General features: G+C 50.6%; 4 protein-coding genes across 4 annotated transcripts in view; 2 read left to right on the top strand and 2 right to left on the bottom strand.

The window, feature by feature from the left end:
* VPS51 (VPS51 subunit of GARP complex) overlaps nucleotides 1–648 on the top strand; it is a 7,371-nt gene extending 6,723 nt beyond the window's left edge. Inside the window, exon 10 of the mRNA XM_075712815.1 lies at nucleotides 388–648. Within this exon, the coding sequence (XP_075568930.1) occupies nucleotides 388–648 (261 nt within the window). The remainder of the gene's footprint in view (nucleotides 1–387) is intronic.
* An 18,236-nt stretch (nucleotides 649–18,884) lies between these two features.
* On the bottom strand, nucleotides 18,885–35,006 carry INCENP (inner centromere protein). The gene is made up of 17 exons (XM_075711852.1): nucleotides 34,870–35,006; nucleotides 34,670–34,783; nucleotides 33,323–34,116; nucleotides 31,291–31,342; nucleotides 31,074–31,107; nucleotides 29,084–29,162; nucleotides 28,473–28,524; nucleotides 28,035–28,152; nucleotides 27,820–27,954; nucleotides 25,365–25,474; nucleotides 24,857–24,977; nucleotides 23,962–24,084; nucleotides 23,230–23,402; nucleotides 22,846–22,933; nucleotides 21,205–21,318; nucleotides 19,853–20,012; nucleotides 18,885–19,109 (listed from the first exon to the last, which is right to left on the bottom strand). Exons 1-17 carry the CDS (start codon nucleotides 35,004–35,006, stop codon nucleotides 18,895–18,897), a joined length of 2,619 nt encoding a protein of 872 aa, XP_075567967.1. The 3' UTR covers nucleotides 18,885–18,894.
* A 723-nt stretch (nucleotides 35,007–35,729) lies between these two features.
* Nucleotides 35,730–53,068, top strand: LOC104031606 (inner centromere protein-like). The gene is made up of 19 exons (XM_075712193.1): nucleotides 35,730–35,866; nucleotides 36,219–36,332; nucleotides 38,993–39,696; nucleotides 40,846–40,897; nucleotides 41,574–41,607; nucleotides 42,816–42,915; nucleotides 43,646–43,736; nucleotides 44,846–44,981; nucleotides 45,058–45,192; nucleotides 45,741–45,752; nucleotides 46,365–46,474; nucleotides 46,851–46,962; nucleotides 48,240–48,347; nucleotides 48,696–48,826; nucleotides 49,043–49,121; nucleotides 50,053–50,166; nucleotides 50,408–50,500; nucleotides 52,148–52,304; nucleotides 52,863–53,068. Exons 1-19 carry the CDS (start codon nucleotides 35,730–35,732, stop codon nucleotides 53,066–53,068), a joined length of 2,625 nt encoding a protein of 874 aa, XP_075568308.1.
* A 4,091-nt stretch (nucleotides 53,069–57,159) lies between these two features.
* Nucleotides 57,160–65,415, bottom strand: NLRP6 (NLR family pyrin domain containing 6). Its single transcript, XM_075712192.1, has 10 exons — nucleotides 65,081–65,415; nucleotides 64,948–64,976; nucleotides 63,031–64,741; nucleotides 62,202–62,291; nucleotides 61,749–61,922; nucleotides 60,458–60,628; nucleotides 60,040–60,210; nucleotides 58,896–59,066; nucleotides 58,080–58,250; nucleotides 57,160–57,250 (listed from the first exon to the last, which is right to left on the bottom strand). The coding sequence occupies exons 1-10, from the start codon at nucleotides 65,413–65,415 to the stop codon at nucleotides 57,160–57,162; spliced, it is 3,114 nt and encodes a 1,037-aa protein (XP_075568307.1).
* Nucleotides 65,416–68,436: the final 3,021 nt, after the last annotated feature.

Here is a 68,436-nt window from a genome sequence, read left to right as displayed (position 1 = left end):
CATCCCTCTGTGCCATGTGTCCCCTATGTCCCGCTGTCCCATGGGTCCAGGCTTGGGAGTGGCAGCCAGGACAAGGGTGTCCCTCGTGTCACCAATGTGACCGTGTGGATGGGACTTGGGGCCTCCCTGCACTTGAAGAATCCAGGCCAAAGGAGCTCCTGTTCCCCTCTGCCACATGTCCCCAGTGTCCCCGCATCCCATGTGCCCTGACTCAGGGGATCCCTGGGGACTGGTGACCAGGATGGGAGTATCCTAGGAGCTGATGGCCTGGAGAGGGGTGTCCCCAATGTCCTTACATCCCCAATGCAGATGTGACTCGGGGCCTTCCTGCCCTGGGGGCATCCCTGTCCCCCTGCGCCACGTGTCCCTGCTGTCCCCACATCCCAGGTGTCGGTGCTGACGGGGATCATCAAGATCAGCCTAAAGACGCTGCTGGAGTGCGTGCGGCTGCGGACGTTGGGGCGCTTCGGGCTGCAGCAGGTGCAGGTGGACGGCCATTACCTGCAGCTCTACCTCTGGCGCTTTGCCGCTGACGAGCGGGTGGTGCAGGGGCTGCTGGATGAGGTGGCCGCCAGCGCCGCCCACCGCTGCCTCGACCCCGTCCCCATGGAGCACAGCGTCGTCGAGCTCATCTGCGAGCGCGGGTAGGACATGGGGACGCACAGGGGCACGGGTTGATGGACGTGGCATCGCGTAGCAGGGGGACACAGGGACGGGGGGCTTCTGTGTCACTGTGGGGCACAGCTGAGTGGGGAGGGGGCATCTTAGGTCCCATTACATATCTGGGGACAGACCCTGTACCCCGTGAGTCCCCACACATACATGGGGACGCTCCATGTGTCCTCCCCCACACGGCAACACACAAGGACGTGCCATGTCCCCACACCCAGCCACATGCAGGGACACCCCCTTGTTCCCCCGCCCACCCAGGATCACCCCATGTCATCAACTCCCCCTCAGCCCTGGTAACACTCCACATTGTCCCCCCACCCCAGTGACACCCTCAACGTGTGTTGACACCCCGTGTTGTCCCTGCGGCCCCGGTGACACACCGCATCATCCCCCCCACCTTGGTGACATCCCTTCGTACCTGGGAACACCCTGGGCACAGCCCCTTTGTCACAGTCAGGGACAATAAATAAAATATGTGTGAGCTGTGCTTTGTGTCCCCCGCCTGTGCCTGGGGTGGGGACGGGGCACAGCAGGGACAGGCGCCTGTGTCCCTGGGGGAGCAGGAGCAGGGTCAGGGGCGCAGGCCATGCCCTGGCTGCGTGGTCGGGGAAGGGCAGTGCTGGAGGAGCAGCCCTCTGAGCACGGGCCCTGGAAAAAGGGATTCCCCACCTCTCGGCTGGGAAGCAGGGTGTCCACAGGGATCGGGGACAGCCGGCGCGGCAGGGGTTTATGCGCTGAATGAAGTCCTTGACATGTCCCGTGCAGGGATGAGGGTTGGGCTGAGACAGCAACGGACTGACAGTGATGAAAGAGAACCCATAAGGGTCCCAAACCATAAAAGTCGGGGACAAAAAAAACTTAGTGGGCACTAAACAAAGTGCTGGGTAATGCTTGGGGTCATTAGCTTGGAAGCATAAAACCCCGGGGCACGAAAACCTGGGGGTGCTTACACTGCAGCTGTGAGTACTTGCACGCTGCTGATACAATCAGAAGAATCAAACTTCTCATCGCTGTCCAAACCCTTCCAGGGTGACTTTGGAAAAGTCACTTCATGTGTCTCTGGGGCATTGGAGTTGAAAAGCCTGGTCACCATGAACTCCCCAAACAACTTAGATGGACAGACAGACGGATGCTCCTGCTGGAAGAGATCAGGAGCATCTGAGGAGTCTTGCAGACACTGGGGTGCCTTGAATGGAGAAGCCAGAGCAACTGGAACGAGAGCTTCACTCTCTCACTTCCTTTTAACATTAAGATCATGACACAGACCCCTTGGAAATGCGTCAAAAGACAAAGTGCAAGCTGAGAATTCAGCATTATGGACTCTCCAGCTCGGGTCAGGGGATCTCCCACTGCCGGCGACTGCAGGCGCAGCAGCTGGCAGGCACAGCTCCTTCGCAACAGGCATTCGCCCTGGAGCAAGGCCATTTTTGTATTGCTTCTTAAACAAGGTTGGAAACTGGAGGGTTGACCCTGGCCAGCAGCCGAGCCCCCGCCAGCCGCTCGCTCCCTCCCCCCGCAGCGGGATGGGGGAGACGACTGGAAGGGCAAAAGCAAGAGGAACGATAAAGACCGTTTAACAAGCGCAGGGGGGGAAAAAGGGAAAACAAATGATGTGCTGGCGACCACCGACCACCTCTCACCAGCAGGCTGTACTCGGGATTACACATCGGTTTCCTCCAGAAAAAGGACACTGGGGGCCTGTAGGAAGGATGGGGGCAATCTTTTTAGCAAGGCCTGTTGTGACAGGACGAGGAGTAATGGATTTAAACTAAAGAAGAATAGATTTAGACTGAACATAAGGAAGAAATCTTTCACAATGAGGGTGGTGAAGCACTGGCACAGGTTGCCCAGAGAGGCGGTGGAGGCCCCATCCCTGGCACCATCCCAGGCCAGGCTGGACGGGGCTCTGAGCACCCTGGGCTGGTTAAAGCTGTCCCTGGCACTGCAGGGGCTGGGCTGGGTGGGCTCTGAAGGGCCCTTCCCAAAGCATTCCGTGATTCTACGACATTATCCTTCCCTCAGGCCTCACTAGATTTGTGAGTGCATGTGGACTCAGTGTATCTAGAAGGAGAGTGTGAAGCTGAAGAGAAGTGGTGGGGACGCGTGGAACAAGATGGCCAGGGAGCCGTTTCCTCGGGCGTTCAGAAGGGTGACTGTCCCTGCTGGTACTTTCCCCACAGTCCCATCTGCAAAGGAGCAGCCGAGAGCTCCGGGGTGAGGTGCAGCTCTGCTGTCTGCCCAGTTTCCCCTTGGGAATCACTGGGTATCCAGCTTGCTTTCAGGTCTTGGCTGTCGTCAGTGCTGACGCTGAAACATCCCTTCTCCTCCGGGTGCCTCTGCGCGTGCCTCCTGGGGATGCTCAGACGGCCACGAGCGCGGTCCAAAGCAAGCTGGCTGTTCCGCTCGTGCTCAGCGAGCTTTGGATCCATTGCTGTCAGAACTACTGCATTTATTTTGAAAAATGGCCAACACTTGGAAAAAGTTGCTTTGGATGAGGACGCGATTCCCTCAGGTCATTCAGAGTTAAACTGCTGACCCGTGTGTATGTTCGTGTGCGTGTTGTGGGTGAGTCAGTGATACAATAATGTTGTTGGTTAGACTTTACCAAAACAGACAGCGTCTCCTCCTAACAGCAGGAAGGAGAAAAAAAGACCTTTATTTATAAAAACAGATGACAGAAATAATTTTAAAACATCATCTGAATTTTATTTAGAACTTAATGTTACCTCTAAAGATCTAAAATAGACTGGAAGGTGACAGGGTGCAGTACTCGGCACGCAGAGTTTAGAAAAACAGCTGCCAGCGTCCTGGTTTTCTCCATTTTGTTATATTTGTTTTCCCAGAGGCTTTGGATAGGAGAAAACTGGAAGTCATCCAGAAGTGTTGTCAGCAGCTGGGGCAAATATCTTGTCAATTCAAGCCTGTGTCCGAACAAGTTTCTGAAACAGAAAGTAAGAGCGGTGAATGTAGCATGCCGGAAGAGACGACTGCAGAGAACAGCCGGGCTTAGCCATGGTACTGGAACTGTACACCGAAGCTGTAAGCGCTGGCAGCACTTGCGTGAGGACAAAGGCTCAGCCTCTCACCTGCAGGTGCTCGCCGGGTCAGTACATGCCGTGCGTTCACGTGCGAACGCGAACAACGAGCAAGCATCACCTGCGCCGGAGTCTTTCTTGCCGTTACCTAGAAGTTTTCTTTCATCTTGGCTCTGTTCCTGAAAGCACACCTGCATGAAGCAGGTGCTTCTTCTGCCAAAAGTTAGCATTTCTGTAAATTCTAGCCAGTAAGACACATCGTTGTATTTGTTGTAGAGAGCATCTTTTGTTTAACGATCTCTCAAAGCACTTGGGATCTTTGTGCTGGCATGCAACCGACCCTGAGGCCAAGGGATGCTTAAGTTAAAGTATTTGGGTGCTCTTTGACCAGAATCTGGTACAAGGCTGCACGGTTATAGACATTTATGATAATACTAAAAGGAATTAATTACCAGCAGATTGACGAGGGCCTTTACGTGCTCGGGAGAAAGCTTATCAATACATTCCTTTAATGCGGTCAAAGCAGCTCTAGTCAAATCGTCGACTTCATATTGAGAAATTGGCCCGGTGTACAGGTGTTCAGCAGAGCCTTCAAGAAGTGTCTGCAGAAAGCTAGGGACGACCCCATCAGCAGAGCCAGCTCCTGGAGCAGGAAAGACAAAGCGGAGTGGAACGAACCAACCTTCCACTTGCTCCGAGTCAGCTGCTTCTACCCTTTAACACCCGCCGCCCCAATAACGACATACCGATCGCACCAAGGTTTTGCGGAGCATGTTCTCAGCTTTGCGGGTTTGGTTTTTTTAAAGCTTTCAGAGAAATTGGTTGCCACTGCAGGAGCTGCTCTCTTGCACAGGTCCCTGGGTGGAATCCCACCGTTCATGGATGAGCTTCTGCCTCTCCTCTCCTCTCCTTTCTCCTCTCCTTTCTCCTCTCCTTTCTCCTCTCCTTTCTCCTCTCCGCTCCTCTCTCCCTATTACCTGGATCCAGCTTCTTCTCAGGCTTTGTGAGATTTTTCTCCTCTTTTCCATGCACCTTTCCTTCCTTATGTTATTCCCTGTTCTCTAACCAGATATCGAAACCCACTCAGCTCCCTTCTCTGAATACATTCATGTGTTCATTGCCCAGGCTGTCTGTAATATTCAGTAATTACATTTTCTTTTTCCTGTCTCTGGAATTGTCAGCATTTTAGATGAAGGTAAATGGAAAATGTTTCTACTCTCTTAATCTCTTTTCTTCAAGTCCAGATCTTGTCTCCTTCTGCCTAAAAAGGCCGATTTTGAATTTACACTTAAAATGCTGTTCTTCCAAGACCTTGCTAGGTTTTCCAGGGCTACTCATGCAACTGGATCTCCTTTCCATAGTCTCTTTGTATGAACTGTCTTGATTTAATCACTGAGCCTTGATTTTTTAAAAAAAAAAAGTCTGTTAAGTTCTGTCCCTTCTAGTAAAATTCTGGGTTTTTAAAACCTCCTTTTATTGTCATCCCTGTTCTTAATTTATGACATTTAATGTGAGAGTCGCATTGATTAAAATCCATATTCTTTACCTGCTTTTATAAAACCATGTTCTTCAGCTGATGAGATAATTTAGACTGTCTTATCAGTGTGTAGCATATTCCTGATCACCCTGCTGTTTCTCTAACTGCACATAACTATATTCTTGGTTAACAGCCTCAGAGGAATTAAGCAGGCTGTGAGCTCACCACCGCCCCCTCAACATGTTGAATTGCGTTGCCTCTGTTTCCACATGCATTTTCACCTTCCAAGTTTACTTCTTTCCCCATATTATCTTTCTGTTTTCTGACACTTTGGCATCCACGCTGTCTCAGATTAGGCACCTTTGTGGGCTGAAGGAGCCGAGCCTAGCAGTAACGGTAGGTAATGGTAGTAGTTACCCATCATGAAATAACAGAGCGATGCTGGGTTCATTCTGCGTAAGGCTGAGTCTCCACCCCTGATCTGGTCCCTGGCACCAGCAGGACAGATCAGCTAATCCGGCGTAGGTGCCTGTGCTGGTGCATTGTCACCGCCCCTCGCCCAATCCATCCTTTCGTGGGACAGCCAAGGTGAGTAGTCCAACACCGGCCAAATTGCAGAGACCAAATTTAGTCAGATGAACCCTACCGTAAGTGTCCAAGTAAAAAAAAAAAGCCTCAGAGACCTTACGCAAGCTGCTGTGATTAGTATTTTCTCGGAAGCCGGGTAGCTAAATTTCCCTGTTATCACCAAAAATCTTCAGTGCTAACCCAGGGGCATCATTTCTGCCAGCAGGGACACAGCATGCTTTCTCTGCAAATTTTAAACGAGGCATCGAGCTGCCTTTCAGTTGCTTCCTAGAGTAGTTTCCACCAGGTGTTTTAATGGCACTCTGAATAGTTTGAATACTTTGTGCAGAAGTTTAATGAGTTCGAGGTTATTAAAAAAATTTTTTAGATTTAAAATTCTGGGGGTTTTAATTGGCAAAACTTACCAAGGGAGCTGCAGAGCACCATGGTGATGAGAAGAGTAGCAGTCAGCTTCGTGGCGGAGCACGCCATTTTCTGTGCGTTCGGTGTTAAGCCGTGAAGGCCAGCGAGCGCCCTTCGCAGCCGAACGCAAAGACCTGGGATATATATGTGGGGAATTACGCAATGCGATGGAAGGAATGGGCCCAACAGGTCGTGCAGCTGCACGAAAATTGGATCCAGGTCGTGCTTGTTTATGAAGCGGCCAGATGAAAAATGTGGGTGACCTCTGCTTTCACCAGCTGCCGTCGCTGGACCTGGCACAGCGAACATAGCGCTCTGCTAGCGAGAGTTCGCGCTGACATTGCATGTGGGATGGATGGGGTTCGAGGCTCAGCACAAGGAGTGAGATTGCTCTGCCCCTCTAAGATGCAGAACTGCAGAATCGGCGGCCAATAAACCGCATCAAGCCATTTTGTCCAAGGCACTCGCGAGCTCATTTATTCCAGCCTTCTGATGTGATTTCATGCAGAACTGCCGCCACTTTTCTTGCATAATTATTCTTCTATTGTTTTCCCTGCTTCTCTTCTATAATTCCAATTCTGCAGGGACTAGCGTGTCTTTTTAAGTATTGTGATCTGTGGCCCAGACATATATATATATATGTATATATAAAAAAAGAGTAGGCTGATGGATGAATGAAAATAGCCACACGTTAAGGAAGAACATCTTTAATGGCTGCGTCTGTACAGCTCTTCAGCTGCTCTTAGCCAAGTGTGCGCTGTCGAGGCACGGAGAAATTGCCTCCGTAAACTCCAAACTGGCAGCTGAATCCGGTACGTTGGCAACCTTTGGAATAATATCAGAGTGTCACTCCTGAACTTAAAAAAAGTGACGCACGTTTTTAAGGTAAGAATGAAAGGACTGCTGGCCAGCTGAAGCAACGTTCAGCGCAGCTGGCTCGTTCCGGAGTTGCACACCTAACTCTGCTAGCTGGTGGCCAGGTAAGCTCCTTCACCTTTCCTGCCGTGTCAGGGGAGCCCAGCCGATTCTCATGCTGCCCATGCTTCCCATGGCTGGAAGAGCTCCTGGCGCACGAGCGGACCCCGCGAGAGCCCAAAGGCGGCTGGGGTGAGGAGTCCGGGAGAGTGCAGGTCAGATCCCTGGACGCTCCCAGTAAGATGCGAGCTGTTACCGACTCTGTGGCACCGTGTTCTGTGAACCTACTAAAAACTACAATGACCCTGATGGAAGGGAAGCAGTAATGGCAGTGCATGTCTTGGAACAAAATGGGATAGGAGAAAGGAAGGGCCTTTCTGTGGGCATGGGGTATCCTCCCTTCTGTCTCCCTCTCTAGGAAAGAGGGAAGCGGGAGACCCTCCCCTGGAAATGTCGGGAGGTGCTTTCTGCAAAAGGAAGTGCTCTGCATGATTAACACGTGGAGGGCGGGAAGCATGTCACGATCCTGCCCGTGGTTAGGATTTCATCTGGTGGCTCTCAGGTAATAAGAAATGCTGCACGCTCAGCATATCCCTGCTGTGAGAAAGAAAGAGGCAGTAGATTTGAGAGCGCCACATCTTCACCTGAAAAAATAGCATATTGCAGTAAATAAAATGGGGGGGGGGGGGGGTGGTTAGCTTTTTTAAATTATTCAGCTACCACACAAACAGGCTATGACTGTAAAATGACACGCCCATGGTATTGCCAAGACTAAAATTTCCCGATCGTCGTCTTTCCCATATCTTCTTCCCCCGCAAGCATCAGAAAAGTACGCGTTATCTCTGAGATCTTACACATTCCATGTGCAACCAACACCATTTGAAAGAAACACTTATTTTCCTGCTATACTATGCAAAGTCTTAAGAGTCATTCTCCGGGTGGGTTTTCCCTCTCCTGGATTCGGTGGGAGGCTGCTCACCAAACGCGACCCGGCCGCACAGGAGAAGCGCAGAGCAGTGACTGAACTCCCTTGGGTTGATAGTTAATGCACACGAAGAGACGGGTACGGCGTGGATGCCTCGGGAGCTGGAATCAAAGCACCGTGGACGGTAAGAAAATGTGGCATCCATGGGAGCTAGCCAATGAGCAGTACCTGCAGGATATATTGAATTTAGGGGCCGGTCCTATGAGCTGGACAAACGTGATCAGCTGTTGCTTGCCTGGACTTCAGGTGTGAAGCATTGGGTGTTGGAGGCTTCACTGTCCTCGCTCAGATGCTGAGCTCAGAAGGGTTTTGCAAAGGCTGCTTTTGTACTCTTCCCCTCAGTGCTGGGTCTATTTGCTTAGTGTTATTTTTCCAATTTAAATTCGGAGACTGGGGGCTTCTCTGTTTTGTGCTCCGACATGTCTATGTGACAGTCAGATCCTTAGGGTACAGAAAAGCTCCTTCACCAGTTTTATGAGGATGTCCGCAGAAACGAGCGAGCAAAGGGCGTTTGGGCCAGGCTGTGTACTGTGTGTTCTGGGCAATACGCTAAAGCATTTCTGGGCAACACACTCAAGCATTTCTGGGCACTGCACTAAAGCATCTCTCTGCAGCACAACTGGAAGCCACGCAGTCCTCGAGAAGATTTTATTTCTTGTAGGCGTGGAATTTCTTGGCAGAGAATGCCAGAGAAGGGGAAAGGGGGTTTATTTTCCCGATTGCTTAGAGAATGGATTCTGTTTAGCTCGGAGCAAGCTGTGCTGTTTAGCAAGCAGAACCTGGCAGCAACCATCAGATCGCGTATGGCAGGACCGCAGCCGAGATGCAAGAATTGTGCTGGGAGCTCCACGGGATCTTATTAGCCGCTGGGCTTCGATGTGCTTGCTTATTCATCATGCTTTAAAAGAACGAAGTATTTGACAGCTGAAATAATAAGCACGGTCTCAGAAGACATCTGCTGTACCCTTGTACTTGGCCTTGCTCCCCGCGGGCATCGCCGAGGAGGCAGCGGGGCAGGGACACGGCGCTGCCCAGTCCCCCACGCAGCCCCGCTCCCCGTCTCATTTCGCGGAGGAGGTCTGGCCACCTGAAAGCAAAATGAGAAATGGGAATTGCAGGATTCCCAGGACACAGGCTAAGTCCATGCTTCGTGCTGTGGCTGTTCAGTTTCTAAGCTGCAAGTTTAAGGAATTCAATCTGAAAAGCTCCAGGGAGGTTTTACCACCAGCTGTCCTGGCAGGAGCTTGTCCTGATTTTTGCATCGCTGGAGCTGATCCCACTGGGAGTGAACAAGGGTGCCCTTGAAAATGAGAGGGTTTTTTCATGTTCTTCTGGTTTTAAACAAAGAATGTATATAATTCTATTTTAAAAGAGTGCGAATTTCAGATTTGACTCAATTAGTGGCAAGCAGCTTAACAAGGTCCGTGGTGAGTGGGAGGGAGTACACCCTTTCACGGCATACGCATCCTGCTGTTATCTTCGGGCTGGAACTATGACACTGACCACCCCCATTCCCACTACAGGGACACGCCACCGCTCTGGGATGGTGGCACTGCGCCCAGCCCGCCTGCTTTTCCTGCTCTGAATGCGTTCTTATCCTGAGCACAGGGAATTCGCTGGGCACGGGCTGCCCAGAGAGCTTTTGGAGTCTCCTTCCTCAGGGATACTCCCTATGTTACCAACAACGCTCTCTCATATGAGGAATTATCTAAGAAAAGAGAGTGCTTTGTAAAAATCCATCACATTTTTCTTTGAGAATGGTTCCTGTTTTCTCTCCAATGTGTGTAACTTAGCACAATCGAGTGCCAAGGGCAGCAGTATTGCACTTGTTCACCCGACAGCTATAGGTGTTAATGTATACATGCTTCAGCAACTGCTTGTCTCACACAAGCTTGCCAGCTTGTCTCACAGCTGGCAAGGATGCTCTCAAAACAACTTATCAAATCCTACATTTTAATAAGATTAATGAATGCAGTTATTTATTTTATTGTAATGAGAAACCTAAATTATTTTGAAATAGAGTGCCTGAAAATATAGTACCGTAGTGAATGTGGAGCTGAAAATACATTGTTAGCATGGCGAAAAAAAAGATGGCTTTGTTGCATGTGGTCTAGCACTTTTTTTTTTTTTTTTGTGGCAGATATTTTTTAGTCAGGAAAAAAGCCCCAAATTCCCTGTGCACCTTTGGGAGCCGTGATGAAAGTGTATGAAGAGCTTGCTTACTGCTTTCGTTGCTGCGACTGGAGCCGAGTGACGGGTCAGAGCTGCTTGCGAGTCAGTCAGATACTGCAGGCTGGGTGCAACAGGATTCCCCGCGTCCCTGCGCCGTGTGGGACGGTATCTGTTCGTGACACATTCACGCATGTGAACAGGGACTGGAGCACATCAGGAACGTGCTCACATCTTTACGGCTGGAGTCTGCTCCTTTTGGAAGCTGATCTGTAAGGTCCCAAAGTGACGAGAGGCTGGGCGCATCTGAACTGGCTGAACTGAGAGGAAAGAGGCGGTGGAAGCGCTAGCAAAACCCCGGGCTGGTCCTGGGTCTGTTAGGAAAGAAAAGAATTTGGGTGAGTTTTCAGGAAATACTGAGAGAACACGAGGAAGCAAAGTTCTAATCCTACCTGACAGGAGGGGGCAGGGAGGGGGGTGTTGGTCTCTTCTGCCATGTAGTTAGCAATAGGATGAGAGGAAATGGGCTCAAGCTGCGCCAGGGGAGGTTTAGGTTGGATATTTGGAAAAATTTCTTCACGGAAAGAGTGGTCAAGGATTGGAACAGGCTGCCCAGAGAGGTGGGGGAGTCCCCATCCCTGGAGGGGTTCAAAAAACGGGCAGAGGTGGCACTGGGGGACATGGTTTAGTGGGCATGGGGGTGTTGGGTTGATGGTTGGGCTGATGACCTTAGAGGGCCTTTCCAACCTTAGTGATTCCTTAGTTTCTACTTTCATTAAAAATAATCCAGCCACCAAGCCAGGAAACATGAAATTAATTATTCCTCTTCCCTTAATTGGTTTAGTGTGGACTTGGCAGTGTTAGGTTAATGGTTGGACTGGATGATCTTCAAGGTCTTTGCCAACCTAAACGATTCAACGATTCTATGATTCTAAAAGTAAAGATCTAACCCAGCCAGCTGGGACCGTGCAGCCTGGAGAAGACTCCAGCGGGATTTTTCGCCACATCTCTCAATACCTGCAGGCAGGGTGCAAAGATGACGGAGCCAAGCTCTTTTCGGGGGTGCCCAGTGACAACGGGCACAAGCTGGAAGGCAGGAGGCTCCCTGTGAGCATCGGGAAACCCTTTTTTGCTGTGAGGGTGGCCGAGCCCCGGCACAGGTTGCCCAGAGAGCCTGGGGAGTTGCCCTCTTTCCTTGGCGCTACTCAAAAGCTGCCTGGCCGTGGTCCGGGGCAAGTGGCTCTAGGCAGCCCTGGGCCAGCCGGCCTGCGGACGTCCCTTGCCACCTCAGCCAGGCTGTGCTTCGGTCAGCTACCCCTGCACCAGGGTGTAAGTGCCGAGCGCGTCTGCTGCTGAGGGGCTCGGTGCTCTCAGAAGGGGAGACTGCAAACGCTCAGCTGTCCTATTCGCCATTACCCCCAAAAAGAAGAAAACTCCCTCTCAAAGATGCATTTGCATGAAAATAAGCTTCTAGAGTCCCTGAAAAGACCCTGTGATGGCCCTGGAGGTAGGAAACAGTGTTTGGAAATATGTACCCCTTGGCAAGGACTGCTAATCTGGATTTTCACTGTAAGCTACTTACCGTCATTTGGGGATTTGTCTACAAATGTTTGTTTGTCTTGTTTTCCTACTGCTGGCGATATTGTCAGCAATCAGGTCGCTAGAATCCATTTTAATTAATAATGATATTTTCAGGCTAATACCTGAACACTCAAAAGGTAAAGGCTGGGTCCAAACTTTATTCTAAAGACCCCTGTATACTTTGGAGTGTGTCCCGTAGCGTGCCAGCGCCGGGGAAGCTGGCCCCTCTCCGTGTGCAGAGGAGGTGACAGATCGGGGACCGTGAGAAGGGGAGGATGTGAAAACGATAGGATTTAGCATCTGTTTTATCCTACAGCCTTTCCTCTGACCCAGCAAAGCCCCTTCTAAAGGCAGCAGGGCGTTTCGGCCCGAGCGACGTTGCAGCCGTGCCCCCTACTCGCTGCTCGGCCACGGCTGCAGTGTGCCCAGCGCCGCTCCCAGCCCACGCCACGTTCCGGGGTATCCCGCTGGGGACGCACCGGCTCTGCCGTGCCCTGTGCACGGGAGAAGGGGATGATGGCAGCGACGAGAAAGGCTCGGCAGGGCTACAGATCATGAGCAGCACCTTGTGCTGTTTTGACGTTCCTGTAGCCTTGGTGTTAGCCTTTCCCCCATGACTAAGTCTTGAGATTCAGTGAGGCTGTAGGTACAGATCTCTTGGGATACACGGGATGCCTTCGCGTCCACCTGCCAGCTGCTCTGCTGTCTACCCATTTCCCGTCCCTGCAGCACTATCGTCTTCGCAAAGCCATTGTGCCGGTCATTCCAACTCCACTGCATCCATTCGCAGGTGGTGCCAATGCTGAGCACGCAAGAGCCTCTTCACAGAAAAGCCCGATCTTATTTCTGAACCAGGGATGACTTGGAGAGTGCAGTAATGGCTCTCCTGTGTCTGCTAGAAAGAGAGGGCGGCACGGAAGGGTTATGGCTGGATGCAACCGAGACAGTTACTTTCACGTGTTCCTAGTGTCAAGACACAGCTAAGTTTTAACAAATTTGCTGTTGAAAACTTTGTGCTTCATGAAAGTAAGCGATGAATGACATTTTGCTGGGTTGCGTCTCTTGGCAGATGCAGGTTGGGTAATCTAGAAAGCACACAGATAAAAATCTTAACTGCTTAACTCTCATCTAGAATCCAAACATTGGAAGGTTTAACTGCTGGCTTGTCTGACAGCAGACCAGTACAGAAGCGAGTTTGCTCGTGCGCAATGACTTCTGCAGCTCCTCTTCGTGGGTTTTCCTTTCTCGGTTTTACGGTGCCAGGGCAAAGACCAGCGGGAGAGTTTGCATTGGGTGGTTGGGCCAAGTCCCGATCCGTGCAATGCTCTCCCACCTCAGGGCTGAGCCAGCAGCAGGGGCTGGAGAGAGTGCAGCGCGAGACCCTCTGTAAACACATCTCGAGGGCATTTATTTTCACTTCTAGGAACCCTTCCTGCTTCTACTTGGTGGAAGGGACCCTGGAAATAAAGCCGTCATGTTTCAGTGACAGCACTGAAGCGGTCAGGAGAGGAGCACAACTCCAAACTTAGCCAGGTAAGGGGTTTATTTCCATGACAGCCAGGCCAGTCCGAGCAGAGCAGAGCCTCGTGCATTATTTCCACGTTTTCTGTGGTTCCAGAACCATCTAACCTCTCTGGGAGGGGAAAGCACACGTGCACACACCGCTCCTTCTCCCCCAACACCAAGGAGTATTTCCAGCAGCGCTGTCCATGTGGTTCTCACTTATCTACCAAGCAAACCTTAGGCTAAACTTAAAATTTTGTTTTCTTTTTATTTCTTATTTTGTTTCCAGGTGCATGCAACTTTTTTGCAGCCACTTTGCATGCTGTTGCCTGGTGTCCTGCAGGCCGCTCATCCTCTACAGCTGACAGGCTGCGAAATGCTGGTCCCGGGTACAAGGCAGGGCTGCAGCCGCAGGGAACGACGTCGGTTGTGGGCTTGAGGCTGCGTCTAGAAGGCAACGCCGAAGCCACATCCCTTCGTGAGACCTCGCAGCTTAACCTTCCTACAGGACATAAGCAAAGACCTGCAACCGCCTTATTAACAAGCATTTTAGGCTAAAGGCGCACAGAAAAAGGCTTAATAAACACGGTGTTCTCAAGGCAAGAAGTGGCAGAATCCGGCTTGACCTGCCACGGGGGATTGTTCATTTGTTTGTTGTTCCAGGAGCCAGTGCTTTGTGCAGTGCAAACAAGGGCCCTGGAGGGCAGGCAGCCACCTGGGCTCGCAGGCAGCCACTTGGGCTCAGCGGACACTCCTGGCACTTGGAAAGTTACGGGTAGAAGTCAGAGAAGCCAATTTCACCAGGTTTCTTCCCACCATCATTTCAACGGGGGGAGACGATGGACCCACATTCAGGTCTTCGTGGAGAGCCCTCTCCCCCGGTCCCTGCCAAGCCCCGCGGGACGCAGCCCCTGAGCCCAGCCTGCGGCAATGCTCGCTCCTCCTGAGGTCTGCCTGCTTCGCCCCAGCTTCACACCCAGACAGCTGCTTCATCTTCTCCAAACCTTCCCGCTGTTGCCATTCCTGATCACAGCTGCGACCTTTTCATGTTCAGTGCCGAGCAGGTGCCGGGCTGCCTTCGGCAGGGCTGCTCCCTTTGGACGCAGCCACATCCGCCGGGAAGGACCGAGAAAGGCGTTGGCCACAAAGGACACAGTCACTGCTCCAGCTGCAGAACAGCCACATACGCTAGATTTGTTTTTATTTAAAGGCTACTCAGATGTTTAATATAGGAAAGGGAATGCCAGAGTTAGTCATAAGCGTAAATGGGCAGAGGCGACGGGAACCAAACCTCAGTGAGGCTTTGGCTGGGATGCCACGCTCTCATGCATGTTTAAAAGTTATTTTTAACAGTTCCAATTGCTTTAGACTAACTTTTCTTGCTAGATTTTCAGCACCTCTGAACTCAAATAGGACTGGGATCCCACCTGAAATCAAACCTGGAGGAAATGCTTTGAAATGTCGGTGATCCTGAGGATGTGTTGAGGCCCCGGTTCACGTTCCTAGTCCTGATCGTGTACTACTGAGAAGACCTGGTAAGAAAAGTCCCTGCCTTTTTTTTTCTTTTTTTTTTTTTTTTAAGTGTTCTAAACAAAGCTGAACCACGCCAGGTAGCTCAGAGGGGTTAGCTGCTTTTTCTACACAGCTGCTGAAGTTTGCAAGACATCGTCCCACTCTGCTTACCTTCCAGCATGAGTCTGAAGCATCTGACAGAAGCAAAAATCTCAGGTAATTTTGTTGAGGTCAGTGGTATAAAGTAAGAGTTCAGTGGCTCAGAAGTAATACTATGAGTTTGCTTTGAGGCCAGAATCTGTCTCATCGTTGCAAGTAATATCTGATGGCAAGTCACAGTTATAGATTTTACCAGGTACTAAGCTTGTGGTCCTTGAAGACTGGAAACGGCTTTTCCCTTGGCCAAGAATCTGCCCTCTCAAGCTTTGGTTTGGCTGTTTGAATTCCCAGTATTCCTTCATCACAAGATATCCACCACTCATCGTGATTAGAGACTATTAACCACACCACCACCCTTTTTTTTTTTTTTTTGGGAGGGGGGAACTTGTAAGTAACTTGCAATAAACTAGCAGGTACTGGAAGATTCTGGTATGCCAAGGCACTGACATTCCTTGGACCCTAGGAGGTCTGGGGCGAGGACAGATTGTCGTAAAACCCCGAGTGAGTCCCTCGGTTCTGCGAAGGAGGGTACGTACCACTCACCCCACCGGTACCCCGCGCCGTCAGCGGGGTCCTCTCCGCAGATGCGACCCACCTGCGCGCCGAGCCCAGGCTAACCAAGGAGTGCTGCTGGTCAACGGCTGCGCAGAGGCCGAGCAGTGAGCGCTGTCGCTTCCCGGATCCGGAGGCGAGTGTCCTAAAGCCAGACGGACCAGGAAGCCAGTCATTAGGGCCAGACCAATTTATCGGCACGCACTTGGCGCGTCCTTGGAGGCCCTGGATTCACACGGATCTGCAGAGCTCTGCGGTCTTCCCAGCCCCTGCTCTGACACCCAGCACGCTGGAAAAGGCACCACAACCCTACCGCTGCTCGTTCCCTGCCCACGGGTGCCTGGGCGAACGGAGGTCATTGCACGTGTGGCATCGGGAAAGCCTCGGGTACGGGAGGGGTTTTGTTCATCGAGCCAAAGCCAGGCACAACGTGCCCTTTAATATTCTCATCAATAGGCATCTTTGCTTTTACTTGTTCATTCTTGGAGCAGTTTGAGGTTTGAGACCTCAACTAACCTTAAAGGATCACAAGTTTACCATGTGGTAGCAATCCCATTTTTCTGTTTGGTATCATTTGGCTCCAGATATTTTCTGTGACTCCAGGGAAACTGTATCAGTCTAGAAAAGGCAATATAGATCAGATGATTTTTCTCCCCGCTATGGAATGAAGCGTTGCAAATTCCTGATGGCCAAGTTCACTCACTTGAGAAATACTGCTTTATGCTTTCCCTGTTACACTTTTCTAGGTGTCCGCTGGGCACTAGCTGCAATGGCAGGTTAGGCGGGCCTTGCCACTCCATCACCTATGCTTTTACCAAACTTTTCTGTAAGTCAGAACAGGCAACAGAATACAAGAGCTGATTCAGAGCCAGGGGCGGAATAATCTCTGCATGCAACCAGGAATCTGTCTTGGACGACAGCGAAATAACTGGGGTGTTATGGTTAAGACTGTCTTCACTCAGGAGCAGCGTCTAAAATCTGCCTGTGCAATATTTACTGAAATCCAGCCCCCAGGCAGGACACGCATCTCGCGCAGTGCCTCCAGGGAGGCCCAGCACAGGGTCAGGACTCAAACTGCAAACCTGGAGTCAGGCTGCACCAGAAAGCCCACGCACTTGGAGCTCAGGAAAGGCTGCCTGGGCAAACAGGAGTGAAAATTAAGAGAAATACCTGAAATCAAGAGCGAAAATATCTTTCTTAAAACCTTGAGGTTGTAATTTCCTGGAATTTCTACTTGTGTTTTTTTGTCTGTGTGTTTTTAAATACCAGTGCTCCAGTTCTATAGTGTGGCTGAAGTTCCTGCTCCATCTGCTGGTAGCAATTCTGAGTGTTTTCTAAAGTTGAACTACAGGGACGTAGGCTGGTTCAAGATCAATTCAAGTCATGTATTCCTTAGCAAAGATTTCTGGGAATATATCATCATGCCAAACTGTCCCTCTTCCAACTTCCAGAAAGAAGAGAAGAAAGTAAAACTAGTCAGCAAATTCTGCAGGGTTACCAAGGCACAAATATTTTCCACTGTAGCAGGAGTTATGAAGTTTTTCCTAGACAGAACATTCCTAGCTTAAGGAAACAGTGCAAAAAGCAACCCAAAAGGACAGAGTCCAAAATACTGCAGATTTTTCTAACAAAAAGCTGGGATGAGTCCAGAGAGAAGCCCAGAGGAGATGATTTAACTCGCTTTTATCAAACTGTCAGACATTCAAATAGCATTCAACTTTAAAGGTTTTGCCATTTCAGCAAGCTTTCTTACAAAAAGGTTACGTTCATTCTAAGATACAAAACTCAATCTACAGAGCATCTATCAAAGTACAATCATCTCGCAGATATAAACACCGATCGATAGCACAGCATCTAGCAGTTGATGTATTTAAATATAAAACCCCGCTTCATTTTCAAGACATTTGCTTGCAAACAGTTCATTAACTATATGCACAAGGAAAGGCAGAAGTCTCCTTACACGTTGTATAATCTCCGTACAGTGTGGGTTTTTTTAAAGGACCGAGTTGTCTGTACACAGAAACGGTGTTCTTCAGTCTTCTGCGTACTGAAATTGCAGCCATGAACACTCGCCCAACCTTTAAAACAAATCAAGCCACAAGAAAAAGACGAATCTGAGGTAAGAACCATCTAGGTTGCCCAATTTGCAGAAGACAGGCTTCCACGACAACCTACAGAAACTAATGTAACTGTTTCCCTTAAAATCGTGCAGTAAGTACTGTTCGACCGAGACCTCTACGCCCTCTATACAGGAGCTTGTTACAGAGAGAACACGAGCGCCTGTGCCATTTGCAAGTTAGGTATAGAAAGAATGACTAAAACACCAAGTGCTCTTGGAACTGAAATTCTGACATGATATTTTGCTGTTAAGAGGAAATGGTTTTGATAACAGTCCGTTTGACACTGCCTTATTGAACGTGAAGTGCAAAACAGACCTAGAAATAAAACCAGCTTTAATGCTGAACAAATGAAACGGCCAAGGGGAGAAAAGAGAAAGAAAGGGATTAAGGTTAAACTCATTCTTTCAATCCAATCTACGCCACAGACATGGAATTTAAATTAGAGAAACAAATTCTATCAGAACCTTTGTACAATTTCTCTTAATGAAGCCAGGAACAACAAAGCCTGCTTGCGCTACTCTGGGTATTCCTAGAGACATGATTACACTGAGGGTCACATCTCTCTCCAGCAACTGAAGAAAGGTTGATAAAATCCTCGGGGTATTTCAGCCCGAGCTGTAGTAACATCAGTATCAATCCAGTTTATGCACATAATTGTACTTGGTGTCGGCATGAAGTCTATTACTGAAAAATGAAACAATTAAATCATTTTGCAATTTGCAGGGGATGACGAAGACCACACCTGCTAATATCTTGCTTCTGGAGAACGTCAGTAGTGCCTGTTTGGATTTTACCCAAGATGCGCGCCGTGGCCCTCGGCTGTACGAGTACTCTGGCTTCAGCCACGAGGTGGGCAGGGACAGCACAGACACGCAGCTTTCACCTACCGCTGGCAGCTACTGCCAGGCCTGCTTGGCTGAAGAGGGGGATCATAGAGCTTGGTGATGCACTCTCATGACCTAGAGGTCTAAATCTTTGCCAGCCTAAAGCTAAGGACAAAAGAAGATGCACCTTTCCATGGCAGTATCTCCCAAAAGCTTGCTGTTTTGCCTAACAGCGAGAAAATAAGCCCCGAAAACAGAAAATGAAAGAGGCCCAGTAAGAGCTGACATTTATTCAATGCTAACACCTAAAGACTTACAGATATTGAACGGTAACTCTTTTCTCACCTAGAGAGACAGAAATGCATACCTACTGCTCCACAAGAAACAGCCACTGCCCACCTCAGTACTTCTGCAGGCTGCATGGCAGACCTAGAACCGATTTGGCACCTGGAAACGGCGGGGAGTTCCACACAGCAGAGCTTGTGCGCTTGAAGTAGCGCGGTTTGCTTTTGTAAAAGATGTCCTCCAGCTTGGGGCTTGCGATCACCCCAAAGAGTGCGTCAACGTTGGGAGGGTTGTAGTACTGGCGGATTACAGCTTGGCTAAGCTGATTCCCTGGAGAAACAAAAGATTAAATTTTCATTAATTTTTTTAATTGAAATTGTGGCGTAGGCTGTTTGTATGCAATGCGTCCCTGCTCTCCTCATCTCTAATCACACCGAGACTGCAAGTGGGAGAAATCCTGCAGTATTTGATGTTTTAAAGCACCCTGTTTAAGCCTAAAGCTTCAGCATAGATTACTGGGAGGGCAAATATTGCGTGTACTGAATTCTGTACAGGAACTAGAGTAAGTTTGCAAGAGGCAAGGTTTCTCAGCTTTTCTTCCTGCAGATACCATTAGTTTCCCTGCAACTTCTTAGTTCCCCCGGGGTAGGCAGAATATGAAATTATAGAACTGAGTATTTCACAGAACCAGAACAGCCGCCAGCCTGGAGCCTAGCCCGTGACATCTGGCATTACTTTGCTTTTTATAGATAAATCAATGTCAGGCAGGCTCAAGGCCACAGCACTAGTTCATAATTACTCCATTCACGCTGGCAGAATGACACTGGCAGCTCTGTTGAGGCAGTTTAAAAGAGCATTGTTCCCCAACATTGTCCCATGAAGCTCCCCAAGTGGTGGTGAAGCCCTTGACTCGGCACTCCAGCCACACTGCTAGAGGTTAGTACTTTCAGCTCAGCGTGCAAGTAGGAGGAACTGGGCAAAATCTGACACCAGGTCTTATTATCCGTTGGAGCAAAGCTGCAGTAGGGTTTGCTGGGGGCTCTCAGGGCAGATTTCAACCTGCTAACACATACCACTTGCCCAGGCAGGGATGGGCTTGCGAGGCTGGCTTTCATCATCAGTAGAGTCGTCGCTGTTCAGATCCAGACCATAGTTGTTTGGATTTATCGTGGGGGGCTTTGGCTCTTTCTGGGCCTGTGGAGTCATCTGGTATGAATTGCAGACAGGTGAATTCTAGAAGACAAATATATTCCAGAGGCGTTAGATGCAACAGCAGTGCTATGCTTCTGAGTTGCAGTGAGACCCTTGTAGACTGGAATACCTCAATAGTCCACCTCTTGCTTTACTGCAAATTTGCAAAACCTGAAGTTTGGCAGTTCTAAAGTTTTGACCCAAGAACTTGACCCAAGTTCTAAAGTTCTGACCCAATTACAACTTTGCATTGCCCTCTCCTGTTTAATTAGGCTGCTTAATTGGCTATGTATGGCATGAACAGCAATACATGCATCTAATATAGATACAGCAGTTCAAGTACGGCTTAAACGGAGTCGTTACATCCTCAAAGCTGGAGCTGAGTAATGTGCTTTAAATACTCTGCAACCAAACTTCTGGGCTTGTTTAATAACAGTAAACTCAATACTACCTTGCAGAGAATACGCACCTATCAGCTCAGGACAAACTGTATTGTAATTTTGATGGGAACAGCATGACTGAGGGAAACGCAAGGGATGAAGAAAAACTTAAACGTGCAAGTTTCACTAGCCATGAGTCAGTCCTTAACTAGAGGGACAAGTACCTCTAGAAAGCTGGAAACAGTTTTTCTTCCCCATAAGAGGCTGCCTTCATAGCTTTGTGTCCATTAATTTCAACTCATATTTCACTGGGTTTGCATTTAAAGATTAAAATCTTTAGCTTTGGAAGGAGATAAAGATCCACATATTTGTCTTCAACATTCAAGATATGTACCTCACCTCCAGGATCTTCTCAGCTTCCATGGGTAGTGAGGCACAAATGCAATACTATCGCACAGACTCTGCTGCCATCCTGTGGCTGCTTCCAACTTTGAACTTCAATAACGCTAATTCGGCATCGCTGCTGCCCGTGAGGTTCATCCAGTATTTAAAGAGCTTAGAAAGGCAAGGCAACTTTTACAGCCACTGCCTTATCCTGACAACAAGAAAATCCTGGCAAATACTTGCCACTTCCCTTTCCTCCTTTTCTCTCCCCAAAGGTCAATGAAATACACAAGGCCACCAGGAGTCAACCTCAGAAAAACAGGAAAAAAGTTTACAGAATCCCTTCATTATTGAAAGGGAATATAAAAAGCAGGGGGTAAAACTGCCCATTGTAACAGCACGTCAGTGCTGGAATCAAAGTTCTCTGATGTCATCCCCTAAAGAAATGTCACCAGAGAGAGCAGAATTACCTCTTTGTTTTCGAGGTGCTGTGTTTGGGCTATATCTTTAGCCTTTTGTTCCTCTGGCAGTTTCTTCTGTTCTTGTTCCTGCCTCTTCATCTCTGCTAGCCTCTGCTCCTCCTGCTGGCAAGCCAACATCACAAATGAATTAATCTTACGAACTAAGCTACGCTGTTAATCCAGGGATCCATTTTCTGATACGCACAAAAAAAAAATCTAAGTATCTAATTGCAAGTCTTCGTTGCTTGCGATGCTAAGGAGCACTTTAAACACAGGGCAGACAGTGAACAAATGCAATGCAACAGTTTCAGCTTTCCTCAAAGGGGCACAAGCAAATTGACCTTCCCATTTAGGAACATTAGTTGCCTTCCTCTGATAATGCAATGACCTCATGCTTTGAAAAAAACTTATCTTTAGGATGCAAACATCAGAAACCAGCTGACCACCTGCAGATGGAAAAGTCTGTGCTACTGATCTTAGCCTCTCTTTAGACTAATAAACAGTATTTTTAGAGGCCAAGTCATCCCATTGTACAGTAACCATCCCAAACAGGTCAAAAGACTCTCACCTATGAATGCTTAGTTTTTCCTACCAGATCTAAAGGAAACAAAGAGGCTGCTAACTCAAACAGTATACATCTAAAACCAAGTGAAATAAAGCCCACTCAGGCTTAAGGGCAGGACAAGTTGTACACAGGTCTACCACCAGCTGCCTGTCAACTTCATGAAGCTGACGGACAGGCTGCGGAGCTTGCTGGGCACGCAGGGATCCCCACTGAGGAATTCAGGTCCCTGAAGGTGGCTGGACAACTGCTGTCAGCATGCTAACACCACAGCTCTGCTAAGTGGAGTGACAATGATTTCAGGCAAACGTTGGACAATTTCCAACCAGCCATTCCAACCTTCTGTTCTTTGTCACAAATCATCTTGAAAGTGCAAGTTGTCCCAGATCCTATATAAACCAAAAAGCAACGGTCCAAATAGCAAAGTGTTTGCTGCTAATTCCCAGCAATTGTGTGCAAATCCTTCAGAAGGGACGTTCCAAAAGCTACCTGAACAACACCTGCGGGCTTTATCTCTGCTCCGGTGAAAATGCGTGCTGCGAGTTACGCAAAAACCCGAGCCTATCCAGCTGCAGTTGCTTTATTCAAATAGCTGCCAAGGCATCAAAACACCTTCCCTCTTCAACACCACAAGCAAAAATGCCTGCTTAGTTAGTCTATGCTGGTATGACCATTGCAGAAAATCACCTGACAGTCTACAGTCTGTACTTGCGGTTCTGCTAAAGGTGGCACAAATGTAAAATTGAGATGCTGCTTCTGAAAAGCCTGGGATTAGTTATTGTTTGATATCAAGAGATGTACAGATACACCTTGGCACAGTAAGGAGGAAAAGCCAAAAACCTCACTTCAATTCAACGTGTGCGTTATCTGTCCCTTCTTCTTGCGCTGCTGCCATCTAAAGACAGCAAGCATACCTTCTGAAACGGACAGAGAACAGACTCTGGGTAAAAGCACCTTTGGGTGGCTCAAGTTTAGAAGTGCAACAACTCACTCATCAGGGTTCTTCACAGCTCGGCTGCTCCTAACAGTAACGGCCCCTGAAGTCAGATCCGTGTGGCTCTACCCACCTACAAAAAGAGAGTACTTACTTCTTTCTTCATCTCCTTGTGGAGCTGTTCCTTAGCAGCCAACGCTTCCTTCTGCAGGCGAGCAGCCTTCTCCTGCTGTTCGCGTAGCCTGAGAACCAAAGCAACAGACCATTACTCTCAAAACTACACAGGGGTACCCTCCCATCCAGTGCCTGCTGCAAACCCCTCTTTTTCTCAGAGCTTTTCAGGGCACTCCCCACCATACTTCCTACATTATTGAGCCCAGAATTTCTTCTTGGCAGCTCAGTATCCATGATGGTCCAGAGTTGCGCTGACAGCACAAAGTAGTTCTTCACTGCTTGAGCCTTTCACTAGTGCCCTCTGCTCCCGCTTCTTTTCAAAGTCCCAGCACAGAATTTGGTACATAAATGGATATTGTCTTACTTTTCCGCCTGGATCCTCTCCTGTTCCTTCTTCCTCTCCAGCTCTCTCTCTGCAGCCAGCTGTTTCTCTCTCTCCTGTTCTGCCTGTCTCTGCTCAGCAATCTTCTTGGCACGTTCCTGTTCCTCTTCCTTCCTCTTCTGCATTAGCTCTTTGTGCCGACGTTCCTCCTCCTCCTGGTAAGCCCAACAAGGCAGTTACTCACCTTACATTGTACAGGAACAGGCTCCAGAATAAAGGAGCAGGAACACCTTATTTGAGCCAAGTCTCTAGCACCTATCACTACACAGCAGGGAAACAACTCAGGGCTGAAGTCCCAGTGCTTTCAAGGTAGGTGCATCATCTCTCCAGCTATTTCAGTGCCGGCCTTTCCCTGCCCACAACGTGCCCCAAAGGGCCTAATGGCCACCATGCTCTGGACCTCTGAAAGACAGGTTTAACTGAGAGATTTTAATACTTGCCGATCCACAAATTAAGGTCTTTAGTAAGAATCTGTCCAGAACTGCGGAAGAAATGTGGGTCACAACCACCACCAACAGCTTACTGCGTATTGCAAGAGGAAGCAGGAAGCATGACACTGTGGAGAGCTTTAAGGACAAAGCCTCTCCGCTATGCTAATTTTCACTCAGTTGGTTCGTGTTAGTACTCCCGCTGGATTCCTTGCTTACAAAGACTGTGGCAGATTGCGGCCATTCTAATTGCATGCAGGACGATAGGATGGGCTCCAGCACGGACCTGCTGCAGTGCTTTTTGTTTTCTGGCCTCTTCATCATGCCTGCGCCGGGCCTCTGCTTCTTCCATTTTCTTGGCAGCTGCTTTCTTTTTGATTTTCTCTTCTGCCAACCTTTCTTCCCGCACCTAAGACACACACATAGCTAACTGAATACCTAAGTCTCAGATGGGACAGTTCTCTGTGCATGTGAAATATCATAGCAGTAAGTTTCGAAGATGCAGAGCTCCCACCCTCTCACGGGGCAAAAGCTTCCTTTTTTGCCACCAGGAGCCGAGGGGACCTGTGCTTTATTTTAAAAAGGTAATATTTAGGGAAATGACCTTCTTTTACATCTCCACAGGAAGAGCTGATCCTATTCTGCTATTTATGTATCTAATACCACAAAAGCCATCAGAATATATTCTCAGAACCATGAAATAAGAAAAGCAGATGGAGATAATTAAAGCAGACAAATTACTGCTATGGTCACATGTGCAAATTGTCTTGTATCTTGTCTCAGATACAAGAAAGGGTCTGGAGGAAGCACGTTTATTTTCACCTCTTCGTCTATTAGTCAGATAAAAGAACAACAACAAGTAAATAAAGCCTCAGGGCCATTAGGCTGGCTTTATCTACCTGAAGTTCTTCTCCCATCTGACTAACAGAGCCTTAATAAAGCCCATTGAGATTTATAATTCTGGAAAATAAGGGCTTTCATCTGCCATTTGCTGTAACCAAGAGAGAGGCAGTCACTCAGAATCACCAAGTTTCTGGAAAGTTCTTTATGCCACTGTTCTCCAGTTCATTCTCTTGATTTCAAGCAGCCTCTCCTTCTGGAAGGCACACTCGTGTGGCATCATCTACCTCAACAGATTATTTATTCTCCCAAATAAACTCTCTAGGTATATTGGGCCTTACCTTCTCCGTCTTCTCATCAAACAGAGCTATCTTCTGCTCAATGCGCCTTTTCCTCTCTTCCTCCATTTGCTCTGCCCGTTCCCGAGCTTGCAGCACTTTGCGCAGGCGCTCCTCACGTTTCCTACAGGACACAGGGCAACCTTATCATTGTGGTCCAGCTACACGAGTTCCTTACAACTCAAATACAAGGCCAACAGACACAGCTCTTGGGCAGCATGAAATTCAATGAACCAAATACAGCATTCATTTAAACATTAGCAATATTTTTAAGCTCCATCTGAGACAGAATACTTAAGATGAAAAGCTGAGGAAGCAGTTGGCTAGGATAGTTAACTTTTTATTAGCATTCTAGATAGATACTATGGGAACAAATACTGTCTTTGTGGTGTGAGAGCAAGCCAACAAGAATTTTTGCTGCACATATGGACTCTGCACGATAAAGACTTAGATACAGGGACCTACAGGCGCAGAGAGAGCAGTCCAGACAAGGCAGAAAGCATATACTCACAGCTTTGCCTCTTCTAGTCGCCGTTTCTTTTCTTCCTCCAGTTTTTGTTTTCTCAGCTGCTCAGCTTCTTGCTTTCTCCTCAGAGTCTCTAGCTTCTGTCTCTCCTTTTCCTGATGTGGATTGAAATGTGATTATATCCACCTGCCAGGGCTGCTTTCTACCTCAACTTGCTCAGGTTAAGTAAGGGCCCACAGGAAGGAACACCAAGGAACTGCAACCAGAACCAAGGGATGGTGACAACCCTGAAACAGAGCTCAGGTAGCCTGTGATGTGGTCATGGATGTTTGGGAACAGATGCGATGGAAAACAAGGCAGTGGTGTTAACATTAGAGAGCAAGAGAAGAAGCTGGGAAGTTGAAACAGAAGCATCAGCCCCTGAAGTCCAGGCAGCTTCCGCAGATTGCGGACAGACAGCACTCTGATTTATGTTGGTAAAAAGAACCGAAAAAGCAGTACTAATGCTTGGCAATGATACTAACTTCCTGCAGCGAGTGTGGGGGACAGATGGTGCTCTAGGAAACACCTTGCTTGCTTCAACTCAGAGCTCCCACTGGCATCTTTGCTTCCCACAAAGCTTTATGTCATGGTAAACCACCACCATTTAGACAGAGTGCTTACAGCTTGTTTCAAGCACGCAGTCAGCCCCATATGTCATCTAGACAGAAATGAAGGGCATTTTTCTAATTTTTCTAAACAGTCCAGCTAACTCAGCCTAAGTATACTGCCAATTAGAAGAGGAAGATCCAGCCATCCCTACAGTCACAGCAAACAGATTAAGATAAACTAATTCAATGCCAGATTCGATACTGCAGATGCCTCGTTATGACAGGCCTGGTCTTACTACAAACCCATTAATAAGCACAGTGAAATATTCAAGTGATTACCTTATGCTAGGCTCCATGTTGCAAACAATTGGTGTCATTAGTATCTAAACTGGCTAATTTAAAACTAACGATTATATCTTATTGCTCTGGTGCTATTTAGTTTTGTTTAGCCCCCACATGGAAAAAGTCCTGAGGGGAAGTTGCCCGCACTGGAATGAAACCTAAAATACAACATTCAACGAACCGACAGCAACAAAGGATGCACCAGTCAGAAGACTCTTTTCTCATCATATTAGCTCCTTTGCCAATGCGGACGCTAACGTCAGCAGGAACACCAGTGAGATTGAAGCTTGAATCCTTCACTACTTCCTAATGCAGACTTCTCTGATCTGCTGGAGTACAGCAAGACTCTCTAAGCAGTGCAGCCATGACAGCTTTAAGCAATACAAAGAAGTTCTGATATTAGGTTGCCGAATATAAGCTAGATGCAGGAAAACCAGTTTCCGCAGGATGCCCTCCTCTCCCTCCCCAACTCTCCTGCAAGTGAAAACAAGCCCTAGGACTGCCTTATTTTGCAGGCAAGTTGTTGGGTATTAGAAGTATGAGCAATCTATTCTCAGCATGCCAGCTTCTAGCATGTCCCTAGGTGCATCCATGAACCTACACCCTTGTACTTGCCTGACACCGTCAAAGCACTATTCTGGAATAGGAACTGCTGCACACTGATCGAAACCTGCTTTTCCTTGAACACCGGCTTCTCTTCCGAGTTAAATACCAAATCTAAATGCAGATCAGGTAAGAGCGAGGGCTGCGCATCAGTGATGCAGGTAGTGTTCCTACTGCAAGTCCAGCCCGTGTAATTAACGATCATGATTTATGACCAAACTGTCCTGTGTAAGCAGAACACAGAGAAAACCAACTCCCTTTGGAAATCTAGAACCAGATCTTCTCAAATGCCATCCACCCAAACAAGTACTCTGCTTGGGGTACAGGAGCTTCCCCTGTGATGCTGTAAACCTCATTGTATTCACGTATTTCATGTATTGCATAGGCAGAGGCATCTGCCTGCAAACAGCAAAGGTGTGTCGTTTGTCCTTGCTGGTTGCAACAATTATATTACATTGCTATTGATGCCTATTAGATTTGGACGCTGGCATACTCGTCTCACTGACCCAGCAGTCTCCTTTTCAGGACAGCCTCATGCTTCTTCCTGCTTCGAAGGTCTGAAAAACCTCAGAACATCAGAAGTTTGGATTTAAGAGGCATTTCCTCAGATCTCACTTGTTAGAAAAGTCCTAGAAAGGAGACTTTAGATGTGCAGACTTCAGTTATATATACACACCTCAACTGCAGTCTTCAAAATCCCCTTGATTTTCATTTCCCAGTTTTCCCTCCCAACTGTTACTTGCTAATACCAGAGGGGAATGTTACAGTAATAAAGCTTAGAGTCCAAATTAGAACTCTTTAGGAAGCTGACTATTCACAATTTTATTTAGTTTATGTAAGTGTAAAGAGACAGCTTAAAGTTACTCCTTAGTTTAATATGGATTGAAAAGTTTCTTCCACGCCTGTGCTTTAACTTAGACACTCATCAGACCATCACATACGAGCTTACAACAGTCTCATCTTACCTTGGGATCAGATTGGAGAGGAGTGTTGTGCCTGATAAAAGATTTTATTACTCCATTTCTCCCCACAGAGTTTGGTGTCATGAGGAGCTGGTTCTTCTGCACAGTGTGCAAAAATGTTCTGAAAGGACGTACAACCTATGAGAACACCAAAAACAATCCTCAGGAGTGTAAGAAACATGTCTTGGTGAAGTACATCAGGGTTACAAGGATCTTACTTTGCTGGCTGGAAAGGTAGGGGATGGGGTCTTTCTTCTCAGAGGAGAAAGCCCTCCGTCTTCTGCTTGCTGATTGTCATAGCGTTCATCCACAGCTCTTTTGTAACTTGGCTTTCTCCTGTGAGAAACATATAGTCCGTCATACATGGCAAATCCTCCTGATTGTCTCAAAGTCAGGTTTAAAAAACAGGCCATAAAACTATCCTAGCTTAAAAGGTATTTCATTGTGTATACACAAGCAGATATCCAAGAATGGATAATGTGATAGAAGATACAAATTGAATCCTCTTTTCACAGAGGCAGAGAAACCTTATTGCAAAAGTTTTATAGTCACAAAACACTGAAGCCATTTAACAATGTTTCAGTGTTGAACCTGCTTTGAACTGGACTACAGATCTCCAGAGGCACCTTCCAACCGGAATGATTCTACAAACATACCTGGCACTCTGGGGTGGTTCCTGGGTCTCCCCATTCTTTTTTAAGTTGTTTTCTGAAAGAAAACATAGCTACACAGTTAGTTCTAGCAGAAAAAAAAAAAAAAATCCCTTCTGACACAACTTTGAAAGCAGACAACAGATTTAGCAGCTCACTAAATAGCAAAAAAACTGCCATGAATTATGCACAGCAGGACCTTTCTTGCTTTCAGCAAGCAACCGCACAGCACCATTCAAACCTTGAAACACAAAATAAAGCAAAGCAGTCTAAAGTAATCTGTGGCATGCAGTTTGCACTAATGCAATGCTATTGTGTTCTGCACAGATACAGAACAACTGCTTTCTTCAGAAACGGGGTTCAACTGGGCCTCCCACAACCTGGAGAACAGGCATCCCTCCATCTTCATTTCCATGTGCTTCCCAGGGTGGAAAATAATGCCAGCACAGAATTTCCTAACTGCTAATCTCTTGAAACAAATCCTCGCTTGCCAAAGATTAGATTAGTCTTTCAAACTGGCCTCTCAAATTAACTGGCCAATCTTTCAAACTTCCCAGTCAGCCTCCCAACAAAGTGATGACTTTAAAATTTGGCCACAAAAATCCTCTGGAAGCTACCATTGTTGCTCGTCTCCTGCGGTTGTTCGTTTCTGCTGACTGTTTGAGAGCGAAGTGACATTCGCAGACTTTGGGGATTCTGTAGGAAAAGCAAATGGGTTTCAGCACAATTCTCACACAGAAACAGCCAATTACTGTTTCAAATCGTGATGTCATTCTGACAAGGACACTGTCTGCAATATTACCAGAGAATGCAAAACCACATGCATAGTATAAAGTATCGGTGCCAGTACCCAGAGTGAAGTCCTAACCTCCAGCTGTGAAAAATACCTTGGGACACCATCTTGTTAAATTCCTTGAGGTCACGTCACTACTAGAAGCACAGACATCAACAGAACACAAGTATCTGCAATGAGGGATTGACTGCTTAAACTGAACAAACTCATAAACTATTAAGGACAAAAGCATTTCAAGTTGGAAATCTGTTTATGCTTGCTGGACTTCTGGCAAAGAGTCAGGCAGCGCTCATTTTACTTAGCAGAGACGAATGGACAAACAGGGAGACAGCAAAGACAAACAGCTCATTTCCTTGATTTATCTGTTTCTCTTATGAATGCAATATGCATTGCTATTTGCCGCCTTTGCACTTAGACCGATGCAAAATTCTGTTGTGATAATGGGTTTATATGCCCGGGAGAGAGCAGGCAATGGCTTTTGAAATCTGCACTCTGCAAGCAATACAAGCATTAACTCCACTCCCCAAACCCATGTTGGCCAGCGTGTAGGCTGGCAGACACTAAGGAGTTGGGAAGAGAAGAAAAAAAGTGTGGAAACTTTATCCTCCCCAAATGCTTCCATAGAGTCTTAGGATAAGGCTGGGTATAGGAAGCGTCTTGCAGCCCAACAGAAGGACGTCGATCTAATTAATTCAAGATCAGGCCTGAGAAGAATCTGACCTTTAAGTAACAGCATGCATACAAGTACTGTCTTTATATGTCCTTATATTTTCTGGTTTGAGAAGGTTGCTGAGTCACCGCATTTTCACACTGCTCACAGCTCCCAAAGGAAGGCTCTGGCAGAAACCAAACCATGTTTGGTTTGCCAAGAACACTGCTGATAGATAGGTAGATGGGGTAAGGTAACCTGGTGCCATCGGCTAAGAACGGGACAGGCTACAAGGTCCCACTCCCAACAGCGGTGGTATAGAAATAAAAGATGAGGATCAAGGATAGATCAAATACACTACATGGACCAGACTGTATTTATAAATTCATCAGGGTACAGAAACAAAAGATACGAGTCCTCTATTCACAGATCTGCAAAGCAGTTGGTTAATTTTTCCCTTCTCCCCATTTTCCCTTTAAGCTTTTCTACAATTGTAACTCAGGCAAGCTAAAAGTCCAGAGGCCCTAGGAAAACTGAGTTTATTTGAACTTCTGCAGATCTACTGACAAGCACAGCCATAAAAGCATGTGTAAGCCTGTCCTTGCTTACAGAAGTGCTTAAGGCCACAGAGCTCTACTCCATTAATTCAGTCTTTGCTTACTGAAAATTATTCTGGACAAAACACTGACATAATCCTGGGATTTCTTCCTCAGGAGGGCAGTGAGAATTGTGGAGGGATATGTTTTGATGTGAACGATATTTACAAATTTCTGTGGTTGTCTCAAGACAAACTGACAAGCTTTGAATAATCTGCAGGACTAATGAAAAGGTCAAAAGAAGCTTTAAAAATACAGAAATAGTAATAGCGTACAAACTCTGTCCAACTGAAAGAAACTTCCCTGAATTATAAGGTTATTTATCTGTACAGATTCAGGATTGAATTTTGATACAACTAATCTCTAGCCTATGTGTAGGCTCACACACGTATGCGATCTGAGTGCTCCGTGCCTTCTTTATTCAAGTGCTATGCAGCAGGTTGACTGAGTCTGGCGATCTGTGGCCAGAGCTCCCCGATTCCCCAATAACAAATGAGAGGTGTATTCAACACGTTTTGCTCACAAGTCCATACAAACAGAAATGCTTTTAATCTCTGCTCAAATCTTACCAACTTGGTGGGGGTACAAGGTCCAGGAGGAGGCCTAGGGGGAAAAAAAAAAAAAGAAAAAAGGCAGCCACGTTTAATAACATCAAGGAAACTGAGAAGCCACTTGTTATCTGCAAGCAGTGCATTTTATACCAAGAATGCCACTGTAAAAAAAAAAAAAACCAAACACCTCCAAGCAGGATATTAAGGATAAAGAAATATCTTAAAGTGGTCTCACCCAGTTTTGAGAACTGTTTCTTCATCCTCCGGCACCTCTCCAGAGCTGGAGGCTGCAGGAAAAGAAAAAAAAATGCCAGAGCTATAACATACAGGTGCAGGCCAAAACTGTTGTGGAGGCATTTGCTCTGCCTCCTGGGTTACCTGCGATTCAAATGCATGCTGCTACAAGTAAGGGCAGCTGAATATACCTAAGTAGCACTAGAGAAAATGCTGCCTGCAATTTTAATATAAGAAAGCAGATGTTTTCAATTATAGATGAGCTCAAAGCGATATTCAATGAGCTTATGTTAAGCATGCCTAGGTTTGGGCTTAGGCTTATTTTGCAGGGCCACATCCAGACATTAGCAGTAGTTAAAACCAGCGTTATTTACAGTCAGAGTGCTGCTTCCTCCTAAGCATTCCAGCTGGCTCAGTGGTAGCGAGCTTTTAAGTACCAGCACAGCCGGAAACTGCTGTTAATAATTAACACAGCGATGCAGCTTCAGCCCGAGCGGAGTATGCAAGGGCAGACTTTGCATAGCCAGAGTGTGTGAGCATGTAGCCTGCTGCCATGCTTCCATTGCAGCTGTTATCGAAGGAAGCACAAACACACGTGCTGTACACATATCCAGAGCGAGATCTGATGCATCGGAGATGCGGCAGACACACTCTGCAGTCGATTAAGGTGCTTTGGGCTTTCAAGCATTAAAGAGCTCAAATGGAGCTGCCTGAAACATCTCAGTTCCTCTCATCATATCTGGAAATTTTGACTAGGCAGAAGAACAATTGTGTCAAGTAGTGCAGAGGGAAGAAATAAAGCCTCCCTTAAGCCTCCCAGGTAATCCAGATCCAGACAATACAGACTGATCATTTAAACTGGGCAGATAAAGCTTCTTTAGTGCCTCTTCAAAGTTACAGACGAGAAGACTTCCCTACAGTTTCCTTTTTTACTGAGGGAGCCCTCAACACTGAGCTTAGAAACCCACACAGAACTCCACACTACCCTGTTACCAGCAGGAGAAACCCTGTAGTGGGGACTGCAGTGCTCTGGTTCTGCAAAAACATTTAACTAGAACAGTTAAATTGGTATGGAAAAAAAACCAACACTGAAGTGCTTCTCCAAATATATCCTTCTACAGCAAAAACGGGATAACTCTTCAAGAAAAGTCAGTTTTATACAGCACAAACCCCACATAGCTAGAACACTGCGGATGAACACATTACAGTAACGTTAGTTCAGCTGTATTAGTTCTCCCTTCAAAGCATGCTGTGCAAAAAAGCCAATCTCTCCTCAACATCAAATTGCGTGGAAGAGGTTCTCTTGCATCACCTGCATTTCAGGAGCCATTTACTAGTCCACCACTTACTAGCCACTTATTTCCCTCAGCTTGAAAGAAAAGAGAGGTTATATCTATCACCTTGTTCTCCTGCACTAAGTCCAATGCTTGCATTCCAGTAGCACGGAAGAGCTTTTAAATCAGTTTGTCCTTCACCAAAACCTGCCTCTATTGCAAACTGTGCAAGTTTGGAAGACTTGTAATAAATTTCCAAAGTTCAGCCTCAAAATTCCCTTCTCAAAAGAGAAGCTCTAGAACTAGCAGCCAGATTCTGTTTAAAGAACGGTGAATTTGTGACCCCCACCTCATTTCCCAGAGAAGGTGCAGGCCTTTGTGAGAGCCCATAACCCTCTTAAGCAGCCACCAGCAGCAACAAGCCCAGCTCACCGGCTAGCTTCCTCTGTAACTTTGCAAGCTACCACCACAGAAACTCAGAAGACATCAAGGCTGTTCTCCCAATTGATTTACAAGGCTGAATTCATAGGCCACGAACTAGCAGTTACCTGGGTTTCTCTATTCACATAGGCCTCTAGAAAGCCAGTTAGAACATCCACGCTTAATTGCAGCTTGTCTAGCCTAGGAAGATCAGCTGCTGCACCCAAACTGAAGAACTAGCCCCATAACATTGTTTTCCTTCAGCAGCAAAAAGCAGTAGATCAACAAAAAGGGGAGGAACGGTGCCAAGCAAACTCATCTGGTGACATTCAAACTCACCATCCATGCAACTGGAGGACACAGATGACTGTCGAGCTGCCTTCCTCTTGACCATTGCCCTGGTGACAGATTTCCGGATCATACTTTCCCTCTTGCTGGCTAGTGAGTATTTCTCTGCCAAGGAGGTTCTGCGAGTCATGGAAGTTTTACCCATCAGACTTCTGCGCACGGAGCGACGGCTCAGCCTAGAGCCTGTCGGAGTCCCTGGGCTATCCCTCATGTGCTGGGAAGGCTCCCTACCAGCCCCCTCTTGTACCTGAGCACAGTCATCTACTTCCTTCAGGCTAGGCTCTTCACTTAAAGTGAATGTAGTATTCGCTGCCTTTGCTGTCTTCAGCATCGATGGAGCCTCACTTTCTCCCGCATCATTTGCCTTGGGGGTATGAGGGACCATCAGCTCAGAGGCTGCAGGCACAAGCGGCAGTTTGGCAACCCTGCTTTCCTGGGGAGAGCCATCACCTGAGCTCAGGAGGATGGCCCTGGAGAGCTTCTCTGCTGGTTTAGATGCGCTTTTCTGGAGGTGTATCTCAGTGCTAACGCGATCACTGATATCAGCTTCTACTGGGGGAACCTTCCCTTCTACTTGCTGGACAGTAGGGCTCGCGGGAGGGACCTCAGGAAGGACCTCTGAGCTTTTAGCAGATGCTGCAGCCTGGGATCTTGTCACACGTTGGGGTGGAGAGACTTCTTTGGCCTCAGCCCTGATTAGTTCCAGGTTTTCTTTATTTCGGAGTCGTTGAGAATATCGCGTGGACGGTACCAGTTTGAGGCTGCTATTCCTCCTTCTAGATAATCTAACAACAGAAAGAGCGCGTTGGACTGGAACCGGATTCAGGGATAGACCAAAGCCCTTCCGTGCACAAACGGGAACGCGCAGAGAGGCAAAGCTGAAACAGCTGGGCCAAGCGCCTCGCAGAGCTCAGTGCACACGGAGCTGCAGAAAGCGGCTAATGCAGAGTAACGGGCGTACATAATCGCTTTAGAGCGGAAGAGATAACGATAGAAAGAAGAACCAGGGGTACAAAATGGAAGCGGGTGGCACAAGCGGCGCTCTTCGGGCGAAGCACGCTGTCCCGCCGCGCTGAGGCCGCTGGGCTGCGGAGCGCGGCCTCCAGCCAGGCCTTTAGCGTCCGGATGAACGGGGGAGCATCCCGGGACAGGCCGCGGCCACCTCCGTGCGACCTTTTGCGGCGGATTTTCTCAGCCTCCGCCGGGCTCCCTCCCTTCTCCCGGCGCCGAGGCGAGCCTCTGCGCTTTACCCGCAGCCCACCCGTCCCCTCCCAAGCGGCACTCCCCGCGTTCCGGCTCCCCCGGCCCCTCCCCACGGCAGGGCCCCGGCGGGCCTACCTCTTCCTGCCGGGCTCCTGGTTCTCCTCCTGCAGGGCGGAGAGGCGCTTCCTCCGCTGCCGGTTCTTCTGCGACGGCGTCTTGGGCATCAGCTCCGGCTCGTCGCTGTAGTGGCTGCGCGGGGAAGGGGAGAGGCGGGGGGGTCAGCGCGGGGAGCGGCCGGTAACGGCGCAGTGTCGGCGGCGGGGGGGTATCGGTACCTGCTGAACATCCTGGCCGCCTCCTCACGGATCTCCTCCAGCCACACCAGGTCGGTGTCGTCCACCTGCCGCAGGAACTCCGCCAGCCGCCGGTTACACACGGCCGGCAGCTGCGCCGGGCCCCCCGCCGCCGCCATCGTTGCCGCCGCCATCATCGCCCCAACGGCCCGCGCGCGCGCCCCCGGCCCAGCCCCGCCGCCCGCCTCCAATTCAAACCTAGCGCCCGCCTTCCGCCCCGCCAACGTCACCGCCGCGCCAGCCTATCGCCGCCGCGCCAGCCTGCGGCCGCCGCTCCGCCCACCCCAGCCCGCCCTCCCCATTGGCTGCCAGGCGACACGGGAGCGCTCAAAATCGGCTCCCTTCTGCTCGCCGGTCTCTGTGGTGGCGGAGGACTCGGCTTGGAAGGCGGGGCTTGGAGGGGCAGGCAAATAGGCTGCGGGGCTTTAACGGCGGGGGAGTGATGGATGTGGGCATTGGCCAATAAGAGGCCCCGTCTCGGGGCGGGGGGGGGGGGGCGCGCGCTGTGATTGGTGGAGGCCGGAATGATCTTGGGGCGGGAGGGGGAAGCCGCGTTTGTGAGGGCGCGGCGGGTGGGCTGTCTGTCGGTCCGAGCGGGGTGCTGGCGGGGAAGCGGGTCTCGGCCCCGGGGGGCTGCTCCGCCTCGGGGGAGGCGGGCAGAGCGGCCTGCGGCTCCTTCGGGGCCTGAGCTCGGGCTTGTGCCTGCCTAGGGTGCGGTGTCGAGGCCCGGCCTGCCCTCACGCCCCGCCCTGAGGCACGAAGCCCACCGGGCGCCTCACACCGTGGGGTGTCCCCGGCTGCCAGCGAGCCTTGGCTTCTCCCCCTGTGTTTCAGGCAGGGCTATGGCAGGGGCTGACGGCCCCACGCAGCTGCTGGAGGTGTGCGGGCAGAGGCTCTCCCGGTTTCTCCATGATGCTGAGCACAAGCACTTGGCCTGGCTGCGGGAGGTGGAGGAGCAGGGCATGAGGATGCTGGATAGGTAGGGGCCGCCCTCAAGGGGAGCTCCCTGTCCCCTGGGGAGCTGGCAGCTCTCAAACAGCTCCCAGCCCTTGTGAGCACGAGGCCGCGTGTGCTCCTGGCTGCTGGTGGGCCAGCCCTGGCGCGAGGCCCGCTGGGCTTCACAGCCAGGTGATACGGATGTAATGTGGCTGTGCATTCAGCAGCTGGGCTTGGGCCTTGGTGCCAGGTGGCTGGTGCATTTCACTCGCTTGTTTCTCACCTGACACTCATTCTTCTCAATGAGTGACCCTTATTTTATGGATAGGTTGTGGATAGCGTTGTTTTGGGCAGTGGAGGGAAGCAATCTCTTGTCTTCTGTGTTTGCTCAACAGCAACTTTGGGGCTGAACCTCAGTTAATGCCCAAAACACCATCACAGAGGAGGCGTCCCAAGAAAAGGCAGTCTTCCTGCCTGAAAGATGAAAATAAGGAGCCTAACAGGAGGAGGTAGGTGAGTCGGTTCGCTCTGGCTCTGCTGCACAGCGTTTAAGAGCGAAATGAAATAGTAACTGTTTACATGTGCACAAGAACATAAAATAGCCACTTTAATCCCTGAGTTGGCAAATACATTTAAAAGGGCATGTCAAGATCAATCAACATTTTGATTCTTGTGGCAGTTTGGGATGGAGTTGGCTGGTTTCCTTCACTTTTGTTTTTTCTTTTTTCTGGTTAGAAACAAAGAATAATAAATACTCCATTTTCTTGTCTGTTTGGATTTGGGTTTTTTCATTTGATTTTCTTTCAGCGCAATTTTTGACCTGAGGTTGCTACTGGTGTTCACTCCCTAAACCTTTGTGCTGCTGCCTGAGAGAACCTGAGAATGGAACTTGCTACCAGGGACGTGCAGAAACGGCACATCCGTGGCCATTGTTTGAACTGGCAGGCAGAAAGGCGCAAAGGGATTAGCAGTGAAACTGAAGTGGAAATTCCAAGTGATTTGCTTAGAGCCAACTGTACTTAAGGTTTTTAAAACTAGTCCTAAGTAGATGACAGTTGCCTGCAAACAGATGCCAAGGCAGGATGGTGTGGGGCGTGATTTAATTGCATGTGTAGTCAGGGATGGCTGTGATGCTAATTAACTTCCTTGATGCCACTGTTTCACAGTAGCTCTCTGTGTATCTGCTCTCCTCTTGCGGTCAGTGGCAAGGCAGTTCAGGTAACCCTCCCTTCAGAGAAGCGTATGCTGTGAGCTGAGGGCAGGCACGCTGGCAGTTGCTGTAGTGTGACCCAAGCCTTGTCCCTGGGCATGCAGTAGCAAACTGTTTATGTGTTAAGGCACTTAAATTTTGATAACCACAGTGAAAAACCCACAGAAGTTGGACAGGAAGAGTTAGAACTAAAAGACTGTCAGAAACCAGACATGGAGGATGGAGAGAACAGCAAGAATAGTAAGGAAGCGTGGGAAGTTCATGCGTGTGTGTGGTGAAGGAGGGCAGGAGAAGAAAATGTTGCAGATCTAAACGGGGAGAGCTCCTAAGACACACTGTTAGTTTTCAGGTAGCAGCTGGATCGCCTCCCTGAAGAAGACAGGTCTTGCATGTATTTTTCCTCACTTAAACTTAGTTTTAAGAAAGATCTGCTGATGCATCAAAATGCCTGGGCAACAGGAAGTTCATGCTGTGGTTCAGCAAGTTGTGCTCCATCCTGCAGGGTCAGGCCATTGTTGTTTTCCTTGCTCTGTTTTTCGCAGTATGTATTTTAAAACCTGTTTCTTAGCATATTGTTAGTTACACACTTCCCAATTAGTAGTCGTCTTTGCTAATTCCAGCAAAAAGTCCCTCTTCTTGCTAGAGGTTGGAATGAGAAATTAAGAGAATGAGGCTGGAAGGAGGGCAGGGGGAATCAACTTGGATACTGGCAGTAGGACAAGTCACTGCTTGCTGGTGGTCTTGCACCAGGGGCTGTAAAACCTTTTTCTTACACCGCAGTGGGTTTTCTTAGCTGCCTTTTCTAGCTCTTGTGCACTTCCACATTAGCTCTCCATTTTGTCTTTGTCTCCAGTCTCCACCCTTTACCTGGTACCTCTGGGTCACTTTGGCTGCCTTTCTCTGGACAATCAAAGTTGTCCTTTGGTTTTGGATTCGTCCACCTGATCTCCTTGATTTACTGATCAAGTGTGTGGCTCCATCCTCTCGTGGCAAGTTACCTAATTGAGCAAAGAGGATTTCACTGCCCAAGTTCCCCAAGCCTCTATGTAGTCGGTCAGGTTTAACTGAAGCAATAGAGCTGGAGACAGTTACTGTACCTGATAATTTTTTACTTCAGTAACAGTAATTCAAAGAATTCGGGAGTCCTGATTGTACAGGTATTTTCTTGTTTCCTTCCTCAGGATTACGCTGTCAGGTACCACATGTATGGCAGCATTGCTGTGTTTCCCAGCCTGTTCACAAACTCTGCGTTTAGAGCCATGGATGTTTTCTCAGTGCTTGGGATGTGTTTTATCCTGAGCAGCCTGCCAGAGAGCAGCAGAGCCTTCTGTTTCTAGCTGGGATCTTGTGGATCTCTACAGGGGAGACTTCCACACAAAGTTGATCATGGGAGACTGCGGTATCTTCGATCCAAGATCCCTCCCTGTGTGGGTGTCTGTACTTTGCTCGAGGCAAAGACAGTGGAGTTGGTTGTACCAGTGTGACTTTACTGTCCCCTGGTGTCAGCTCTGCCTGGGGCTGCGGGTTGCTGTCTGCAAAGAGCAATGAGTGTCCTGGTACCTCAGCTGCTGCAGTTTATCCATATACAACCTTTATTTGTGAGTCAACCCTGCCTGCCAGGCTGATAGCTGGGATGGCTGCAGCGAGGGTATGTGCCCTGCATTACTGCCTATGGTATAAGTAGTAACGTCGAGCAAAAAAAACCCATCTTGCAGGCAGCAGAGAGCAGTAAGCAGCAATTTCTAAATTGTTCCAGCTAAATCTGCCAGAGCGCGTCTGTGAGCTCTCAAGGTTCAGTTCCTACATTTCACCAGTGACAAGAGATGGGTTGCAAGGGCGAATGGTGGAGGGAAGAAGCCTGCAGGTTCACTCCAAAACTTGTCTGCTTTTTTCTCTAAAAATCATTTGGGAGCGGGAGACTTTTCTTCCTCACTTCATTTGCGATTGTTTTTATTTAAGGTTGTCCAGAAGGAGAAGCAGCATCAAGCCAGTGTCTTCCAAGCCAAGTTCCCAAAGGCGCCACAGCAAAGAGCAACCCCAGAACCCCGGCAGTCACGGGGACGAGGTGCCAATGCCTGACTGTGCGGTGAGGTCTCAGGCCAGTCTTAAAACCCAGCTCCCAGCACTGACTGGGAAACGGCTGGCGGATGCAGGAGGTCCCATGGCAAAGGCAGGTTGTCAGGACTGCCCTCAGGGTGCAGATGGCAGCGATGCAGCCTGTCAGGCTGTTACGGGGGAGCAGTTGCCCAAGGGGGGTGCAGCCGCTGAGCTGCAGGATGTGTCTTCTGTCACTGAGATCCCTGCTGGCCAGACAGCAAGGGAGGGGGAGGAGGCCCCCAAAAGAAGAGCGAGTACCTCCACTCCCAAGGCTGCTAGAAATGGAGATCCTGCCATGCTCCAAGGAGATCGATCTCCTCAAGGCCTCGAAAAGGTGCTTTTCCAGGACTCCGACAGCAAAACGACTACAGTGAGATCCAAAACGCGCCGTTGCTCTGGACGCCAAAGCATTGCGGGTGGCCCCCACAAGAGCCGTAGGGCCTCGTTGGCAGAACAATATTCGCTGGCCAGCAAGAGAGAGAGCATGATCCGGAGGTCTATCAGCAGGGCCATTTCGAAGAAGGCAGCGGCGCGAGAATCATCCTCTGCCTCCAGCAGAGTGAGCTGTAAGTTTCTTTCAGTTGTCGAGCGCATTCATTTGGCTAAATCAGCTTCTCGGCTTTGGCGTGGGGAGTAAGCAGCTGTGGAGCTGCTCATCCGTATTAACTCTCTCTGGCTCCTCTTAGTCTCCTTGTCGATAGCCCTTATGGCTTCCACTCGTTTGGGGTGTAATCTTCAGGTCCTCATCTGCTGTTGGACCAAGTCTCAGGCTGTGTTTTGCCGCAGGAGGTGAAGGAAGTGTCTCTTGGGGGGGGTAGGCACAGGGATTGGGGGCTGGGTTGCATAGATTGTGGGTGGGCAAAAACAACAAGGGTGAAAGGGAAAATGCGGTCTGGCTGGTTCTAGCCACGTGTGCGGTTTGGCTGATCAGGAGAGACTATAGCATTCCCTGGGGAGGGGCTTTAATTTCAGCATCTTCTGCCAACTCTCCAAAAAAATCTGTAGGAACTGAATGTCTCCATCCCTTGAAATTTGGCTGAAATTGGCAGAGGAACTTAAATGCTTTTTGGGTGAAGGTAGAGTGGATGGACTGAGAACCAAATAGCACAGTCATCGGAGGAAATGAGATTCAGAAATCCAGGCTATTCCTGGTAGCGCTGAACTCCTCATATCCTCTGTTCCCACTACTCCTGGGAAGGTTTTGCTATTTGGACTTTCTAAAATCATTGCTTCTGAAGTCAGATTGGCTTCTAATAAAGCACTGAGGCCTTTGGTATTTAGTTTTGTCAGCTTTGAGTCACACTGTATCTAGGCATTTGTTATAACACTTTCAGCTAAGTGGTGTTATGGGGGGAATGAAATCAGCCTAAATCCACCAAATCTCTGCATAAAACCGTGTAGGGAGGCAGTAGCTGAAGTCAATTGACTGGGAAATGCTGTCTCTGACACAGGCAAGAGCATGTTTGTGCAGCTGGAGCAGTCTGCAGGCAGAGGAGCTGCTGCCTCAGTTCTCTGCCTTCCCAGCCTACACCAGTTTGTCAGTGACACTTGAGGGAGGTGGTAGTGCTGGTGTGGAAAGCTGAGATGAGCAATCGGTGTGTTCCCTGGGAGGAAAGCCTGCACAGAGACCTGAGCTCTACCACGCATGCATTGCTGCTCTTGGGAAGCCTCAGAATGAAATCCCCAAGCTAGCTTATGTTCTTCTTCTCCTCCAGGTCAAAGCTCCTTGGAGGTTTTTGTGGAGGAAGATGTGACCAGCAGCATGAGGTGAGGCTACCGTGTAAAGCAGGCAGGAAGAAACCACAGAAAAACCTGCAAGGAATCTATATGGGTTGCTTCCATATTACAGATAGAGGACTGGTTTTGTAAGGGGCTGTTTAGGTGATGCTGTCACCTGGGGCTGGTTGATATTTCAAAGTTTGGGCTGTTCAGGCACAGCCCTTTCTTTTCAGAGGTCTGTTCAGAGCACGGTGGGGCTAACCGCTGTGTTAGTGTGGGGTCCAGCCTATGCCTTAAGGCCTGAGAGGCTGCCAGCAGCTGTTCTGCCTGGTGTTGGCTGGCATTATATGAATTATGTCTTGGGATTCCTGGCTGTAACCAGCCTCCAAATGCCTGATGGTGCTGGAGGTCAGCCAGCTGTGGTCTGAACCTGAAAGGTGGACAGGTAAGACTCAGCCTAAGGCTCACGGAGCTTCCTTTTTACCTGCTGTGTGGAAGTTCTGCAGAAGGGGACCAAAGCTCATCAATGTGTTGTTCAGTAATGCAATGGCATGGTCCATCAGAAGAATTTACAGCTCCACCTCTGTGTGGCCTGGCTGAAACAGGCTTGTGCCTCTGGATGTACTTAAATTTATCTGCACTTTCCTTGGGGTCCTATAGGCTGGCTCACCTGTAACTCACCCTTCAGAGAGTTGAAATAATTAAAATAACTCTTCTTTTACAGACCTGGACTGGAACTGAATCCCCCAAGTGAAAAGGTAAGTTCTAAGGAACAACCTACAAACTATGTGTCTGGACATCTTCTTGCCCGAGTTGATATCTTTTGCTGAGCATTGCCACTGGAAGCAGGGAATGTGGCCAGGGGATCATTCTGTCACGTCCCTTCAAGCTCGGCGAAGGCGCTGCTGAGTTGGGCAGTGCTGCCCTTCTAATGCTTAGGCAGCTAGTTAAGCTGGTTGGCTCTCTGGCTCCTGGTGGGCAGAGACATTTTGTGCCTTGATGAGGCCTCTTCAAGATGGAGTTTTTGGAGGTCCTTGGCCAGCTTCCCAGGAGTCAGCAAGCTTTTGCCTGTCAGCTGGGCATGGTAATTGACTGTGTGTATTCTTAGCCTGTCTCTGTCGCATGGCTGGTTTGAGCTACAAAAATCGGGAGGACGGTTCAAGTTAATGTGCCTTCCTTGGCCGCTGAGGCTACATACGCAACAAGCTAGCGTAAGCCTGCAGTGCGAGCAGGACAAAGAAACCCATCCCCTCCTTTGAGCTGGGAAAAACTTCTTGTGTGGTTGTGCTGTGAACCAGCTGAGAGGAAAACTAGCCCAGCAGAGAGAGGAGTGGGCTCTGCTCCAGAACAGCTCCCTGGTGCTGTTGGGAAGCACTGGTGGCAGTGGGAATGGGCAGGTGGCTCTGCTCCGGATCGTGGTGGTGGCAGCAGCTGGTGGTAGCTTAACAGGTAGCAGAAAGCATGGCCTGTGTGCAGGCAGCCTCATAACACGCTAGGATGCTGTGCTGCAGTGACTTTTTTGCTTGTCCTGTGAATATACTGTAATGGTACTTAAAGTGCTTAACGATCTTGTAACCTGAGACACTTTACAGGGACTTGCCTGTCTTTCAGGACTGGAATATCTGTAGTTTGAAAATTTATGTCTCCAAGGTGTGTAGAAGCTGCCTGTCATTCTCGAGGCACTTTGGCTTTGCAGTCCAGGTTCAGTAAAGCTCCTGCTCTGGTTGAGAAGTGCTGGGCAGCTGTCCTTACTGCAGAGGCTGGTGTTTCATGAGCAGAACCCCTGTTACTGAAATGAACCGGTTGGCGTCCATGCAGCTCAGCTCTAGTTGAGAGAGAAGCAGACCCTAGCCTAGCAGCTGGATCGCAGTTGGAAGTGACTGGCTTTTTCAGGGCAGCAGGTCCGTGGTAGCCTTGTTCTTTGGAGCAGCTGTGCTAAGAGAATGCTTGTTTCCTTTTCCTGCAGACTCCTGAAGACGTCCTCATTTCAAGCAAAAGTATACAAGCTGCCAGCCCTCCTGCACAGCACTTAGCTCCTCCTCAGCAGCAGGCAGGGAACAATGAAGGTAACTTCGAGTTGGCCTTGCTTTTCTTGCATGAAGCCGCAAAGACACACAGACCAGGGAGTCAACATGAGGGTCTGTGGAAAATCTGGGACTTGTGTTAAAACAAAACCACCTCTGACCAGTCACGGTCACTTTTCAGTTAAACTCTTGATCTCCTGAAGAGGTGAGACATGCAGTTAGATAAGCAATGACACCTTGTAAATGTGTCCAAGCCTTGAGACAAATGCTGTGCTGTCCAATCTGCGTAATGAGTAAGTGGGGACACTTTGAAAGGAGGTTGCTCTCAGACCTGGAATCTTCCACATAGTGTAATGCTCTGTTAAAGCACCTTGACATCCCTTTCCTCTGGGTTTACCTTATGTGAGGATTTAGAGGTCCTGTTTGTTTACTGTGCCTCAAAGCAAGGGGAGGGAGAGGTTCAGGCTTTTTGTTTATCCCCTGTGGGAACTGTAGGATCTGATCACTCCAGCTACAGCTGCTTGAGGGAAGAGTAGCTGGAGGCCTTTTGGTGAGGCAGGTTGTGCCTGCTCAAAGGGTCTGTACAGGATGTGTACTGCAGCACGCTTCACCATGTATATATACAACACTGATATTCCAGGTAGCCATTCAGGCTTCTGGTTTCTCAGCTTGGTTACATGCTACAGGGCTCTGAGCACATGAGAGCCGGAGACGAGAATCGGGGCCCTGCAGGGTGCCTTGCACATGGTGCTAACTGCAGGTTTCTTCACAGGAGGCTGTGCAAATCCAAACGGCGAATGCCAGAACAAGAACCAGGAACAACCCCACTGTGCCAAGTCCCAGGAGAATCCCTCACGCATCTGGTATGAGACATTTGCAAGGAGGGGGAATGAGCCAGTTGTCTGGAAGGACTTGGGTCTGGCCTTTTACGTAATTTGTTTTAAAAAGCTTTGGGTGTTTGTTTCCCTTCCTTCCCCCTGCTCCTCCCTATGTAGTTTTGAAATCTTCTTTGGCCAAATCTTGTCTCCTGGGAGTTCCTTGTGGCTTCTTGAGCTTTATTTGGGTCTGAGACCCAGGTCTGGCTTGGGAAGCAGACACATGAGTTCATGCACAAACCAGCAAAGGTGACTAACATAGCATGGTTAACTCACAGCCTAGATGTGACTGAGTGGTTCATAAAGGGGTGGGTCCGGGAGTAGTTTCAGAAGGTAATGCGAGTAGGTGACTGACCTATTTATTTTTATCTTGTGCAAGTGTCTGGAATACCTGAGTTGTTTCCTCACAACTTGTATTACTGGTGTTTCACGTGAGATTTCACCTGCTTTTAGCTTTGCCCTCAGTCTCCTGTCCTGGTTTTGCTGGGGTGAATTTGCTCTGGGTAGTGGATGGGAGGGGGAATAACAGCAACCTCTGTTCTCACATGGATGCTTAGCACTGTGTGATGGGTCAGGATCTGCAGCCTTCCTCAGGGCTGCTGCTGGATTGGGCCCTGATTGTGCAGTGAAGCAGTCCCCCCTGTTTTTCCCTGGAATTAAGGGATGCAAGTGAAGTAATTTCTGACACAGGTAAATCTGAGTGTCCAAAGCATTTATAAAGCATGTGAAACCCTGCCAGTGAGGTGAGCTGGGCTGGGTAGCCACAAACACACAGGGGTTGTGTCTATCTTGTGCTGTTAATACCGGATATAGCAAAGACTTCTTGCTTGCTGGGACTCAGAGTGGAGAATGAGAGTGATGTTGTATGTTACTGCTCTGGAACCTGGGTGTTCCCCTACCAAGTTGTCGTGTACCTTTCCTGTCCTCATTTGTGACTGGATGGTGGGCCAGCCACAGACCCGACTGAGTTTCTAGGAGTCCCGTGTCCTCTGGTGGCAGCAAGCAGGCAGAGGGAAGTGTGTAACAGCGAGTAAATGCTTCTGGCCAGATTGGGGAGTGTGATGGTCACCTAATGTGCCTCCTCTTAATGCCATCAGGACGAGAAACTATAAGCGAGCAATGGGTGCTATATGGAATGGGCAGCAGCCAGGGGGTCATACCCTTTCCCTTTTGGATGACAAGTACAAGAATTCACCAAACCAGACTCCACCTTCTTCCTCTCCAGCTAGCAAGGTGAGTGGGTGCCATGGCCCTTCTTTGCCTCCCTGTCCCTGGCAGGTGCTGACTTCCCTCCATCTTCTCCTGTTAGGTTGTTAGACCATTGAAAAACTTCCTGCAGGCTGTGCAGCGAAACCAGCTGCTCGTGAGCCCGGGGCCCACGGGACATGGGGGTGTTATAAAGAACTTCATCAGACGCAATACTCCCACCCGACCTGATCTTAAGGTGCGTCAGAGTCCCACCTTCCCTCGCAGGGCTGGAGGAGGGGATCAAGTTTGGGGGAGCGGCAGGAGGGACTGCTTGCTTAGAAAAGAATAAACATATTCCTTGTTCTGTCTGCTGCTATGGATCGGTGCAGGTCCTCACAGCAAACTGGCCTCACAATTCTACTTCAGCTTCCCCAGGGTGGGAAGCTGTTTGGTGTTGCCTTGCATAGTCTGTCCACACACACTGTTATTGGCTGGGGGTCTTTAGCACCAATCCTCAAACCTTCCTCATATGTAGAGAAATCTCAGTTGCTCTGTCTATAGTCAGCAGAAACTTTTTATATTCTGGGACTGTTAAAACATGGGAAAGTGGGAAGCTTTTCTCTTTGCAAGGATCTGCCCCTGTGTCTCGCACGGGGCTGAAAGACACAGGCAGTGTGGGGCCAGGCAGTGGGTTCCCACTGGTAAGGAATTGCAGCTAAGGATGGGGTTGGTGTGCTATGAAGGGGGGGTTCTACTGTTACTTCCAAACCCTTAATCATCTTTTTTTATGTCTCTTTTCTACAGGGAGACTTTGTTGTAAGTAATGACACCCCTAACTGTGGGGGCTGGAAGATTATAACGGCTGTGCTTCTTGCCTCATGGGCACTGACAGCTCTTTTCCCTCACACTGGCATCCACGCAGCTCTCTGTCCAAATAAGTAAACTGGCCACACCAGTGGTGAGGTGGCAGGATCTCTTTGCAGGTGTGTTCTGCTGGGGCTGGGAACTCCTAGGAAACCTTTTGGCCTCTAAGCAAGACTACTCGCACTGTGCCCCTTCTCCCCCATTCTCCCAGCTGCTAGTGTTGGTAACACTGTCCCAGGCAAGGAGCATTTGCTGCAGGTGGTCACCTACAGCAGGAGTGTGCTGTTCCTTGCCTAAACGTATTTTGTACAGCTGGAGGACTGAGGTGTTTCCCTCCTATGCCTGTGATTCTTCTGCTCTTATTAGTTGAATAAGCACTGTTGCCAAACCTGCGTTGTTTCTTCCCTACTATTCACTTCCCATCCTGGTGTGTGGGTGAATATGACTCTGACAGTGACTTCTTTGTTTAGCAGGCTGCCTAGCCTCTAGCTGCCTGTGCATAAGCAGCCTGGGGGTAGAAACAGGCCCCAGCAATTGGTACAGTCTGAACTCATCTCCCTTCAGGAGAAGGAGCGGCAGAGACTGGAGAGCCTCAGGAGGAAGCAGGAGGCTGAGGAACAGAGGAGAAAGAAAGTGGAGGAGGAAAAGAGACGGCGGCAGGCAGAAATGAAGCAGTGAGTTGGGTCCCCTGCCTCCTGTTCCTTCCCTAGTTCAGCACAGAATTGCCTTGGAGGCCTTCCCTGCCAGGCAGACAGCACTGCTGCACCGTGCTTTGGGCCTCCCACTTAGAAGCAGCGTTTTGCAAGTGATGCTGCCTGGGCACCCTGAGCACTGCTGGTGGTGGCTCGCTGCAGTAAGAACTGCATTGGTGCAAAGCACCTGCTAATGTCCGAACTTAATCCAGAAGTGAGCTGAGGCTAAGCTCAGCCAAAGCAAGTTGAGCAAAATCACTGTTTTCCCCAATTACCATGGCAAGTCCCTGTTCCCCCATTGTCCTCTCTGCTAGAGCAGACAAAGCTAACAAGCCCTCCTTGCACACACACTGCCCAGGAAGCGGGAAGAGCGTCTGAGGAAGGCACTGCAGGCTCGGGAGCGGGTAGAACAAATGGAAGAAGAGAAGAAAAAGCGGATGGAGCAGAAGATTTTACAGACTGATGAGAAGGTAAGAAGGCTGACCAAGCTTTGGACCACTCAGTACAGTGACATTATTTCAGTGAGCTGTGAGCCCAAGAGGGTGCAAACAGGCCGCTGGCGTGATGCGTGCAAGCGCAGGATTGCTGCTGATGGTGACTAATCAGGTGGTGGGTAAATCTGCATCAGAGACACTGAAACTGTCTGTCTAACAAGAGGAGGCTTTTGTTCTCCATACCTTTGCAGTGGTTCTAAACATTCCTGTTCTGACATGCAGTGCTTATGGTGCTCTGCGTTCAAGGAATGTGGCAGCATCCCTTGACTGTCCTGTGAACAGGCCCTGCCTTACACAGCTTACAATGCACTCAGTGAGTTCCTCGCACAAAACATTACAGACAGCGAAGCCATGGTGCTTGCAGGGGGTTGCAGAAGCATGGTGGGAAAGAACAGCTACCAAACATGCAAGGGATGTTTATGACTCGTAGGCCAGGCTGTGTGTATATTTGTATCGTGTTTTGGTTTTTAAAGCCTTGTCTGACCCTCTTTTGAGGACAGGTAGAAGATAAAGAGCATGCTAGGATGGGCTGTTGATGGCTGCATGCAGACAGTGTCGCTGCTTTTGTACAATGTGCAGGTTCTGCAGGACTGAGGGGGGCTGTGCCTGACTGACCCAGAGCCCTAGCAGCCTTTGGGAGAAGGGTGGTTGCTCATTTTGGGGCGTGGACTAAAATGACCTTTGGAAAGGGTCGGCCTTAGAAAACAAAGGAATTGTGCTCCTTCCAGCCTTTCCCAAAACCTGAGCAGCCAAAAGTACACACAGCCCTGGCTAGTCTGCTGCTGTGGGCATGCTAGTGCTTTTACTGGGACAGACAGCTTGGGTGAAGGAACCGTGTCTCTGGGGCTCTCTCAGCTTTCACATCCCCAGTTCATATTGCAGTTCAGTTAGTCAGCAGCAGCACTGCAGGCAAAGCGGAAACCAGATGCCAGATCCCCTTGTTCTGCAGAGAATCACTTACAGGATGGAGGCGTGTATTTTGGGGTTGTGTAATGGTCCCTGTGCTCCTTTCTCCTATCACCCCAAGCGATGGGTGTCTCTTCACATGGCCTGCAGTCAGTGGTGGACTTGCTGCACGAGGTTGGTGCTAAATCCAATGCACGTGCCGCTTGCTGGGTGTTGGGTTCTCAGTCTCATTAGGCCCTGGAACATCACAGGCTTCAGCCTTCAGAAGCAGTCCCCACCCTCCGCGTGGACAAGGCTGTGAGGTGTGTCCTTGGGGGTGGCGTAGCAGACCCATGTGGCTTCCTCAGGTGCGCCTCTCACAAGTGCGGGAAGAGAAAACGGCAGAGGAGCGGAGCAAGAAAAAACTGTCGAAGAAGAATGGGGAAGCTGATGCATGGAAGCAGAAAGCGCTGAGGGTGGTAAGAGCACCTCTAGGTCCCTCCTGCTTGTAGGAGAGGAAAGCAATAGCAGGGGACCCGTGCACTGTTCTGACTGGTGGGACAGGGAAAGGTTACTACCTCTCCTGCTGCAGGGAATTCAGGGTCCGTGCTGCAAGATTTCTGTCTAGACAGTTGATGTTGGGTTTGAACACAAGGGTACCTGTGGGGACAGAAGGGAGAGACCGCCCAACTGGTAGGCAGGCCATGGAAGGTAAGAATGGGGTATAACAAGCACAGGTTGTCTCAAAGAATTCGCTTCATATCCTCCTATCTTTCAGCACTTGAGCTGGAGGGTTACAAGGGTTTTTTTTCTTTCTCCTTCAGGAGGAAGATGAATTTGAGCAGCAAGAACCACTGCAGAAAAGGAGAGAGGATGAAGTGAAAGAAAAAGGAAAGAAAGTCTTGGAACTGAAAAATCTTGTAGAGCAGCAACAGGTGGAACAAGTGAAGGAGAGGTATTAGCTTGTTTCTGTCCTGGAGGAGGGGACTTGGCAATAGGCATGGTGAAGCAGTAAATATAAATAGTATTGCTGAAATTGGGAGACTGGTGTGAGTGTCAGGCTGTCCCAGAGGTTTGGGGTACTGAAGCAAGAGGCTATACGAATGCTTGGGTTGGGGATGAGGTGGACATGCTTTCCTCTAACTAAACTATAGTGTTTTTTTTTCCCCAGGGATCACAAACAGCGAGGGAAAGAGAAGGCCCCCCAACCACAGCTGGAGTCAGCAGTGTTTTCTGAAAAAAACATAAAGGTGGGGAGTTGAAGTGGTCTTGGAACAACTTCTCTGTTGTAAATTAGTGAGGCGTAGGATACAGACTTATTTTGACATCAGACTTGTTTCCCTGCTGTTTAAGGTTTTAAGATTCGCTATTATATTATTTAGAGGACCCAATACAATAAAATCTATGACAAGCCAAACATGTTATTGTAAGGAGTTGGGGTTTGTGTGAGAATGAGCTAACTCTGTTGATAACGTTGGGGGTGACTGTTTTCTTGTTAACAGGTGAGCCTTCTCAGCCCCATCACAAGATGGATGACAGCCATACAATGGCACTTTGAAGAACACCTCTAAATGGCATTCACTGATACTTAAATGAATATGGAAATTAGTAAGAGGTTTATTTTTTTTCCCTACTACATTCACTCACTGTATTTGGAGGATGTGATCCCCATAACAAACTTCAGGTATCATACAGCTTCATGTAATGTCATTTGCATTTATACAAAGGTTGTTATGGCTTGAAGTCAAGGCTGGTTTTCCTCAAAATACCACAGTAACATTTTCTTTCCACTCTCTTTCTGCTCTTAACATTACTCTTTCTTCTGCCTTCTTCATTAGTAAGAAAAACAAACCCCCAAATGCTACTCCTCTTGAGGCTAAATTCCTCCTTATGTATTTGCTCTTGCTGCTCTTACTCACTAGGTCTGTGACATTGAAACTCCTATTTGTGCTATATAATTTTAATGAAGGTCTAAATTCTTCATATGTTGCCAGCAACTGGGCTGGAGTGAGCCACAGCAAAGCTCCTCTGGATGAGAAGTTGAATACAACTCAAAGTGCCTGCAGCTCTTGCCCTCCTGTTAGCTCTTCCCTACTGAGCAGTATGGGAGAGGGAACTCCTGGACAACCTGGTTTGGGCTGAAAAGAAGTTTAAGCAGTGAAAATTTTTTCTCTTTATGAGGAGGAAGAGAGCCTGAAAGTGTTGCACCAGCAGCCTGGGCAGGAGAAGAGAGCCAAGCAAGCAGAATCCATTGCTGTGGCTTCTAATACCTGGCTCAAAGCAGTAAAGGGGAGCGTGGGCTCTAGAGACCTTGTTGATCTGGATCTGAGGAAAGACAGGAGTCGCTTTATCTTTGAGTCTTGGCTTAGGGTTTTTTCTGCAGAAGACGACACACAGGGACTGAGGATTTTTTTTTTTTGCAAGGGACCCAGAAAATATGGCTGTGTTCGAGAGATAGTCTGGTTGTTTTTCTTGGTGAACATGAATGAAGAATGACTTAATTCTTCCATCTTAACAGGAGGAAGATGGTCTGCAGGAGCCCCAGCAGCAGCTGGGAGAGGAGGAAAAAATCATGCAACTAGAAGCATTGACTGCTGCCTCTGGCACATGGCTGAGCAAAACTGTGAAGGTGAGTCCTGGTTCCAGCAGAGCCCTCAAATAAAATGAGTCTGTGGTGTCTAATTGGCTCCTGTGGTTTGGAGCCAGCCTGCACATTTATTATCCATCAGTGATGGAGCAGGAAATTAAGTCCTCAAGTGTAGGCTGTTGGGGTTTTAAAGGCATCTGTGCAGAGGATGGGGATGTCTGTCGTCTTGGGTGCTTGGCCGAGAGCTCAGCACGGGGGGAACCTGAAGGAAAACCGAGTGTTTTATCTTGGAAAAGATGCTGAAAATAGCCACAGGATGGCAGCACATCATGAGGCGTCAGCCTGCGGCGCCTGGAGTGGCACAGTAGCAGCCCTGATGCCGGCCTGCCGGTGAAATCTGGTGGCTGGGTCTCCAGAAGCCTGTTTGAATGGGATCTGCTCAGACCCGGTAACTGCAGGGGTGGAGAAAAAGCTGTTCAAACAGACTCGAGTACTGCCTCTGCCGGTAAACTCTCTTGTCTTGGGGCTGACTGGCTCCTCTTCTTCCTGCTTGACTTCTCTACGCTGTGACTCACGTCAGAGCTCTAGAGAATGAAAAGCAGATCTGCCATGAAACGTGTGGAAGGGTTTGAGTGGTAGAGCCGTGCGTGCAAAAGCAGAGTGCTTAGACATATGTGGTATGTTCTACAAGAACATACGTGGTATGTTGTTCTACTCTTCTACAAGAAACAGGAGGGGAAAAGGGTTAAAAGTAGTTATCAAGTTGCTGAGCACGGTGACAGTTTTTGTATTTGTACAGATGTGTGTATACTTCTGCATTCCCTTAATGCAAAGAGCCCTGCGGAGTTAGGCTTACATTCCTGGTTTATTCTCTGGCCAGTACCCTTAGCTACTCCTGTACTACATACGACTGTCAGGTCTTCTACTCATCCCTCTTCCTCACTACAAAGCCAGGAGGTGTCTCCGAGCTTTGGCTTGTGCTGTTCTGACCTGCAGCTTCAATGTGAAGCGGAGCCCTGGCTTTTTCCTGGCCGGGTGTTGGCAGGCTCTCCCTGGCAGCTTGGAAGCCGCAGGGCAGGCCAGCGGCTGTTTCTGCGGTTTGCAGTCCCTGCTGCAGTACACAGACCCGTGCTACAGCTTGGCTATCGGGGGGCCGTGGTTTCAAAGCAAAGTTCAGTTAAAAAAAGCCAAAAGGATTTGAGCATTTCTGGGTTTTACTGAAAAACTCAACCCAAGTTACCTGTCAAGTAGGAATATTACAGATGTTCCAGGTAACGTATAGATCAAAGGCTTCCCATACACAGGTAGCTGACCCTTTTGGCTCTCCTGTCTTTTGAACTAGGGTTGAAAATGAACACAAATGATGCATCTGCTCTAGAAAGTCAGCTGTCAGCTCTTGTTTCTGACTACCTTCCCTTTACAGTGAAGTTCCTTGCCCAGCATGTGGCGTTGGGAACTCGCCTCTTAACTTATGGCTTACGCTCAGCATGAGGGTACTGTCTAGATGCCTTCACAGCATCTCGCTGTGGGATCTGAGCTGGGACCCTGGCGCAGTCTGTTCGTCTTGCAGGTGCCAGAGCTTTGAGATGCCTGCAACGGGGCTGGTAGTCAGCCTGCCCTGGCAAGGCAAGCTCTCCCGCCAGACTGGAAGGTCTGCTTCCTGCGCTAATCAATGCTCTCTGGTTTCAGAAATCTATCTCCACATCCTACTTGGGGCCCCCGAAGGGCCCAAAGGAGTCCAGATCCCCAAAGGTAAATGAAAATAACTACGGGATGGATCTGAACAGTGATGACTCCACAGATGATGAGAATGACCCTCGGAAGCCTGTCCCTGCCTGGGCTGACGGTAGGTGCCAAGTTTGGTTCAGCTTCCTTTAATTCCTTCCCTGGGAAGCTGGAGCTTTCCAGATTCACTTGGTGCAATCTCAGCTTCCCCAAAGTGCAGTCCGGGAGCATGTGAGACTTCAGCAGTGCTGGCAGCTGCTGGCTCCGAGTCGTGAGGGGGACTGGAGCTGCTTTCCTGCAAGTGCTGTTGTCTTGAAGTTAAACCAAAGACCTCTGTGCATGCGTTTGGATCCGAGGCTGTTAAAAGAATGGTGGGGGCTCACTGGTAATGAGGCAGCCCATCCTCCTGAGGGAAACCAAGGCGTGGTGGGTTTGCGATAAGTCTGGTGCGCTGAGTAACTTAAAACAAGCGCTGCTGGCAACCTGAAGATGGGTGTGGGGTTCAAAGCTTTGCAATGAGCAGGAAAGCTGTTCATCATGCTCACTGTACAGGTAATAGTTTTTCAGGTGTGCAAGAAGACTAACTGTCCTGCATGCTCTAAGGGAAAGGGCGCCTTAAGCAGAGCACTGAAAACTTATTTATAATGAGTCTGCTTCTCCGATACTGTTGTTTCCATAGGGTCTCAGCTTAATCAAGCCATTTTACACCAATACTATCACCCAGTGAATGTTGACCAACTCTTTGGGCTAATTCCAAGCCCGAAGCTGGAGGATATTTTTGGCAAGAGCAAGCCTCGATACTTCAAGCGCACGAGCTCAGCAGTTTGGCATTCCCCACCTGGGACCAAATCTACCTGTGGCCCATCTTGCAACTTCAAAAACTGAGAAAATGCAAAGGAATGTGTTTCATGACAGTATGGTGTATCAGTTTGTGTTTTCTTAGCAAGTAGTGTATTTACAATTTTAAGCCTTTTTTTTTTGTACAAAAATAAGTGTTGAATAAAATCCTGTTGCAATAAACAGTCCATCAGTGTTTGTGGTCATCATGTGGGGTAATGCTTTCGGATGGCCAATTTGAGAAGCTGGCTGTGGTTTCCTGGAGTGAAAATGAGGATGTTCAAAGACATGATACTGCACCATTACATACTCCCTCAGCTTGTTTGCAGAATCTTACACAAGGAAGCTATGAAACTGCTGTAGGGAAGATCAAATTTTTCAATCAACCTGAGGGGGGTAATGTTTTTATAACCCATTCTGTATTATATCTATGTATTTAACAATGCTTCTATCTGCAAGTAGTTTTCCTTCAAGAATTCTTGTGACCTCTTGTTAGTCTGAGCCAGAATCTTTTTCCTGCAATTAGAAAAATCAGATTAAGCGGCATCTAAATGTCTTGTCGCTGTTCTTTTCTTTCCTAATGGAAAAATGAAGCCCAGGCTAAGTTCTCGGTCCTGTTTTTCTAGGAGACTTCAGCATACAGTCTGGCTTGGGCAGGAGATGGAGTTATCTGGAAGTCGTGGTTTGGAAAGGGTAAGCAGTAAAATTATTTCCTTAGGACTGCGTTGGCATCACCTGCCGAGCGCTCCTCCGCCCGTGCGCAGCCTGGGGCGTGCTTGGTGGCAGCAGGCATCTCCTGGCTCCCGCAGCACGCCCCGAGCCCTGGGAAGCGGTTGCCTGGGGACCGCTGCGGCACGCTGGGGTGACCGTGGAGGGTCCCACGGCCTGCCGAGCTGCGAGGGGCCAGCCCCATGCCTGCGCTGTGCCTCGGGCGCCCTTACAGCCCCCGCAGGGCTAGCTGGCACAGACAGCGGCGTGCCCAGAGCCATTCGGCTAGCTAAACCCTGCTGACAGTCACAGTGAGGAAGATGCTTAGATGAAAAGGGAAAGTCCCTGAGCCGGAGCCAAGTCCCACATTTGCCATAATAACCTTTCCTTCCTCTTTCTTCAGTTCTCCCCTCTCAGGCTGTGCTGTCTAGCGCAAACGTGAGCACAGCGGAGGGACTCCGTCCCACCGTAGGTGACGTGATGCGTTGCTCTGGGATCCCTTGTGCAGGTACAGGGCTGGGGCTATCTACTTTCTCTGCGTGATGAGAGCCATGAGCCTGCCTCGAGGAGGAGGAGGGTCCCTGTCCCTAGCCAGTGCAGCCCAGCGCCAGGCTGGTGCCATAAGGTCTCCTTCCCCCTGACCTTCAGGTGCAGGCTGCCGAGAGCGAATACGGAAACATGGCCGTGGACCTGTTCAGAGCTCTCTAGGCCTGCTTACCTCCCTTCAGAGGAGGTTTCAAGCCGGTCAGCGTGGTTTTGCAGAGCTTTATCATGGGCTTGGAGGGTTTTGAGTAGTTTAGAAGAGTTTGCAAGTGTCTTGGTGGGAGAGTTGCAGGCAGTTAGAGCTTTTGATGGGTCTTTATTGCTCTGAGCTCTGCAGAGCAGTGACAGCAGCTGGGATGAGCTTTGCAGAGGCACAGGGTGCGTGAGCGGAGCTCTACAGCAGCTAAGGGCTGCTTAAAGCTGCTTGCCAGGAGCTCTGTACGGGCTACCAAATTGCCCCCACTCCTGGGTCCCCCCAGCTTTTCCGTTCATCTTGGGCTCCCTCGTTGTCCCACTGGATGTCTTTGGGGATCTCGGTGACTCTCGCTCTTCTGGCTGGTCTCTCTTGGGTCCCCCTGAGCTCTCTGGGGTTATCTCGGTGACTTTTGGACTCTCTTGGGTCCCTTCAGGATTTCAGCATCCCTCAGGTCTTGCAGCCTCTCTCAGTAGTGCTACCCAAAGGAATAACTCCTAAGGTATAAGACACTTAGTTTTTACTGAAAGAGGCTGAACCTGTTGGAGGAGAGAGGTGCTCAGACTCAAGCGATCGCAGCTGCACCCATGGGGAGTGCTCTTGCCACCTCCCCACCAATGCACTAAGTTTGGGGGGCACTGCCAGCGCTCTCCCCAGGGCAGCAGCAATCGCAGGGTCCAGCCGATCCCATGGCGCTGGTGGTCACTTTGGCGCATTCCCACCTCTCTCCTGCTCCCCACCCAGCCCAGCTACACCCCACTCCTTCCTCTCGCGCAGGGTGCTGCAGAGCTGATTTCAGCTTATATGGCAACACCCTCACTTTGTCTTTCTCAGGTTTCCTGGGGTTTTTTGGCCTCTGGTCCTCCTGGGTTCCTCTGCGCTTTCCTGAGTGCTCTGGACTCCCTTGGTTCGGCTCTCTGGGGCTCTCTAGGATTCACCTGGGCTTTCCTGGGCTCTCTTAGCATCACTTGAGCTCTCTTGGGATCTCCCCGAAGGTTTTTCCCCCCCCAGTTTCTCTGAGCTTTCTTGGACTCTCTTGACCTCTCTCACTAGTGCTTTCTCAGGTGCTTTCAGGGTGGCCATGGCACCTCTGAGCTTTCTTAATCTCTGCAGACTGGCTGCGATGCTCTTGTGTTGCCCGTTTCCCCAGGCTCTCTTGGGCTATTTCAGGCTCCCCTGAGCACAGACTCCGGCTGTTCCCTGCCAGCTGGCTTCTGTCTCTCATTGTAATCCTCAAATTACCTTGTTAGACGTCGCCAAGGAGGCAATGATTTCCGGACCCTGGCAGAGGATGGGAGCTGGAGGTCAGCCTCTCATCTGGAGCTGGCTAGAGGTGCCTGGCTGCAGGACGGTTGAGGTTTGCTGGCAGGAGGAAATGGGGGCCGTCAGTCAGCGTGGTGCTTGGGGATGAACAGGTTTTGTTTCCATTTCGCAGTGGCGCAAGCGACACCCGTCAGCCCACAGGTTTGATGTGCTGGCAACGAGCAGGAAGTTCCCAGGAGGGCCCCTGCCGAAACAGCAACTGCTGTCAGAACATTTCCAGTCCCGGGACAGGTAATCAACACAAGCCGTGACGCCGTTTTGGAGGATGTGAAATTGGCTGGGTCAAGAAGCTGATGGAGCCCTGCCAGGCTGCGAAGGGGGTCCTGGTCCCCTGTGCAGCCCCGGTTTGGGCATCAGCCCGGTGCCGCTGGTCCGAGGCAGGGAGCCGGCACTGTCGCCTCTCCTTGTCGGTATTCCCGGTGCCTGGGCAGCGGAGCTGCTGGTCCCGCTGCCTGCAGGGCTCTGACAGGGGCTGTGCAGGACCAGGCTAGTGGAACAGAGCGTGGTCCCAGGTGTCACCTCAGCAGACACAGGGATCTGGAGCTCAGGACCGGGGCTGAGAGCCAGAACTGGGTCATGGGAGAGGAAAAGAAGCATTGTTCTTACCCACGGTGAGAACTGTGCTGGTCCCCAGAGCGACCAGGAAGTTTAACTGTATTTGTTCTTCATTAATCTAACTCTCTGCTCAGCTGCATAGTGGTGCTCCTCGCAATGGGACAGAAACCGGACCATGGGCCTGGACAGCATCCCTGGGGGCTGCCCCGACCCTGGCAGGGTCCTGGGGCACCGCTGCTGACACGAGAGTGAATGGAAATGCACGACGAGATTTCTGGGAGGAGATCTTTATTTAACGTGGGTATAACACGAGCATTCTTCACAATAAATACATGGCCAAAAAGGAGAGGGAGAAGACCTTCTTGGAAACTACGGGATCAGACAGAAATACAGAAACCCTCATCAATATACAAATCACAGTGAATGAACTAGGGGTAGTGAATAAAAATCTCTGTAGCTAAGGTGTGTTTTAGGCACTTCCAACACTGGCGACCAAACACTGAAGTTTCAGATTCATCCCTTGCCTCATCCCAGTTTCCTGCAGCCTCAGTTCTGGTCATTCCCACCCACCCAGAACCTTGGAGGTGGTCCTGTCTGGACCTGTAACGCATGAACACGTCTCAGCTCCAGGTGGTAATTCCTATGCTCCTCAGGAGGATCAGCCAGAGCCTGGCCATGCCTGTTAGAAGTTGCTTTCAGCACTAAAACTACCTCTTGTAAATAGAGGAAACATCTCCCAGACCCCTCATCTCCCCTTAACGTGTGCAGGCTCTGTCAGTGAGCGGCCAGAGCCCCTTGCTGAAGCGAGTCCTGCTTGTCAAATGTATCCTATGTTCAGGTTGGGGTTTACTTCTTTCAGAGCAGCTAGCTTCTGTAATGTCTCTTTGTTTAATCCAGATTTCTTCAGCCTTTGGAGAGAAGGAAAGAGGTTAAAGCCACCCAAGCTATTGACTGTAGGCCATGACACTGCACAGCCAAAAAAAAAAAAAAAAAAAATTACAAAAAGCAGCCAGCGTGGGGTTTTTTTCTGGTGTTGTCTGGCCCCGGTCCTAGCTGGCTTTTTCTGCTTGGGCAAGCAGAGAGCGTTGGGGAGACCGAGCCTAGGGCTGGTCCATGGAGCCCCCAGCTCCACCAAGGCGCTGGCGCCCGGCGGGGTCCTGCCCTGGCAGCCAGAATTGGGCTCCATGGCCCCAGCGTTCACTTGGCTGGGTCAGGGCAGCCCCTGCCTTGCCTCTGCCCGTGACACCGGGCAAGGAGTCGGCATCGGCATTGGCCAGCCTCAGGGTGAGAAAGGTGCCGTCGCGTGGAGCAACCATCTCCGCTGCCTGCTTTGGGGCTGATGAAACATGTCCCCCCCGGTTTTGTGCATTAGCAGCATGTCCGGAGACATTACCGACGGCTTTTGGAAGGCAGCGGGTCTAATCACACCAATTCCAGAAGCGAGCAGCTGGTAGAGCTGCGGGGGGATGGCAGGGCAGCTGCCTGCTAGCTCGCAGGAACCAGAGCCAGCTCCGGCTGCCGGTGCGGTGCTCGCCAGATCGAGCTGCCCAGCACCCCGCCGCCACGAGACGCCTTTGGAGAAGGGCGCCTGGAGCAGCTGCAGCTTCGCGGAAAACACCCTCCCACTTTGTAGGACAGGCAGGGAGCCGCGGCGCGGGGAGGCTCAGGTCAACGCTTGCTCCGTCCCGGTACCCGCGGGGAGCAGCCCCGTGGCCAAAGGAGCCGCAAGTCCCTTACCACAGCTTCTGCAAGCAGCAGGTGGGACGCCTGAGCGCCTCGCACAGCAGCTGCACGCCGCCGTCTCCCAGGTCGTTCTGGCTCAGGTCCAGGTGCTCCAAGCTCTGGCTGGCCTCGAGCACGGCGCAGAGGTCCTCGCAGCAGGCGCCGGTGAGGTGGCACTGCCACAGGCTGCCGGGGAGCCGGTTGGGGAAAAGAGACGTTTGGACATTTCGTGCACATCCCTTCGCAGCCAGAAGCCTTGCCTGTGCCACCTACCCACCCGCCCCAGGTCCTCCGGGTGCCGGGAAAGAGCTTCCAAGGGGAACTTGCTCCAAAGCCTTGCTCCAGGCGCCTTGTGAGGGCTCTGAGGCTGGATATCACCTCCCCAGGACGGGGAACATTCCTTCAGATGGGTATGGGTGGGACTGGGCTTCCTCTTGACAGGGGTGCCCCTTGATTACTTCTCACAACCACAAAATACGATTGGGGTGGTCTTTAAGGAGCAAACCTCTACATACGTGCGCCTGAAACGCGCTGGCGGATGGAATAACTGCAGCTGGGGCAGAAAGCGTACCGCTGCTCCGCCTGGGAGAGCTTTAAATCCTAGTTATCTCATCTGGATGGTAATAAATAATCTCATCTAGCTAATAAATAAATAATTTTATATTTTTAAGCTGTTAGTACCCTGCCTATCAAAGCCCTTGGCACCCACCCGAAGATTTCCAGACTGCCCTGGAGTGGGATGGTGACCGGCCGTCAGGAGACCCATCGGGGAGCGGCAGGTGGTCCCTGCGCGGAGCATCCTCCCACCCCGGGGACACCGGGACCCCTCACCTCAGCACCTGCAGCCGGCAGGCGGGGTCCCGCAGGCCCTTGCTCAGCCGCCGCACGCCTCCGTCCCCCAGCTTGTTGTCGCCCAAGTGCAGCTCCGTCAGGCTGGGGCTGGCGGGGAGCGTCGCAGCCAGAGCCCCGCAGCTCGCCTCCGTCAGGCGGCACTGCCACAGCCTGCGCGGGGGACAGGCGGAGGAGAGGGGCAACCATCGCAGCCGCTCCGGGGCTGCCTGCGCGTCTGCGGGGACGGTGCCCGCCGCCCCCGTCCACGCTGACTGCGCCTTTGCCCCGCGGCCGATGGGGAGGAGAACATCTCAGCAGAGAGAGACTGTCCCCGCTCTCGAGGTGCCTCACTTTTGTATTTCCTCCCGAAGCTTGTAGGTTTTTCCTCTTTGACTCCTGTAGTTACGGGTGTGGGCAGCACCGCCCCCCCCCCAAAGGTCCCAGCTAGCGGCGAGGGGTTTCTCGGGTCCTTCGGGACCTGGAAGCTCCACCTGCCCCAGCAGAGTCTCCCGCCCAGCGGCACCGCAGCCCCCTCCCCTCGGCTCAGCATCGCTGCTGGCGCTCAGGAGCTTAAAGCCGCTGCCCGGCTGGAGGGCTTGCATCACCCAGCTCCCTCCTCTCTGCCTCTAACGCTGCTCAAAGCAAAGGCGCTGCTCAGCACCCATCGCCACCCTGCCTCTGGTGCCTCCACCAGCCAAGCCCAGAGCCCTTTTCCCAGGGGGTCTGCGCAGGCGGGGAGACGCTGCCCGAGCCCTGGGAAATGCCACCGACTCTGATTTTACCACTCTTGCTGTGCAGCCTCTCTGCAGCCTGTTCTCCTGCCTGGCTGTCTGCTATCTGCATTTGTAGGATGGCTGAGACGGGGCTCATCCGTAGCTCCACAGGAAAAGTGGGTAAGAAGCTCAAGTTTAAAAGCAAATGGGGAAACCAGAGCTGTCACGTTGGTGGTGGCCCCAGTGGAAGATGGCACATCACCTTGGTCCTGCGGGTCTTAGGAGGGCAGCCAGCACGGCGCTGTGTAGCCCAGGAGCACGTTACATCCTCCAAGCGCTAGGCAGCAATTGCTTTCTATTTCTGACTCGCAGACATCCCGCTTGCAGAGGCTCGTGGTGCCCACCCAGCGATGCCCCCCGGGACCCCTCACCTCAGCACCTGCAGCCGGCAGGCGGGATCCCGCAGGCCCTTGCTCAGCCGCCGCACGCCTCCGTCCCCCAGCTTGTTGTTGCCCAAGTGCAGCTCCGTCAGGCTGGGGCTGGCGGGGAGCATCGCGGCCAGAGCCCCGCAGCTCGCCTCCGTCAGGCGGCACTGCCACAGCCTGCGCGGGGGACAGTGCCGTGGCTAAACCGGGCTCGACCCCCTGGCAGCCACGTCTCTGAAAATCACCTGCTGCTTTTGGAGCCCAGGGATGCGATCAGGCTGTTTAATTAACGCAGCTCAGGGGGAGCAACGTGGCGCAGCCGGGGCAGAGCGGCACGCACGGCCACCGCTGCCCTCGCTCACACCCTAAAAGCATCTGCTAGGAGCAGCCGCGGAGCACGACCCCCCAGCCCGACACCCCGTACCAGAGCTTTTGCATGCTGCAGCCGGGTTCCGCTAGTGCCCTGCACAGCTCCCGCACACCGCCGTCTCCCAGGGGATTGTCACTCAGGTCCAGCTGCACCAGGCTGGGCATGGTGCGCAGCACGGCAGCGAGGTCCTTGCAGCCGGTGGCCGTGAGGTTGCAGCAGCCCAGCCTGCGGGAGAGATGGTGGTGAGGCTGCCTGCCCGCCGGCGCTGCAGCCCTCTGCATCACCCCAGGTTGGAGAGCTGCCCAGCGTCCCCTGCCTGAGCCCGGGCATGGAGGTGGCTCCTGCAGTGGCTCCGGGGACACCGTGTTGGAAAAGAGAGGGGAGCAGCTCACTGCCCTCTCCCCATCCCTCTCCCAAAGCTGGTGCGCCTGTATCTGGTGTTTGCTGCTGAGTTTCCGTGTTTGGCATCCCTGGGCACAGCGACACTGAGAGCAGCTCGAACGTGCTCCGGGGTGCAAAACACAACCCAAATCTGCAAAGTCTAAGGGACAAAATGCCAAAGTGCAGCTGTGAGGCAGTACCCGGCAGCAACCCCGCTGTGCCGGAGCGTGGGAACGGAGAGGTGAGGTGACCGGACAGCGTCTGCTCAACCAGGGAGTCAAGGTCTGGGGGCAAACAATTCATATTGCTTGAATGGGTGAGACTAATCCACCTCACTTGTGAACTTTGAGAGACTCCCTCTTTCAAATCTCGTTGTCCAGGCTGAGTCTATACCAGGGAAAAATGGGAAAACATCCAAAAAAAAAAATGGAGGGGAAACTGCAGACACCACTAAGGGACTGTTCATCCCCTTCCCAGACATGGTCCGTGGGGTGACTCCCCTTCCGCAATTACGTGTTTCCATGTGGTGCATGGCCAGCCCTGCCCCTGCCTGGGCGCACAGGGACCCCAAAACACCCGCAGCTGCAGGGCGAGAGCCCGGGGAGAGGGTGCCTGGGGTGCACAGAGACTCCCACAGACAAAGAGCAGGGACGGTGGCACAGATCTCTAACTTCTCCATCTGGCCTAGGTGCTGAAAATGAGTTCTCTCTCTTACTTTCCTACAGTGTCGTAGCAGAGACTCATTTAAAAATGTACAACTAAATTATATTGATGGAAAAATGTAATAATAAGGGTCAGGCCCCTGCAACAAGTAGGTCTGCAATGCCTCAAGCTATCTTCCACAATGGCAGCATCGGTAAACGGGCCTTTCTCATTTCTTTTTCTTTTTTCCTCCCTCTTCCAGGCTCGCAAGGAGAAGAGACGAGCGGCCCTGCAGCCTCCCAGAGCTGGCGACGTGCCTTACCGCAGTGCCTGCAGCTGGCGGGCGCCGCATCTCAGCCCCTCGCACAGCAGCTTCAGGCCACCGTCCCTCAGGTCTTCGTTCCCAGACAGGTCCAGCTCCGTCAGGGTGGGGTTTGTGCTGAGAACGGAGGCCAGAGCCCCGCAGCAGGCGCCCGTGAGCTGACACCGATCAAACCTGTGAGAGAGATGCGGAGAGGAGCCGCGGGGCTCGGCGCAGCTGCCCTGCGTGTGGGCGCGCCAACCAGCCCCTCGCTGCGACGGCCACCGCCGATGATGGCCACAAACCAGGCTGGTCTTCACAGATGGCCTCGCGGGAGCGGGAGAACAGCCCGTCCCGCCGTGCGGCGAGCCGTGCTGGCACGTGGGCATCCTCCCCGCGCAGCGAGGAGACCCGGCCGGGCTGGCTGGGGTTTGCTTGTTCTCCCATTTCACCCGGCAGAGAAGAGCAATGTACCTTAACATCTTTAATTTACAGCCTGATTTTTCCAAGGCTTGACAAAGCAGGTGGATGGGTGACTGCTTCTCCTCCTTTTGCTGTTTTTCCCTGAAAATAAAGAGGAGACGCATCTTATTCCTGTTCCTACTACTCCTATTCTATTCCTATCCTGGTCTACTCCTTTCCTATTCTATTCTATTCCCATTGCTATCCTATCCTTGTTCCTATCCTTGTTCCTACCCTGTTTCCTACCCTGGTTCCTATCCTATTCTTTTCCTGTTCTGTTTTCTATTCTATTCTATTCTATTCTATTCTATTCTATTCTATTCTATTCTATTCTATTCTATTCTATTCTATTCTTTTCCTGTTCTGTTCTGTTCTGTTCTGTTTTCTATTCTATTCTATTCTATTCTTTTCCTGTTCTGTTCTGTTTTCTTTTCTATTCTATTCTATTCTATTCTATTCTATTCTATTCTATTCTATTCTATTCTATTCTATTCTATTCTATTCTATTCTATTCTATTCTATTCTTTTCCTGTTCTGTTCTGTTCTGTTTTCTATTCTATTCTATTCTATTCTATTCTATTCTATTCTATTCTATTCTATTCTATTCTATTCTATTCTATTCTATTCTATTCCAGCCTATTCCCATTCCTAGTCCTAATCTATTCCCATTTCTATCCCCATTCCAACATTGCTCCTTGGCCGCCGGGTCACAGCTGTACCCCCTCGCCGATGTGCCCAGCGTGGCGGGAGGACCAGCCTTGCCGTGGGCTCCTCTGCGGGGTCATCACAGCTCTTTGGGCTTTCAGGCATTCGCCGCTTTGCAGCTCGGGACCTTACGCACCGATACGCGGGCTGCGGGCCCGCGCAGTCCTCGAGGTCGTCCCACAGAAAGGAGCAGTGCCCCAGGTCAAGTGACTCCAGCTTGGGGAAGTTTTTTATGCTGAAGGAAAGGACCATTTGATCGAAGCGGTTAAGGTTGAGCCCTCGTAGGTAGACCCCTGTGAAAGTATCCAGGGTGGTGGCTACAAAATGTTCATCCTGGAGCTCGTACAGGCAGTGGCAGACCTCCAGCTCAGAAATCACCGCTGTCTCCTGCGTCAGAAGAGCTAGGGACGTTTTCTGGCTGGTTTGAAGCCATGCCAATAATTCCTGCGTAACCCTGGGTGCGATTTTACACCCCATCTCCTCCTCCAGCTCCCTCCTGCGTTCCTCGTTTAAGAGCCCGAAGAGGAACCGCACAGTTAGCATGAAGTAGTTCTTGGAGTTGCCGTAGCTCTCCAGCAGCTCCTTCACGTCCCTGGTGGGACTGGTGGGGGATTCCTGCACCTCCCCTTCATCTTCCAGCAGGTAGAAAAGCGCCGCAAAAAACTCCTGGAAGCTGAGGTGGATGAAGCTGTAGGTGCTGACGCAGGAGATGTCCTTCTGGAAGAGGTGCTCGTTGAGGAGGAGCGGGAGGGCTCGCTGGTCCAGCGCATACCCCTGCACCTCCTTCTCCTCGAAGAGGACCTTCTGCTTCCAGATGCCGTTGGCCGCCAGGCAGCACAGCCTCCTGAGCACCCCCGGCATGCCCTGCTTCTGCTCACCGCTCAGCGACCGGAGCAGGGCGGAAAGGTAGAGGATGTAGATCCCTGTCGTCGTCTTCGGGCTTTGGGTGAGACCCCCGGTGCGGCCGAGCTGCTGCTTCATAACGGTGCAGACGATCCAGCACACGATGGGCACCAGGCACATGGTGAAGAGCGTCTCGTTCCCTCTGACGAACTGAAAGGCGATAGCCGCCTGCTCCGCGTTTTCAAAAAACTTGTGGAAATACTCCTTCCTCTCCGCCTCCAAAAACCCCAGGATTTCGGCGTAGCGCTCGCACTCCAGGCACTTGCCCAGTTTCTGCAGGGCGGCCGGCCTTGTGGTGATGAGCAGGGAGCTCTCAGGCAGCAGCTTCCTGCGGAAGAGGCTGCTCAGGGTGATTTCCACCGTCCTCTGCTCCTGGGGATTGGAGCACAGCTCGGACTGGGGCCGATCGAAGGAAAAGCGGAGCTCGTCGAAGCCATCGATCAAGAACAGGAGCCTCTCCGGCTGCTTCAGCATCTTCCTGACCGGCGGAGAGCTGCTGGGACAGCACCAGGTGATGAGGTCGACCATGCTGGCCTGGCTGGTGAGGAGGTTGCCCTCCCGGCAGTGGATGTAGAAGACATAGTCAAACTCCGCAAACATCTTGTCGGATGCCCAGTCCAGCATGATCTTCCTGGCTGTCATCGTCTTGCCCACGCCTGCGGCTCCCAGGAGCACGACCACCCTGGGGGTCCAGCCGTCGGGGCCAGGCTTGAAGAGGTCGCCAACAGCGATGGAGGAACTGGCTTGCTCCTTCATCATCTCCGCATGCCTCCGTCCCATGGCCACGATCTCGTGCTCCTGTTGCTCTTCGTCACGGTGCTTGTTGACGATCACCAGCTTTGAGTACCTGGCGTTTAGGCTCACGTCATCGCCCACCCGGGCGTTTTGGTCCTTGATGCGGCTGTACACCTGGCGTACAGCTTTTTTGTAATTCCCCTGGTAATCTGGAAGGGTGGGAGGCCACCTCACACGTCTGCGGACCGCGGGGCGAGCGGCAGCAGAGCCCCCCACATTTCTCCCCATTGGCACCTACCTGCTGGTGATGAATCCGGGGCTGGAAGAGAAAGGGATGTTAGTGGGCAGCGTCACTGAGCCCCCACCACCCCCAAATCCTCCTCCATCTCCCCATCCCTGGAGGAGCCCCCCTCACCCTCCCATGGGGACCCCCAACCCACGTCCCTTTCCATAGCATCCTCCTGGCCCCAAACACGGGCTCTTGCAGACACAGCCCCCCAGGGCACGCTGCCCAGGACCCCACAGGGTGTTGCTCGCTGAGGACCCACTCAGCCTTCCCACCTTCCTGTCTCCTTTCCTGGAGCTGGGCGGCAGCGTAGCGGAGCTGGATGCGCTCAAGGACTTCTATCGCCACATCCAGGGCGTCCTCCCCGCCATAGAAACGCATCATGAGGTTCTTCGTATCCATCCAGTCAGCATTCTTCAGCCTCCCCCAGGGAATGCGGTGCCTGCCCTTCTGCAGGTCTCCGTGCGCCAGCGCATCCCGAAATTTTTTAAAATCCCACTCGGGGAGTTCTTCCAGGGCCTGTAGCAGCAGCTCCCCAGAGGCGCCCTGGGGGCTGTTGCTGCTCGGGATGCTGTTCCTGCAGTTGAGCCCCCCCATGGGGAGAGCCCCGGCACCCGGCTAACGCACGGCCCCGTGCCTGTGATGGGGGGATGAGGATTTGGGGAACGGTCCTGCAAGGAGCCTCCCTGGCCCCGTAGCCCAGCCCCATCCTGGTCGTGCTGTCTCTGCCCCGGGGGAGCTGTGCCCCCCGCCTCATCCTCCCTGCTCTGCTCCCCGGGGGCTGTGGGGCTGGCTGCCCCCAAACAGGCACCATCGTCCTGCCTGCTGTCCCCCTGCCCGCTCCCCCAGCCCAAACCGTCCCCCCCAGCATGAGCACGACAAGCAGTGGGGCAGCAGACCAGGGGCTTGCCACCAAAGCCTCTCTAGAGCCGTGTCCCACCATGCGAGCAGTGTCCCTACTGGGAGAGCTATGGCCCCACCAGGAAAGCTGTAGCCTACCAGGAAAGAAACGTCCCCACCAGAAGAGATGTAGCCCACCATGAGAGCCGTACCCCACCAGGAAAGCAGCGTCCCCATCCTGAGAGCCATATCCCACCAGGAAAGCAGTGTCCCCACCATGAGAGCCATATCCCACCAGGAAAGCAGCGTCCCCATCCTGAGAGCCATATCCCACCAGGAAAGCAGCATCCCCATCCTGAGAGCCATATCCCCACTGGCAGAGTGATGGCCCCACCAGGAGAGCAGCGGACCTACCAGGAGAGCAGTGTCCCCACCAGAAGAGCAATGTCCTCACCAAGCCAGTACCCTCCTCACCAAGAGAGCCACGTTCCCACCAGGAGAGCAGCGTCCCTACGCAGAGATCAGGGTCCTCACCAGGAGAGCCATATGCCCACATCCATGTCCCCCCACAGAAGAAAGAGCATCCCGCCAGGGCCACAGCCAGGCAGCCAACCCTGCTCTGGAGCAAGGCTGCTTCAGCCTGTGGGGGACCCGCCGTGCGGTGCCACCAAGCCAGATGGCTTTGCAGGTTCTGCTGGCAGACTTCCACAGGGCAAAACCCAGATGGTGAGCTGCACAAGCGCACTGATTTCCCGTCTGGACAGAGTTTCACTTTCAAAGCATTCTGCTATTTCCTTCCCCCTCAGGTCAAGGTTCTCACGCTTCACACCCTTTCTGCACCTCATTTATTGTCCCCTTTTCTTCTCTCTTCTTCTTAGCGCCAGTTCCTTCTTTCTCATGCTGCAGCAGAGGGTTGTGCTGAAGGCACGGAGACCTCGGTGCCCAGCCACGGTGGCTCAGCTGCTGGCAAGGCCTTAGAAAACAAGGGAATTGTGCTCCTTCCAGCCTTTCCCAAAACCTGAGCAGCCAAAAGTACACACAGCCCTGGCTAGTCTGCTGCTGTGGGCATGCTAGTGCTTTTACTGGGACAGACAGCTTGGGTGAAGGAACCGTGTCTCTGGGGCTCTCTCAGCTTTCACATCCCCAGTTCATATTGCAGTTCAGTTAGTCAGCAGCAGCACTGCAGGCAAAGTGGAAACCAGATGCCAGATCCCCTTGTTCTGCAGAGAATCACTTACAGGATGGAGGCGTGTATTTTGGGGTTGTGTAATGGTCCCTGTGCTCCTTTCTCCTATCACCCCAAGCGATGGGTGTCTCTTCACATGGCCTGCAGTCAGTGGTGGACTTGCTGCACGAGGTTGGTGCTAAATCCAATGCACGTGCCGCTTGCTGGGTGTTGGGTTCTCAGTCTCATTAGGCCCTGGAACATCACAGGCTTCAGCCTTCAGAAGCAGTCCCCACCCTCCGCGTGGACAAGGCTGTGAGGTGTGTCCTTGGGGGTGGCGTAGCAGACCCATGTGGCTTCCTCAGGTGCGCCTCTCACAAGTGCGGGAAGAGAAAACGGCAGAGGAGCGGAGCAAGAAAAAACTGTCGAAGAAGAATGGGGAAGCTGATGCATGGAAGCAGAAAGCGCTGAGGGTGGTAAGAGCACCTCTAGGTCCCTCCTGCTTGTAGGAGAGGAAAGCAATAGCAGGGGACCCGTGCACTGTTCTGACTGGTGGGACAGGGAAAGGTTACTACCTCTCCTGCTGCAGGGAATTCAGGGTCCGTGCTGCAAGATTTCTGTCTAGACAGTTGATGTTGGGTTTGAACACAAGGGTACCTGTGGGGACAGAAGGGAGAGACCGCCCAACTGGTAGGCAGGCCATGGAAGGTAAGAATGGGGTATAACAAGCACAGGTTGTCTCAAAGAATTCGCTTCATATCCTCCTATCTTTCAGCACTTGAGCTGGAGGGTTACAAGGGTTTTTTTTCTTTCTCCTTCAGGAGGAAGATGAATTTGAGCAGCAAGAACCACTGCAGAAAAGGAGAGAGGATGAAGTGAAAGAAAAAGGAAAGAAAGTCTTGGAACTGAAAAATCTTGTAGAGCAGCAACAGGTGGAACAAGTGAAGGAGAGGTATTAGCTTGTTTCTGTCCTGGAGGAGGGGACTTGGCAATAGGCATGGTGAAGCAGTAAATATAAATAGTATTGCTGAAATTGGGAGACTGGTGTGAGTGTCAGGCTGTCCCAGAGGTTTGGGGTACTGAAGCAAGAGGCTATACGAATGCTTGGGTTGGGGATGAGGTGGACATGCTTTCCTCTAACTAAACTATAGTGTTTTTTTTTCCCCAGGGATCACAAACAGCGAGGGAAAGAGAAGGCCCCCCAACCACAGCTGGAGTCAGCAGTGTTTTCTGAAAAAAACATAAAGGTGGGGAGTTGAAGTGGTCTTGGAACAACTTCTCTGTTGTAAATTAGTGAGGCGTAGGATACAGACTTATTTTGACATCAGACTTGTTTCCCTGCTGTTTAAGGTTTTAAGATTCGCTATTATATTATTTAGAGGACCTAATACAATAAAATCTATGACAAGCCAAACATGTTATTGTAAGGAGTTGGGGTTTGTGTGAGAATGAGCTAACTCTGTTGATAACGTTGGGGGTGACTGTTTTCTTGTTAACAGGTGAGCCTTCTCAGCCCCATCACAAGATGGATGACAGCCATACAATGGCACTTTGAAGAACACCTCTAAATGGCATTCACTGATACTTAAATGAATATGGAAATTAGTAAGAGG

Source organism: Pelecanus crispus, chromosome 6, assembly GCF_030463565.1.
Source record: "Pelecanus crispus isolate bPelCri1 chromosome 6, bPelCri1.pri, whole genome shotgun sequence".
In the NCBI taxonomy this organism is placed as follows: domain Eukaryota; kingdom Metazoa; phylum Chordata; class Aves; order Pelecaniformes; family Pelecanidae; genus Pelecanus; species Pelecanus crispus.
This window is presented reverse-complemented; position numbering and strand designations above follow the sequence as displayed.

Coding starts and splice junctions, on each gene's coding strand:
- INCENP (XM_075711852.1), bottom strand. CDS start 35,006: ATGGCGGCGGCGGGGGGCCCGGCGCAGCTGCCGGCCGTGTGTAACCGG. Junction 23,403..23,961: donor AACAAAAAGCACTGCAGCAG/GTCCGTGCTGGA, acceptor TGGGCTTACCAG/GAGGAGGAGGAACGTCGGCA. Junction 19,110..19,852: donor CATCCCTGCCTGGGCAAGTG/GTATGTGTTAGC, acceptor TTGTTTCTCCAG/GGAATCAGCTTAGCCAAGCT.
- LOC104031606 (XM_075712193.1), top strand. CDS start 35,730: ATGGCAGGGGCTGACGGCCCCACGCAGCTGCTGGAGGTGTGCGGGCAG. Junction 36,333..38,992: donor AAGGAGCCTAACAGGAGGAG/GTAGGTGAGTCG, acceptor TTTTTATTTAAG/GTTGTCCAGAAGGAGAAGCA. Junction 50,501..52,147: donor GGCTGAGCAAAACTGTGAAG/GTGAGTCCTGGT, acceptor CTCTGGTTTCAG/AAATCTATCTCCACATCCTA.
- NLRP6 (XM_075712192.1), bottom strand. CDS start 65,415: ATGGGGGGGCTCAACTGCAGGAACAGCATCCCGAGCAGCAACAGCCCC. Junction 60,211..60,457: donor TGCAGCATGCAAAAGCTCTG/GTACGGGGTGTC, acceptor TCCCCCGCGCAG/GCTGTGGCAGTGCCGCCTGA. Junction 59,067..60,039: donor TGCCGGCTGCAGGTGCTGAG/GTGAGGGGTCCC, acceptor TCCCCCGCGCAG/GCTGTGGCAGTGCCGCCTGA.